This window comes from Garra rufa, chromosome 1 (genome assembly GCF_049309525.1).
Source record: "Garra rufa chromosome 1, GarRuf1.0, whole genome shotgun sequence".
Classification (NCBI taxonomy): domain Eukaryota; kingdom Metazoa; phylum Chordata; class Actinopteri; order Cypriniformes; family Cyprinidae; genus Garra; species Garra rufa.
In genome coordinates this window covers 19282717-19354805 of record NC_133361.1, presented here as the reverse complement: position 1 = coordinate 19354805, position 72089 = coordinate 19282717, and the positions used below count along the sequence as shown (strand labels likewise).

The 72089-nt window shown below is 37.3% G+C and overlaps 2 protein-coding genes across 2 annotated transcripts; both read left to right on the top strand.

Moving 5' to 3' along the window:
- The first annotated feature begins 40633 nt into the window (after positions 1 to 40633).
- Positions 40634 to 53186, top strand: LOC141294210 (alpha-2-macroglobulin-P-like). Its single transcript, XM_073826324.1, has 35 exons — positions 40634 to 40666; positions 40780 to 40814; positions 44029 to 44212; positions 44277 to 44433; positions 44546 to 44598; positions 44672 to 44692; positions 44774 to 44939; positions 45023 to 45107; positions 45192 to 45306; positions 45390 to 45510; positions 45587 to 45696; positions 45770 to 45940; positions 46022 to 46249; positions 46329 to 46541; positions 46621 to 46770; positions 47047 to 47172; positions 47246 to 47318; positions 47426 to 47567; positions 47810 to 48035; positions 48120 to 48243; positions 48312 to 48433; positions 48513 to 48564; positions 48670 to 48753; positions 49132 to 49308; positions 49427 to 49502; positions 49574 to 49730; positions 49803 to 49877; positions 50185 to 50347; positions 50452 to 50636; positions 51291 to 51512; positions 51585 to 51706; positions 52044 to 52125; positions 52206 to 52289; positions 52966 to 53071; positions 53146 to 53186. Exons 1-35 carry the CDS (start codon positions 40634 to 40636, stop codon positions 53184 to 53186), a joined length of 4281 nt encoding a protein of 1426 aa, XP_073682425.1.
- A 10453-nt stretch (positions 53187 to 63639) lies between these two features.
- LOC141335238 (phosphoinositide-interacting protein-like) lies at positions 63640 to 64076 on the top strand. The gene has a single exon (XM_073840641.1). It carries the CDS (start codon positions 63666 to 63668, stop codon positions 64074 to 64076), a length of 411 nt encoding a protein of 136 aa, XP_073696742.1. The 5' UTR covers positions 63640 to 63665.
- The last annotated feature ends 8013 nt before the right edge of the window (positions 64077 to 72089 follow it).

Sequence of the window (72089 nt, the reverse complement as noted above, 5' to 3'; positions counted from 1 at the left end):
GGAGAGTTGGTTGCATCGACTATAGCCTAATGTTATTTTTGCCTTGTGTTTGAACAAAGCTATTGGACGTCAGTTCTGGTGACACATCAAGATCATAAAGGACTCAGTCTGAGCTGTTAAATGATCAGCCTGATGGCCAGATGGCCACTATTATCACCTTTAATGTTGGGAAGACAAAAAACAAAACCTTTTGAAGATCATCTCGGATCGTGCAGGACACGATCAATCTCCTAAATGGTGTTAGCCAAACACGTTCACACATTAGCAGATTATTCATCTGCGTGTCGTTAATGATTCCCGTTTCAGATAGAGAGCGCTTGTGTTGTCATGTATTACAGATGTTTTGTGCGTCTTTGATTGGATGCTTTGTAGTCTCGGCTCCTCTCATGAATACCAGATCAGTACTTGTATTCTCAATGGCCTGAAGCGCTACAATCAAATTGAGTCCATCAAATTATTACAGTCAGTGTTTTGAGAGACCTCTATTCGCAAAGTCGTTAGGTTAAATATTAGCATTGCGAAGATACGGACATCAAAACAGGCTTTGAAACGCCTTGGGAGTTTTGCTGAAGGTGCTTTGTAAACGTGATGACAAAAGTCTTTGTTCAGTAACAGATGGTAAACACTGATTTTCCTTTGATGCGATAGTTTGATCTTTCTTTTTAACACTAGATTTACTAAACCTGCGCAAATTTGCGTAAAATCCCTGGACCTAACACCTACAAGCACCCTGCTGAGATTTCCACAGGCCTTTTGTCCTCCTGCTTTTGTTGTGCAAATACACCCATTACCTGTGAGGCCTGGCACATTTGCATTTTTTTACTCAGAGTAACTCAGATCCAAGGCAGGCCAAACCTCTGTGTGTAACAAACCTTTAGAATTGCCTGACGTATTTATACAAAAGACACACATTCACAATATATGGATACACAAGTCTGTTTTATTTTTATACATATGTACATACTTTTTTTTTATACATACATATTTATTTTATATAAGTGTTTCAAACTTTGCAGAGTTTGCAGACCCAGTGTCCATTGTCCCTGCATTTGGCACAGGTGAATTTTTTACATGTTGCACAGGAATACCTGCTGCGATTCCTGTTGCAGCTCTCTTGCACCTGGCACTGTGTTGTCTGTACAGTCCCTGGCACAGCAGCTTCAGCAGCCTGCCTCTGTGCCAATATTTCCTTCTGTTGCATGAATCGGCAACGAAGTTCCTTTGCTAGAAGACTCAGAAACAATCTTCTTTTGCCTGTCCACCCAGTACATGCCTTGTACAAAATGTAGGCATTCACTGCCGCTAGGTCCAGCATATTGTAAAAAACTGCTACTGGCCACCTGCGTGTTGCTGCTCTTACCGAATACATCCGTGCCATTTGGTCCAACACGTCTACACCACACTGTAAAAGTAGAGAGAGAGAGAGAGAGTCATGAGTATATGTGCTTTTTTCTATAGGTCTGTATAGTACACATCAGAAAACATTGTAGTACTGGTGTAAAATTATACACAAATTCACATACCTTCATGTGGTTATAGTCTGTTATCGTGTTGGGTTTCCTCTTTCTGCCATCACCGATCGTCACGTTTTGGTGCATGGAACTTAGAACACACACAGTCTTCTTTTTTTTAGGGGCATAAATTGTCAAGGAGACACTGCCACTTCTAAGCACTGAAGTGGAGAATACCTCTCGCTGTGCAGTGTCTTTTGCTAGTTGAGGAAGTTCACGTCGGACTTTATTCATCGTGCCCAGTAGCGTTGTTTGACGCTGCAGCAGTCTGTGCGCCAGTGACAGTGAAGTAAAGAAATTGTCCGTTGTGACATTTCTCCCTTTATCCAAAAATGGCTCCATCAGATTCATGACCACATTCTCTGCCAGCCTCTCTCCCTTCTGACGACTGGGGTCCTTTCCCAAGTAAGGAGATGCCTTGCAAACATATTTGGTCTCCAAATCCGTGGCCATCCAGAACTTGATCCCAAATTTGTCTGGCTTGGTTGCAATATACTGTGTGAATGGACAACGTACCTTGGTAGGGAACAGCTGTTCATCTATGGTCATGTGTTCTCCTGGAGTGAAACTCTCAGCACAGTTCTTGTTGAAGCGTGTCCAGATGTCGGAGATCGCAGCAAATTTGTCTGTCTTCACCCGTTCTGCCCGCGTGTCCTTGTCATCAAATCGAAGGTGTTGCATAATTGAAATGAATCTATCTCGGGGCATTGTCTCTTTGATTACAGGCACCAGAAAGCTTTCTGACCAGCAATCCACAATGGCACCAACGGGACACATGATTGCTCTTACAAACAGAATTGAAATGAATGCCATCAGTTCATGAATTGCCAAATTCCAGTCTGGCTCTGTTCTGCGGGCTTGGTGGACCATGCACTCCCTGATGGTCTGCAGCATTCCCACGTCTAACAGACAAAGGAAGCTTTGGAGCACGCTTGTAATTTTACGCTGTCGGAAGATAAACAAATAGAGAATGGTAAATTTACATGAACCTCACTCTAAATGGGTTTATATAAATATCATATGTACTATGGTAATGACAAACCTTAGCAGACTCTGTGGGTCCAGCTTGCGCAGTGAAGCATGAGTGATTTGCTACTGCGCTGGGTATTCCAATGTCCTCCTCTGCCCACACAGTGCCGTCTTTTGCCGTCTGAGTCTTACAGGGCTTCCCAGTACTACGGCGCATCTTCCGTGGAGGCGTGTTGTGGTTTTGTTCCGTCTCCTTTTCTGATTCTTCTGAGTCAGAGGCCTGCTGGACAAATGAAATCTCTCCTCCATCAGAGTCAGCTTCGTCCATTTCCTGAAGCCAGGCCAAAGCCTGTTGTGCGGAGAGGTTCTTCCTGCATGGCAGTGATACGGAGTCCATCCTGATGTGTGTTCTCAAAAATGCGAAGAAGAAATGAATCTCCCACCTGAGTTGGTCAGCTTTTGCCACTCCCTTACATACACAGTCACAATAGATAGAATCACACCTTTTGGCCACCTCTACAGCATTCATATGTTGTGAAAAGCCGGCCTATTTGCAGTACAGTGTCTGCCATACTGCCATCAATGCCATGGCAATGGAATGCTGCCAAAGTGCCAATTGCCCTCCCATTGAAATTGGTTGCCCCTTGATTACAGTATTGGCCTATCATCATTTGCGATGTCATTGGAACACTGCAAAAAGTGCCAATTGCCCTCTGATTGCCCTCTGAGTTGCACTGTCCACATTTCTGCAGTGACAATGCAGATGTTCCACTTGTGGGACTAATATAGACAGATCAGAGGTGAACCAGGAACTGAGGGGCAGCTTTTTTTATGGTTGTTGTTTTTTTTTTTTTTTTTTGCTATTTTTTTACATGAACAGGCAGAGGACAGAGCATATGAAAGCTGGAGCGATCACACAAAAAGAAAATTTGCTTTTGGTGTTATAATTCAGTGATGTGTTATAATTCTGTATGTGTACGAACATGTTTGCACACATTTTTTTATAAATAAAACAGTTGTGTTCCCATATAATGTGAATATGTGTCTTTAATATTTGCAGGTCAGTCAATGTGTTGAATATTTTTTATAGATATGGCAGGCATTTTTGAAGGTTTCCATGTCACACAGAGGTTTGGCCTGCCTTGAGTTACACTGAGTAAAAAAATGCCAATGTGCCAGGCCTCACAGGTAAATGGGTGTGTTTGCACAACAAAAGCAGGAGGACAATCGAGCTGAAGAAGTGTGAAAATCTCAGCAGGGGTGATTCACACCTCAGGACTTTCACCAAAAAATAAAAAAGTCAGTAATTCTAGTGTTAAGGCGGGTTTGTTGTGTTTTCTCAGCTCTGTGTTCAGAGGAAAGGCGGGTCGCGTAGTGAAAATTATTCATAATAACTGAAACATCATCAGCTTTACTTAGGAATCCATCTGTTGGCTGATGAGGACCAGATGTTTGTGCAAGTATTTAGTTTTTTTTAATTATGTTTATAAAATGGATAGTTGCGATTTTAATGAGGTTCCATACTACTGTGCTTTTTTTTGCTAGAATTTTGGATTGCACCAACAGAAATTTGATGTATATAAATGGTGTAATAAAAAGGACAGAAATTGCCATGGTAAAAATTATAGACTGCATTTTTTACTACCTCCACAAAAAAGTAATAAAGTACTGAAAATGAAGAAAAACAGACAAAGATTACCATGGTTAACATGCTATTAGCTACAAACTACCACATTTATTGATACTACACAAAAGGTGCCATAAATGGCATTACAAATGTTTTATAATATCATATAAAAAGTGGAAATAATGCTTTAATAAGGCTCTAGAATATTGAAATACAACAACAATGATGTTGATGACAGGGGCGGACTGGGACAAAATTTCAGGCCGGGAAATCTCACACTCATCCAGGCCATCCCAACAAGTCTGAAACCATGGACAATATATATATATATTGTAAAGCCATTATTATTATCACTTAAAAAGTATAATCCATTGGCTGGTGCCACGCAAAATAATTAAAGATTATCTCTTGAACTTCCATTTACCTTTTTATAAAAATGTAAATGTAAATGTATGATTGTCACATTAGGATCATGTGCTATTGTTTTATCTTGCCCAAATGTCAAAACTGTTGGCCTACAATAATAGCTACATCTTGAATATATCTTTAGTAAAAATCCTAATACTGAATTTTTTTTTTTTTTTGCATTATCATGGGTCATGTTTTGTCCTTAGGAAAAGTAACCATGGTTTAATTAGGCCTATGGTGAAAGTATAGTAGTAACTGTGTTTTTTTTTTTTTTTTGTGTGTGTTTTTGGCATTTTGATTACAATTTGTATAACCAGAGTTTTACTACAAATACCATAAAGTGTAGCAAAACCTTTTTTTAATTTATGGTTACCATAGTTTAACTATAGTAATGGTTTTTGGTTTTTAGTGAAAACATGGTTAATTTTTGTAAGGGTTGTATTGTTTCTAGCCTTAGCTCCCTCTAAACGTGTTATAAAACAATGTGAATATTTGTCTGCTAAATTCCTACTCTTTACAAAATTATGCCATTTTGTTAATTTTGCAGCAAACTGACTGCTATTGATAATATTTGCAAGCAGTTTAATGCTTAAGTAAGAAAAAAAAACTACAATAGTCTATTTACAGATGTATCTGACCTGTAAATGAAGTACTGAACAGGACAGTTTCGACTTTCTGCTCCACCTGGGCGCTCCATTCTGGAGTCTTGCATTCTTTTGGCGGACGCGCGGAACGTGCGCGTGGTGAATTGCGTTGTCAGTCAAGATGAACCGGATTACGATTTATTAGAGTATTATTATTGAATGGCGAATTTGGAAATAATCACTTTAGTACATTCGGCAGGCAACAGAAACAACAACAACAACAATATATATATATATATATGAAAATAAAATATAAATAAAAAAAAATGGCAGCGGGCCAAATTGGCTGCCAGGCCACCGGGAATTGTCCCGGTTCTCCCGATGGCCAGTCCGCCCCTGGTGGTTGATGATAATATATGTGCAATATCAAATGAGTAGACATGGGATATGGCTGTATATTGGCACGGCTACGACTGTGATACTACGGTTATACAAAAGTTTAACGGCACAAGTGTGTAAATACATCAGAAACAACAACGGAGTGTCTTTAAAAGCCCTCTTTTTTGTGAAGAACTACTTCTGCCACAGTTTTAAATCTAAGTTTGACAGTTGAACAGCTGAGCCCAAGCCTCTGTTACTAATTCCAAAACGTCAATTTAGAACAAGTAACGAAGAAACATTGATTTGTTCATTAAAAGCTTATTGTATTACTGTACTGAAAGCAGTGTATTATGTGTAGGCGAGTGTGATTACCTGCATCTGATACAGCATTCATTCTTCAGCTCAATCTCATATTCACAATAAAGCATTAGTTTGAATGTCCGCTGAGAAAAGCGGTATCTTTGTTGTAACATTAATATTCGTTCATCTGTTAAAGGTGGTTTCAGATGACAGCGCTGCGCAGTGCACAGCACAATCTGTTATTGAAAGTAAAAATATTTTTTGTTTACAACAGCGCTTAATTTTTATATATAAAAGTCTTTACTGCTGACTTGTAAAAACAAGTCTCCTGTAACTAAAATCACCATCATGAACACAAGCACCGTAAACACTACTATTAAATACTACTATTGTTTATATAAATATTAATTAATGAACAACAACATCCATCATAAAAGTTGCTTGGCAATTCAGTCAAAAGTACACAGGCAGCGCTCTGATATACAGCATTACATTTATATAAACATGACTAGATTTTGCCAAAACTATCTGGAACAAATAATAGATTAATAAAACCAAAGACTGCCTGTTTAGATTTACCCAGAACAAATTATATCTAATGTTTCCAAAAAATTCCAAAAGATCTGGCTGAAGTGAGGCTGCTCTCGGAGGGTTCATGAGCGCTGAACAGCCGCTGACCCACTGGAGCTCAAATCTCTGAAAAAATTGACACAAATTTTTAAAAATACAGTATCTTCATTAACAAACCGCATATTTGAAGTCTAAACAAGTACATTCTCGTCTGAAAACCTCTTACAAATACATTCCTTGACACAAAAACAAGCAGAGCGATACAATTACAAATGGTGAATCGGCTGTTGGAGTTCTGTTAGACTTAAATATCGCACTCTTATCAGCCAATCAGATTTGACCAGAAAAAACTGTTGTATAAATATATTAACACAACAGTTCTTTCTGGTCCTCAAATCTGATTGTCTAAGAGGAGTGTGATATTCTAGTGATCTCCAACCGTTTCACCGTTTGTATCACCGTTTGTATTTTAGTTACATTGTTCTGCCATTAGACGATAAGAGATTGTTTTACAAGTCAGCAATAAAGACTTTTACATTGAAAAATAAATGCTGTTATAAACGGTTAAAAGTTATTTTACTTTCAACATTAGCTAACAAATGCACTGAGCAGTGCTGCCATTGGAAATCACCCTTAACAGATGAAAGAATATTAACTTTATGATAAAAATAACATAACAAAACTAATATTTTATTGTGAATATGAGATTGAGCTGAAGAATGAAAGCTGTATCAGATGCAGGTTATAACACTCGCTCAGTCCATCTCTCTCTCATAATACTCTACTATACATAATTAACAGATTTTAATAGAGTAATACAATAAGCTTTTAATGAAGCATCTCAACATTCCTTCGTTACTAGTTCTTAAGTGACGCTTTCAAATTAGTAACGGAGGCTTGGGCTCAGCTGTAAACTGTCAAACTGAAATTTGAAGCTGTGGTGGAAGGAGATACTTCTGAACAAAAGAGGGTTATTAAAGACACTCCGATGTTGTTACATATATATTTACACACTCATGACATCGAAATGTTGTATAAAAGCAATACCACACTTTAGTTGTAAGATGTTCACTGAACTCTTATTTCAAAAGATTATAATTTTTTTTCATGGTGTGACCCCTTTAAGAGCCCAAGTCTTAGATGAATGTGAAAGCAGCAGGACGGCTGGTCCCATTCCATCACAGCACAACCGCCTCCGTCCCTTTACACTCAGCGATGGTGGGGTGATACATCTTTCCGGACACGAGAACAATGCCTGCGAGCTCTAATTCTTCACGACAGCACTGTAAATGGGCCACAGACATGATGACTGCTGTTATCGAGTCAAACCATTTGCATTTAGATGGAAAAAAAAGTATGAGGTTAGTTTGAACACAATAGATGTCAAATGGTCAATCATACATATATAAAGAATTCTCTTTTGCTGACTAAGGCTGCGTTTATTTTATCAGCAATACAGTAAAACAGTAATATTGTGAAAAATTATTACAATTTAAAATAACTGTTTTCAATATGAATATATTGTAAAATGTAATGTATTCCTTTGATCAAAACCGAATTCTCAGCATCTTTACTCAAATCTTGTCACGTGAGCATTCAGAAATCATTCTAATATGCTGATTTGCTGCTCAAGAAAAACATTATCATCAATGCTGATCATATTTTTATGGAAACTGAGGTACATTTTATTTTCCAGGATTGTTTGATGAACAGAAGGTTGAAAAGAACAGCATTTATTTGAAATTGAAATATTTTGCAAGCCCAAAATCAAAAGTTCTAAAAGTTTTTTTTTGTCCTCCATAGAAACGTGTTTACATTTAGTTAAACACAAGCACAAAGAAAAACAGATGTTTGTGTTAAGTGAGTTTCTCCAGTGATCTCGATCCAGTGTTGCCAGGTTTGCGGTTTTACCGCACAATTGGGCTATTTTGAAAATGCAGTCGCGGGAAAAATTTCTCAGCCACAGGTTGCGTTTTTCTGGGCTACTTTTATAATGTACCGCGGCTATAGACAAATCAAAATGAAAATAGATCCTACTAAAGTGTATTATTCTTGGAATGAATAGCAGAAACATATTTGTTACACCAGGCCAGCAGAGGGAGCCTTGCCCCTCACTGACTGTTGCTGCTCCCTCTGCTGCTTCACTGGTTACTTCCTGTTTGTCAGCCATTTAAGCAAGCCCATGCCACGCACACGTCGCGAAGTATTGTTTTGCTCTTGCGGACCTTACCAAGCGTTTTCCATGTTTCCTAGCCTTGTCGTTTTCATAGTGTCATAGTTCCATAGTTTATTCCTGGTTTTGTTTTCAGTCTTAGTTTAGTCATATTTTTGCCTCGTTTTCTTTGTTTGTTTTCCTGTGTTACATTGGACTGCTCATCTGGATCTCGACTCTCGCCTGTCTTGTCGGATTACGATTTTGTCTTGCCCTTGATATTCCTGTTTGCTGGTGATTGACCCTGCCTGTTGTGACTACGTCTGTCAATAAAGCTGCATTTGGATCTACCTCTCACCACCTCTGTAACAATATTACTATGACGTACTTCTCAAAGTATTACTGTTATTTGTAAGGAATTAATTCAAGATGGGGTTTTTTCATCCATGTTTTATATTAAACACAAGGTTTTGCCATGCAGCGTCTCATTTCAGGAAAAAAAATGTAATGTTTTGTTGTAAATTGTTAGTTATAATCTTATATTTTAAGATTTTTTAATCCATTAAATTTGACACGTTTTTAAAGTGACGAATTTGTATAAATAATACAAAATAAATAAAATGGAAAACACAGAATTTAGGGAAAATTAAAAGGCTCTAAATTAAAAGGTGGCTTAAAAGATTTAAATTTTTAGGTAAGCTATACATTTAATTTAATTCAGTTCAATTAATAATTCAGTTATACATTCAGGGTCTAACAAACACGTGGAAAACATTTCCTTCCATATTAATGGCAAATTAATGCTGATATAGTATGATATGATATATAAGTCATTATATTTCTGGCCATATCGCCAAGCCCTAATTTTTAAATTTATCATGAAAAGTACTGAAAATGAAAATGAGGAAAAGAAAATAATACAATAAAATACAGATTCAATAATTAAAACCGTATATATATATATAGCCTAAAACAAGTCTTGCTAAAATGAAACAGATTTCTTTTAAACTGTTTCTTTTAAAGTGCATTAATGGAATAAATCAGTTGTAAAAACCTGGGATAGTTTTCATTCTTTTTGGGTGGGTTTTGAGTAAACCTTGGGCTGGATTTTTCTGGGACCTGGCAACCCTGTCTCGATCAGAGTTCAGTGCGGCTCCGATTCAGAGAGAGAGAGAGAGAGAGAGAGAGAGAGAGAGAGAGAGAGAGAGAGAGAGAGAGAGAAATTGAAATTTAACAGACCTTTATTACAATTTAGAGATACAAAACAACTACAATTAAATTACAGTATACACAAAAAAGTTAAATGAACCCAGCTCACAGTATGTGCGTAAAAACCAAATCACCTTCAGATACATGACACAGGGCCTCATAACAACACCAAATATCTTCAAAAGAAGTAAGATTATCCATATATTTATAGTAGTTAAAATCAATCAGTATTCTTGATTGAACCATGTTTGAAAATAGAACAACTTCATTTTGATCCACATTTGCCTCAACTTTCTTTTTCCTACTCAGGTAGATAGCCAGTTTTGCCTGACCTAAAACAAAATTCAATAACTGACATACAAATCTTTTTTTCAACATGTATCTAAACCCCAAAATAAAAACCTCTTTGGAGAAAATTTCATTACAACTCTTAAAAACATTCTCCAATACCAAAAACAATGGCTCCAGTCTAATACAATTCACAAATGCATGGTAAACAGTTTCTCTCACAGAGCAAAAAGGGCAACCAGTACACGTTTCAGGGTTAAGAATTGAAATAAAAGCATTGACAGCCACAATGCCGTGAAGAATTCTCCACTGCAGGTCACCAGTTTTTTTGGTCAACGGTGGTTTGTAAAGTGCTCTCCACTCAGGTTTTTTGTCTTTAGTTATTTTAAAAAAATCACGCCATGGGGTATCAACTTTGTCATTCAACATTTTTTTGTTAAAAGTAATTACACAGTGTCTATACAAAGTCTTCCCAGTGCTTGAAAAAAAATCAAAAACCAGTGACTCAACAGTTTCTAATAAAATTCCAGAAACCCCTTCAAGATTCAATGAATAATATAAACAAGGAAAAGAGTCCTCAGAGTTTAACTCACAGAGACTGATACAATAATCAGATAAAAGAGATCTTTCAGTTGTTCTAAGAGTTGCCTCCCATTTCATTAAAAGTTGCACTATTAGACGAGCTGATCTTATTTTCAAACGTTGTGCCAAAGCTTCCTTCTTCTTGAAATCCACTCCTGTTACATCCAGTAATTGACCCAATGTTATGATTTTACTGTCAATAAGTGTCTTATTGAGTCCTGGAAACAGTCCACCGACAGACAAATCCAAGCGTGCTCCGTGAATAAGAGGCTCTTCCAAAAGCCAATAAAGGGAGTGAGACATTTCTTCTTGCTTTATAGTAAAAACACCCCAAACCTTGAAAAGGTTTCTGTAAAACACAGGTAGGCCAGAAAAATTCAGCTTCACAGGGTCCATTAAAAAAAGCGATTTGTCCAGTCCCAGACTCTCAAGATTCTGAAGGATAACATATGCAATAGCACACCATTTAAAATCAGTTGAACCCATCAAAAGTTTTTGTATAAATTGTAACCGAAAGGTCGCTATTCTACTTTGCAGATGTATTAACCCATGACCACCCTCTTCTTTGGGTAGATATAAAACACTTTGAGGGATCCAATGTAGATTATCCCAAAAGAAATCTACTAAAATAGACTGAATTTTTACCAACAAAGGGGAGGGAGGATCAACACACACAAATCTATGCCATAGTGAAGATGCAATCAAATTATTAATAATTAATACACGGCCTCTGTAGGACATCTTCGGAACCAAACATTTCCATTTATCTAAACGACCTTTGATTTTTTCAATAATGCCTTCCCAATTTTTTTGTACTGTTGACTCATCACCCAAAAACACACCCAAATATTTAAAACCAAATTTTCCCCAGCCCAAACCTTCAGGAAGCTCTGGTTTCCCATCTGCCCATTTACCTACTAATAGCGTTTCACTTTTCCCCCAATTTACACTTGCAGAGGATAAACTGTGAAAAGTTTTAAGCAGTCTCATTAAAACCTGTATGTCACTTTGCCTATTAATCATTACTATAACATCATCAGCATAAGCAGACAATACAAGATTACTCTTACAGTTTGGTAAACTTATACCTTGAAGTTTAGCTCTAATTTGCTGCAAAAGAGGTTCTATTGCCACGGAGTACAGCATACCAGACAGTGAGCACCCCTGCCTAACCCCCCTATGAACATTAAAAGGAGCACATAAACCACCGTTAACCTTAAGAATGCTCTCAACGCCACTATAAAGAACTTTAATGTGATTAATAAAATTTTGACAAAACCCAAAAGCTGCTAAAACTCTCCACAAATAGCAATGCTCAACACGGTCGAAGGCCTTTTCCTGATCTAGAGAAATTAACCCAGTGTCCAAATTCATCATCTTGGAGACTTCCAAAACATCACGAACTAATGAAATATTATCAACTATTGATCTACCAGGAACACAGTAGGTCTGATCAGGATGGATGATGCCATCCATCACCCCTGCTAGCCTATTAGCCAAGGCTTTAGAGAGCATTTTATAGTCACTACAGAGCAAAGATATAGGTCGCCAACTTTTAATGTTTGTAAGGTCACCCTTCTTGGGCAGGAGTGTGAGAACTGCTCTACGGCAGCTCAGAGGTAACTGGCCTTCAGCCAGACTCTCATTCAGTACCTCTAGTAGATCCTCTCCCAATTCCGACCAGAAAGACTTATAAAAGTCAACTGGCAGTCCATCAATGCCCGGTGCCTTTCCAGATTCCATCCCTTGGAGAGCTTTAAAAAGTTCTCCCATGGTCAGAACACCAGAGATATCTGTATTTGCCTCCTCAGATATCTGGGGTAAGTCATTGAAAAACTCATCATCTCTGTGTACCCCTCCAAGTTCACTTTTATACAAGTTCTTGTAAAAAGTGACAGCTCTCCTTCGAATGTCTGCAGGGTCTGTTAATAAAACTCCAGACTCAGAGCGCAGGGCATGAATGGCCCTACTCTGACCATTCTTTTTCTCCAAACTGAAAAAGAACTTGGATGGCGCATCCATCTGATCCACACTCCTGAACCGTGACCTGACCAGCGCCCCCTGTGTTCTGATACCTAGCAAATCAGATAGCTGTGTCTTTTTACATAAAAGTGAATCCACATAACTCTTAACACCAGATAACTCAGCCAATTCCTGTAGTCTTAAAATATCAGCCTCCAAGGTGCTCATATCAAAGTAATTCTTTTTAGTGACGTTTTGAGTGTATTGCAAACAAAATTGTTTTATTTGAGCTTTTCCAAACTCCCACCACTGGCGCAAAGACTTAAAAGATCTCTTTGCGTTTCTGAACTCTTCCCAAAAAAGTTTAAAAACACCTTTAAAATATTGATCACCCAACAAAGTAACATTAAACTGCCAGTATGCACTTCTTGGTTTAATAGAGTTCATCAACACAGAGCAAAGAACCATATTATGATCAGAAAAACTCAAAGGGGTAATTACACATCTTTTTAAAATACTAAAGTGATGTTTAAAAACATAAATCCGATCCAGTCTTGCCAAAGAGATCACACAGTCACGTACATGTGTCCAAGTATATTGTCTTTGTGTATCATAAAATTGTCTCCAAACATCACATAGCTCGTGCGTCTTAATAAGTTGGTTTAGCAAATTACGAGAAGGCAAATGGGGTTCAACATGGTTCCTATCTAAATTAGAAACTGTACAGTTAAAATCACCACCCAAAAATAAATATTCTTCACTAGAGCAATTTTGCAAAGCAGAACATAACGTTTTCAAAAACAACATTCTTTCTACTGCCGAAGTTGGAACATACACACAAATAAAAACAAAAATGAATTTATCAAAAGTGGCCCTAACCTTCAAAAGCCTACCTTTAATTATCTCTTCCACCTGATATGAATGTGGACTAAAACTTTTAGCAAAAAGAATGGCCACCCCCCCACTAAGAGAGGTGTTGTGGCTCAAAACAGAGATCCCATCCCACTCCACCGCCCAATCAGGGGCATTTTTAACATCACTGTGTGTCTCTTGCATCATTACAACATCTATTTTCCTTTGTTTAACCACCTCAAATATACCAGCTCTTTTTCTCATTTCTCGTGCCCCATTAACATTCAGTGTTGCAATATTCACTTCACTCATAAATGAAAGTAAAAGAATAACTAGGACACACAGAAGCATTCCACTCAGATTTGCCACATGAATAGCCAAGCTACTAGGCTTTCTCACAGTCTTCATTAGCATTGTCAGAAGTAAGTTTTCTCACTATCTTTTTCAAACGGTATATTTCCTTATTTGTAAACAGGCCTTCTGACATAAATTGTCTGGTTTTATCAACAAATAATTTTGTGTCAGGAAAGAACTCTTCAACACACACCCCTCTCTTGTTTTTTGTTGCTCTAAGGAAGAGTTTAATATCGTCCACTGCGTAATTACAAGAAGAGAGATCGCTCTGAGACAAACTAACACTGGAGTCAGAAGACTCACTACCACTTTCCATGTCATCTTCGCCAAAAACATCGTCTATGTCTAACTTTTTTGCTCTAACAGATTGGAAACCATCGGATTGCTTTCTTTTTGATGGCACTTTAAAATTGTTCTTCTCTGTCTCTATACCATCGCAAATCAAATTAGGCGACAGACCACTATCTGTTCTATCTCTTTTTTGAGTATCAGTCGCAGATTGGCAAACCTGAACATCCATAGGCTCAGCACTACGCAGTCTTGCTTCTGCAAGGTCGGACACCTGAATCGCTGCGCTCTCGCCTCCAGGCGCGTTTCCAGCAGTTCTCTTTCTCACCGCGCCTGACTCTTCCGCAGGCGGAACCGCGCGTCCCGGCACAGTTTCATTCGGCTTGTCGTTGTCAATGACCTCAGGCAGCGGATCATTATTTTTACTTTTACCAGGACAAGCACGGACCAAGTGTCCAAATTCTCCGCATTTGAAGCACTTCATTCTTTCTGTTGTAGCGTATATGACATAATCAAAGTCATCAACTTTAAGATGCAGTGACAAGTCTAGCTCTTCATCGTCTTTTAAAATCATGTAAAGGAAACGCCTGAAAGAAACGACGTGCTTCAAAAGAGGAGAACCACACCCGATTGGAATCATTTTAATAGGCGACACAATTTTACCATAACGGGACATGATAGTCACTAACGTTTCATCCGTAATAAACGGCGGGACATTAGACAGCAAGACTTTTTTAGATGGCATGGAAAGTGGAAGAACAGGAGTAAAAAGTTCATCAACTACTATTCCCTTTTCAACTAACTCGTTAGCTTTGTCAACGGAACTGAGAAACAAAACAACGGCACTGTTCATCCTAGAGGCCGACATTATATTTTCGTGTCCCACAACCTCTCCTGCTGCTAAGCAACAGTCCTCTATACTCACTGCGGCCGCCACTTTCACACCATGGCGTCGCGTAAGTTTGCTTAAAACTTGCGAACGTGGGACCGTCATGCTGCCCGCAAAGAGGACGGTAGCACGCGGCCCAACTAAACAACTGACCCAACCACTAGCAACAACAGCAAGAGCAAGGAAAGAAAAAAGGAAAAAAGTGAAAGCACTCACAGCAGGATTCCACACACGCCCGCACCTACTCCGTCCACCCACACTCAGTCACACCGGAAGTGAGAGAGAGAGAGAGAGAAATCATGAATAATGCAGCCAGCGTGTCACTCGCTGTAAATGTTACTTTATAATAAAGCGTGATATGTGAAATGTTGCGGCTTCTAGCGATATGACACTGACAGGACTGAGGGTAATTATTTTAACCCGGCTCAGACTGCTTGCGCTGCTCAAATCCTCTATAAGCGCCGTACGTGTTACAGACGCACCTACAACAACGCATCTAAATGAGACTTGTGAAAATGAATCAGAGCAGCTGTCTGGAATTTGCATGTAATGACTTCTTTGCTTGCTGTTATCGTAAGTACGAGAATAATACCTGTAATTTATGAAAATTAATAAATCCCTAGAGACATTGCATTCAAATGCCGGTGTGTTATTATTCAGCTCAGGCAGCTGCTGTAAATATGTCAACAGTTTAACTAACTTGAACGAACTGCTCAGCAAGATTTCAAACTGTTGAGATGAAAAACTTTAGATAGGCCTATACTAAAAGTCTGTGCACTTATATTATGAATAGGAGAAGCGCAAAATGGCTTCCCGCCTTTCAGTTTAAAAGAGCCAATCGCCAGTTGGTAAAGTCATTGCGTCACTGAAAAAGCCGTTAGAAGCTCTGTTACAGGCAGCGCATGCGCATGCTGGTGTAGCCAGAAAGGTACGCTTTTAAGGGTAAGGAGGGTAAGAAACAACGTTTATGGGACTGTTCGTGTCAGATTTTGTTGCTAGTTTGTTTAACGTGCATTTGGCAAAAGTTTTAAGTGCAAAAATTATGCAGAAATTAGATTTAAGAGCGTCAGCAGATGGATATTTACATAGTAGTGACTCAAATTTGTCTCTCACAGGTCATGTGCGTCGATCTTATGGATTACTTAATTTTATTATGGTTTTATGGTATTTTTTAATGACTTTTTGTAGTTTTTTTATACAAATGTAGATACAAACGTTTACGTTCAAGAATGTAAAATTATGTTTTGAGGGTCACTTTACGCACAAATGAGATTTTAGAGCGACAGGTGCGTAGGTGCTTAAAGTGGCCTACTTGAATTTGACTTTTTGAAATTTAAGGCATGGAAAACCCTTGAAAATATTCTTGAAGAGGTACTTGGAAAGTGCTTGAATTATTGAAAGACAATGTATCTATGAAATAAGTGTTTCATTTTGTCAATAAGCGCATATCTTTTTACACACACAAAAAAAAAAAATCATGCTTTTTTACTCATTTTAGTTAATGTCAGAAAACAATCTAGCTAACAAGTAGTAGTACTGACAATGTCGTGCAAACGTGCAAAAAGAGGAACCGCTGGAACTGCTCCGATTGCTTCACACTTGTGACTTCGATCGTTTATTTCAAGCGATCCACTTGCAAAAAAACAGATCAAATTAAAAGAGCCATTCATTTTCAAATTTTTGAAAATGAAGTTGTGGGTGAAACAGAACTTTTCGAAACTCTGAATTAGTTAAAGTCCCCCTGTACCGAAAATCAAGTTTTATGTTGTTTATTTGCTTATGTGGTGTTTTTAATATGCTGTTAGACAAACCATGTGCCAATCCATTAATCAACACCATTGCTGAGTATCCTTAAAACTGTAGTCTCCCAAAGGCTCTCCTAGAAATGCTCCACAAAAATCAACAACAAATCACGTCAAGGGATCCCATTATTTGCATATCATTAACTGTGCTGCAAGCAGGGGGTTTAGTGAGAAGGCGGGGCTAATCTGCATATTCATAGATCCATATATAGTAAATGAGGCAAGGGGAGTAGAGTTACATTCAAGCTATTTTAAGGCATAAGATTTTTTTTTTTTCACAAGAAAAAAAAAACATTTAAATATGTCATTTTGATGATCAAACATGTTTTAAAGGGGCCATCGGATGCTAAATTAACTTTTACATGTTGTTTGAACATGAATGTGTGTTGGCAGTTTGTGTACACAACTACCCTACAATGATAAAAATCCACCCAGTGTTTTTTTTTTTTTTTTATCTTTAAAAGTAATATCCCTTTTTTAAAATCAGGTCATTTTCAGCTTCTTGTCGGTGTGACGGCACACAACAGAGGCCGCTCTCACGATAGTTGATTGACATGAGCGCCTTACCTTAGACCCGCCCTCACTGATCTGAAACAGTCCAACTCCGATCGCCATTGTGTGACTCAGGTGCAGGGGAAGACAAGAATGTCTCAGACTGAGTGATTGAGGTGTTCTGTTGTTGGATGTAATAATGAACATAGCAGTCGTCATGTACTTCCGACATCTGAGCCGCTGAAGACGCAGAGGATAACGTTACTTTCGTTTTTTAAAGGAAACCGTCGATCCTGATCTACATGTGCGTCTATGTTCGTGCGAATCGTTCCTGATGCAGCTTCACCCACAGCAGAAGTGAGTATAAGGGTTTTTTTATGCATCTTTGCAAATAGCCTTTCTTAATCATGTGCTTGTTGGCAAGTTTCGGCGTTAAACGCAGCTAAAGTAAACATTATGGCTCACCATCCCAGGCAGAGAGGGGCGGGGCAAACAGAGCTCATTTGCATTTAAAGGACCATGCAATAAAATAAGTTGTTTTTGCAGAGCTGATTTTAAAGTAAAAGGGTGTTTTTTATACTACTATTGAGAATTTGCAATCAAAGTATATTATAGACTTTTCTTTAAGACCCTAAAGAATCATATAGACTTGTGGAAAATGGGCACCCCATGACCCCTTTATACTGCAGTGTTTGCAATTTTCCCTGTTAAAGATTAAAGTTCTTTGTAAACCAAATAATCGTCTGTGTGGACGAGATGGTCTGGGGTGACCACATCTCCGCAGTTCCCAGGGCATCTCGGGTCCTGTGGGTGTAGAAATAGAGATGAGAAACGAAATGTGAAGCTGGGAACTTCTGAGGGGCTTACGGAGGAATCGATTCTTCACCTCAGAAAGGAGAAAATGCAATCGACAATCCTGTGAGAGTCAGAGGAATTCACCTTTACCCTTCACTGCTGGAAAAGTCTTTACGCACTGATCTCAGGTCAGACTCCAAGACAGAGTATTGAAACGCTGATCTTTGCTTAACCTGTGCATGTAATTAAAGTGCATGAGCTAGTCAAACTGAGCATCCTAATGAGGAATATGAACAGACTTGTGATTTCATAATGTGGGAACAAAGATATGGCTGATTTCAGTTTGCTGTTAGTCTAAGATTATTTGGCAACTAAATACCACATTTATTGTTACTATAGAAAAATCAAAGAAAAATTGCGATGCTAATTATGAAAAAATAAAGGGAAGTAATAAATAATCAAAGAATGACAGAATAATTATCATGGTGAAAATGTAATTTGGTACAAAATACCACATTTATTGTAGAAAACTGCACAAAAATAAGAAATAATTGTATTTAGTACAAAATACCACATTTATTGTCAAAAACTTCTGATTTGGTTAATGCCTCAAACAAAAGCAACTAATGTCATTTTAAAAAACAAGAGAAAAATTGCAATGGTAAAATACTATGGTACATACTATGGTAAAATATCGCATTTATTGCTACTATAAAAGTACAGTTGATTTGATGAATGTCCAAAAAATAATAAGAAAGAAAGTAATGTAATAAATAGTCAAAAAATGACAGAATAATTGCCATGGTAAAAGTGTGATTTAGTACAAAATAAAACATTTTTTGTTACTATAGTAAAACTGATCATTTAGTAAATGCCACAAAAGGTAAAAAACATAGTCACCTTTAGGTTTTTTGAATAATAGTCAAAAAAATGACAGAATATTTACCACAGTAAAAATGTTATTTAGTACAAAATACCACATTTTTTGTCAAAAACTGCTTATTTGGTTAATGCCATAAAAATATGAAACTAATGTAATTTAAAAACAAAAAAACAAAATGAGAGAAAATTACTGTGGTAAAAGTGTTATTTAGTACAAAATACAACATTTATTGTTACTATAGTAAAACTGATCATTTAGAAAATGCCACAAAAGGAAAAAATATATAGTCCACTATCCATTTATTATGGTAAAAATGTTATTTGTTTCCACATTTAGAATAACAAAAAATATAATGTAATAAAAAATTACAGAAAAAATACTATGGTAAAATACCACGTTTATTGCCACTATAAAAATTAAGTTGATTTGATGAATGTCTAAAAAATAATAAAAAGAAAGTAATGTAATAAATAGTCAAAAAATGACAGAGTATTTACCACAGTAAAAATGTTATTTAGTACAAAATACCACATTTTTTGTCGAAAACTGCTGATTTGGTTAATGCCACAAAAATTACTGTGGTAAAAGTGTTATTTGGTACAAAATACAAAATTTATTGTTACTATAGTAAAACTGATCATTTAGTAAATGCCATAAAAGGTAAAAAAAAAAAAAAAAAAAAAAACATAGTCCTTAATCCATTTATTATGGTAAAAATATTATTTGTTACCACATTTGTTGTTACTATTAGAAAAGCAAGAATATAATGTAATAAAAAAATGACAGAAAAAAATACCACATGTTGTTAGTATAGACATACAGTTGATTTGATAGATGGCCAAAAAAATGAAAAAAATAAAAATAAAAAAGTAATGTAATAATCAAAAAAGACAGAATAATTATCATAGTGAAAATTTTATTTTGTACAAAATACCACATTAAAAACAGCTGATTTGGTTAATGCCACAAAAATAAGACAATAATGTCATATAAACTAGAAACAAATGACAGAAAAAAAGTGTATGAAGATCAGTATAATAATGATTTTTCTTGGTAATGTATTATTCTGTAGCAGCAAAATTGCTGTATTTTTACAGAAACCATTGTTACCGTGGTACATTTTTATTAGGTTATTTCAACCTGGTCTTCTCCAGTATTTTATATTTCTTCACAGGTGTGTTAATATCTAAAAGCCTTACAAAAAATGTTTGAAGACAATTACATTTGAAGAATGTGAAACTATAAGTCAAGCCGTGGAGTAAAACTCAAGAGCTCTTAAGAATAAAGAAAGCGATGGCAGAAACACAATCTTCTAGATCTTCGGGGCTTTTAACATCACATTTTATGAGAATGTTGTGACATTCGGGCTGCACATGAAACGTTTTTGTTGTTGTTATTGAATTCTTCTTTTATAAAAGCCATGCAGCATCGACATGCGATGAAGCCCTGCTGGACTGTCAACACTGAGTTGAGACTGAAGCTGTTCACATTTATTATGCTGAAGAAACAGAGTAAGTGCTTTGGGTGAACACTTGGGTGAACCTCTGAACACTGTTTATATGCTTGCCTAAAAGAAAAGTTTTGAATATAAGTGCATATTTGATGCATTCACAAAATAACTTCAACCTACTTTACCTTTTTTCAATATTAATCCAGTATTTATAAAAAATGAATCTTAAAAAAAAAAGTTTCTTTCTGTTCTCATTAGCTGTGCATTTATAGCCAAATTGTTAATTCACTAAATGCAAATATTTCCTTCAGTCAATAAATTGTCAGCAAATACATTCTTTCTTGCAAATCAGATCTTTGTCTTTTGGATAAAAGCATCTGCTAAATGAATGTAAGTGCAAACATAATTTGTCATAATTTCATATTGTTTAATATGTAATATGAACTCCATGCCTTTGAAGAAAACAGCTTGCAAAACAAAAATATTAACATTATAAAGTCAATAATCTTATAAAAGTAACCCCATCATTTATTCACGCCGCAGTGATGGGAGTTTACAAAGTTTTATCCAATAAGCAACATTAAATCAAAATGAAATGGTTTATTTGGACTCTGTTAGGCGACTTGAGATAATATTTGAGGGAACACAGTTGGTCTAATGTGTTTTTATGCAGATTCATAATCATTTACATTTGCTGTTATGTGGATTTAAAAAGCCCTGGATGTTTAATTGGATATAATTGCTTTTTTTACAGTGTTGCACATTAGTGGTTTCCTTACACTTATGTTGCCACCACTTTAGGAAACCAATAAGCTATTCAAGATTTGTTTTTACCACAGTTAAGGAAAACTCCTCTTGTGTCAGGTCGAAAATCAATGTAAAGCAGTGTAAAGTTGTTCGTTTTCTTGTCGTCCTGATGCTCTGAATGTCAATGGTGCTGTGAATCTCTCTCCATCTCTCTCCCACACAGAAAGTGAGTCTTGTTCAGAATCTTTGGCCTCATAACTCTTCCTTATTGCTTTGGCTGAATTTACCGCGGTAAGCGCTGACAGAGGCCTTTGTGCTCTTAGAGGAACAACTTGTATTACAGGAGTCAACGGGTTCAGATCCAGCTTGAGATTCAGGACAATGCGTTCAGGATCCGGAGGACAGACGCAGTGAGGAAACTTAAAAGCTTCACAGGATGAACAGTGTGTTTTCAGGTATTTAAAGGTAAAGTGTGTCATTTATGGGATGTTAGTTTGTTTCGTATCTGTTTAATGTTTACAGTCATTATAAACGGTGCAATTTGCCGGGGAGGTCCCGTGAAACCCGCTCCTAGTTCCGTTCTGAATCAAATGATTCGCCATACACGCTTTGACTTCCGGATTTGAATCAAATGATTCACCATACACGCTTTGAATTCCGGATTTGAATCAAATGATTCACCATACACGCTTTGACTTCCGGATTTGAATCAAATGATTCGTCATACGCGCTTTGAATTACGGATTTGAATCAAATGATTCGCCATACGCGCTTTGAATTCCGGATTTGATTCAAATGATTCGCCATACGCGCTTTGAATTCCGGATTTGAATCAAATGATTCTCCTTACGCGCTTTGAATTCCGGATTTGAATCAAATGATTCGCCATACGCGCTTTGAATTCCGTATTTGAATCAAATGATTCGCCATACGCGCTTTGAATTCCGTATTTGAATCAAATGATTCTCCTTACGCGCTTTGAATTCCGGATTTGAATCAAATGATTCGCCATACGCGCTTTGAATTCCGGATTTGAATCAAATGATTCGCCATACGCGCTTTGAATTCCGGATTTGAATCAAATGATTCGCCATACGCGCTTTGAATTCCGGATTTGAATCAAATGATTCGCCATACGCGCTTTGAATTCCGGATTTGAATCAAATGATTCTCCATACGCGCTTTGAATTCCGTATTTTAATCAAATGATTCTCCATACGCGCTTTGAATTCCGGATTTGAATCAAATGATTCTCCATACGCGCTTTGAATTCCGTATTTGAATCAAATGATTCTCCATACGCGCTTTGAATTCCGGATTTGAATCAAATGATTCTCCATACGCGCTTTGAATTCCGGATTTGAATCAAATGATTCACCATACGCGCTTTGAATTCCGGATGATTCACCATACGCGCTTTGAATTCCGTATTTGAATCAAATGATTCTCCATACGCGCTTTGAATTCCGTATTTGAATCAAATGATTCGCCATACGCGCTTTGAATTCCGTATTTGAATCAAATGATTTGCCATACGCGCTTTGAATTCCCGTTCTCAATCAAATGATTCACGATACATGCTTTAAAGTCCTGTTCTGAATCAAATGATTCACCATGCGCACTTCGAAAGCCCATTTTGAATAAAATGATTTGTGATACGTGCTTTAAAATCCCGTTCTGAATCAAATGATTCACCATACGCGCTTTGAAGTATAATTTATTTGTTGTTTGAAATGAAATTTTTACAGTTAAAAGGCCTGACTTACAGTGTTTTTATTAAATTGTGATCATGTTAGACAAAGTTTCCATCCATCTGTTTTTTTTTCAGAAATCACAAAAAAAGTTGCTTCGATTTGAACGCTTTGAAAAAATAGTTCAACCAAATTTGTTCACCCTCAGGCCATCCAAGATGGAGATGAGTTTGTTTCTTCATCAGATTTGGAGAAATGTAGCATTAGTATTACATCACTTGCTCACCAATGGATCCTCTGCAGTGAATGGGTGCCGTCAGAATGAGAGTCCAAACAGCTGATAAAAACATCACAATAATCCACACCACTCCTGTCCTTTAGTTAATATCTTGTGAAGAGAAAAACTGAGAAAATCTTCGTTAAGATAGACCACACATTAAAGGCCATTGCACACTGGGTCTGAAATTTTCGGACATTAATGATAAATACGACTTCACGTTTTGTCAATCGAGTATATACACTACCTCCAAAAATTGTCTGTCATAAAAAAAAATCGGATCAGGTTCGTTTTTCGCGTTTTCGCATCCGTAACAAGCATTTTGATAGGAAAGGATGATGGATATGAAAAAAAGAAAAAAACGCTCAGTGTGGATTCAGTGTTCAATGACCTTAAGACTTCAAAATATATATATTTTTTCCCCTAGCTCAAATATGTCCATGATCACACTTATTTCAATGAAAATGTCCATTTCCTGCTGCCTACTTGAATCTAAATGTTTGCATCAAGCTGTTTTTGATGATCAAGCAGCTGTAAATGGTGCTTGATCTGTGCAGATTTCTTACTTGATTCAGAATATTATGGATTTTGGACTCCATTTGGAGTTTAAAACATCTTAATGATGGATTTGTTTCTTACAAATATGCAACATTTGGCTTCACAAGATATTTATTGATGGACTGGAGTGGGGTTTTTATCAGCTGTCTGGACTCTCATTCTGACGGCACCCATTCACTGCAGAGGATGCATTAATGAGCAAGTGGTATAATGCTACATTTCTCCAATAGGAGATGGACAGTAATGTCAAACATCTGTTTTATTTTATAAATACAATGCAGATCCTGCAACAAACCTTAAAACCTGCATGTGAATGTGAGTTGTGTGATGAGAAACATTATCAAGGTAGAAGAAAGAGACAGTGCAAAGAGGAAAGACTCTTCGCTTTAACCTCACAAGTGCAAAACACACAGAGACACATTATAAAACATGTTCAAATGATCAAACAACCAACATGCATTCACACAGATTACAGAAACAGCAGTGAACTTTGATGGTTACAGTGTTTACATGAAAGGCATGTATATATAATTTTACCTCAGAAAATGCATAAATAATTTGGCTCCTATAATTTCCATTAACTATTTGTGACCCTGGACCACAAAACCAATCATAAAGCTGAATAAATAAGCGTTCCATTGATGTATGGTTTGTTAGGATAGGACAATATTTGGCTGAGATACAACTATTTGAAAATCTAGAATCTGAGGATGCAAAAAAATCTAAATATTGAGAAAATAGCCTTTAAAGTTGTCCAAATGAAGTTCTTAGCAATGCATATTACTAATCAAAAATTAAGTTTTGATATATTTATGGTAGTAAAGTCACAAAATATCTTCATGGAACATGATCTTTATATAATACCATAATGATTTTTGGCATAAAAGAAAAATTGATCATTTTAACCCATACAATAGTGTTTGCTATTGCTACAAATACACCCGCGCTACTTAAGATTGGTTTTGTGGTCCATTTTACAACATGTTAGCATCAGACAGAGAAAGGGTGCTTTGATTCACAAATTATGTTTCTAATTAAGTTTTATTCATCATTCTCATCTCTCAACTTATTTACATGGGAAATATTATTCAGAAAAAAAATGTTGGTTTTGAAATGCCTTTCCTCAGCGGATTCTGTTGGAGCTGACTGTGTTGAACATGCAGTGTTTGCTGTCTGTAGGCTCATCACAGCTGCTCTCTGCAAAGTCTAATGGAGGCTGACTCACTGTGTTTCTCTAGTGCAGGTTTTCAGATATGAGTGTTAACTAATTGCCCAAACAGACTCAAAAGTTTGCTGTTTGATCAGAGAAGATGAGCTGTTTACTCACGACATCCACACAGCACACAATAATTATGAAATAAACAAACTAATATTCTGCAAGGTGTGCCATCGACCCTTGTTGGGTTTTTGATGTCTGTTGTTTCCGTTTCTGAAACACGAAAATCTGTCAGAGCAAATACCTAAAACATAATTCAAATCTGCAGTATATAGATTGCATTTTATATTGCATATATAAGTTTCTTGTGGGTGTCAGAATTAAATTTAAGTCAATGTTTGTGTAATGTAAAAAATACTAATTTTACATGAAAAACAAATAAATAAATACGAAAAGTTACAGTACATTCTAAAGCAAATGTTCACTTTTTAAAACTCTAAAAAACTTTATAACATCCTGGATGTACAATGCAAGCAATTTAGTAATTTCACCTAAAAAATAAATATCAGTTTTACTGTAAATGATTAAGTTAATTCTGACTCTGATTCTGATTCTAAAGAAGTTACAGTAAATTCTAAAGTAAAGCAATTTAGTAATTTTACCTAAAAATAAATATACATTTTACAGTAAATTATTAATTAAGTTACAGTAAATTGTAACGTAAATGCGAATTAACTTTTTAAAAACTTTGAAAACATATTGCAAGTACAATGCAAGCAATTTAGTGATTTTACATAAAAAATTCTATAAATTTTAAAATATATTGAGTTAAAAAAAAAGTAAATGTGAGTTAACCTTTGAAAAACTTTATAACATGCTGGATGTATAAAGCAAGCAATTTAGTTATTTCACCTAAAATGAATAAAAGTTTTACAGTAAATTATTAAGTTTAATTCTAAAGTAAATTTGAGTTAACTTTTTATAGCCTTGAAAACTTTATAACACTGGATGTACAAAGCAAGCAATTTTGTAATTTTACATAAAAAATAAATATATAATTTTACAGTAAATTAAGTTAAAAAAGTTACAGTAAACGTGAGTTCACTTTTTTTAAAAACTTTGAAAATTTTATAAAAATTTTATTAAACTTTTTAAATTTTAACATACTGGGTGTATAAAGTAAGCATTTTAGTAATTGTACCTAAAATAAATACAAATTTTACAGAAAATTCTTAAGTTAAAAAGATTACTGTAAATTACATTACAGTTACAGTAAAGTCTGATATAAATGTGAGTTAACTTTTTAAAAACCTTAAACTGGATGTACAAAGCAAGCAATTTAGTCGCTTTACATAAACATAAATATATAATTTTACAGTAAATTATGGACTTGAAGAAGTTTAAAGTAAATGTAAGTTAACTTTTTTTTTACTTTGACAACTTTATAACATACTGGATATACGATGCAAGCAATTTAGTGATTTTACCTAAAAATGAATATACATTTTACAGTAAATTTTTAAGTTAAAAAAAGTTACAGTAAATTATATCAAAGTTATAGTAAATTGCAAAGTAAATGTGAGTTAACTTTTTAAAAACTTTTACAGTTTTATAACATACTTACGGTGCCCGCCAGGGGACACCTTCGGTTCACTTATGTTTGTCGTGGCCACAACATAATATCATGTTCCCACGAGTTTATATGTCGTGGCCACGACAAACATAAGTGAACCGAAGGTGTCCCCTGGCGGGCACCGTACATACTAGATGTACAAAGCAAGCAATTTAGTAATTTTAACTAAAAATAAACATAAATTTTACAGTAAATTCTGAAGTTAAAAAAGTTACAGTAAATTCTAACATAAACGTGTGTCATTTTTTAACACTTTGAAAACTATAACACACTGGATGTACGATGCAAGCAATTTAGTAATTTTATCTAAAAATAAATATAAATTTAACAGTAAATTCTAAAGTAAATGTGATTTAAATTAAAAAAAAAAAAACTTTGAAATCTTTATAACATACTGGATGTATAAAGCAAGCAATTTCGTAATTTTACTTCAAAGTGAAGATAAATTCTACAGTTATTTACATTAAAAATTCTAAAGTAAATGTGAGGTTTTTTTTTTTACTTTAAAAAGTTTATAGCATACTGGATGTACAATGCAAGCAATTTAGTAATTTCACCTAAAAATGTATATACATTTTACAGTAAATTAAGTTTAAAAAAAGGTTACTGTAAATTACAAGTTATAGTAAATTGCAAAGTAAATGCAGGTTAACTCTTTAAAAACGTTGACAGTTTTATAACCTGTACAAAGCAAGCAATTTAGTAATTTTAAATAAAAATTAAAAAAATTTACAGTAAATTATTATAAGTTAAAAAAAGTTACAGTAAATTCTAACATAAATGTGAGTTTTTCATTTTTAACACTTTGAAAACTTTGACATACTGGATGTATAAAGCAATCAATTTAGTAATTTTACCTAAAATAAATATAAATTTTACAGTAAATTCTTAAGTTAACGTGGTTACAGTAAATAACATTAAAGTTACAGTAAATTCTAACGTAAATGTGAGTTAACTTTTTTTTTAAACTATGAAAACTTTATAACATACTAGATGTACAAAGCAAGCAATTTAGTAATTTTACCTAAAAATAAATACACATTTTACAGTAAATTTAAAAAGTTACAGTAAATTATAAAGTAAAAGTGAGTTGACTTTCTAAATACTTTGAAAGCTGTATGACATTATACCGGATATACAATGCAAGCAATGTAGTAATTTTACCTAAAAAATAAATAAATAAATAAATAAATAAATAAATAAACAAATACAAAAGTTGTAGTAAATTATAAAGTAACTGTAAATTAACTTTCTAAATACTTTTTAAAAGATTATAAAACGCAAGCAGTTTTAATAACTAAAACTAACTAAAATAAATAAACATGCATTATATTTTAGAAGTGAAAATATGGATTTTCTTATAATTTATGGACACATGGTTTAGCAAAGTGGTGCCTTTAACAAGACAAACCATGTTTACAGACAAATATTGCAGTTTTTTTATGTGTGAATCACCTTTTTTTATGTATGAATCACTTCGATTTTAGAATGGTTGTAAACAACAACAACAAAAGGGCATTCAGGTCCCTGTGTGATCTATTAAGTTCCTTATATTTTGGTGAAAATAATTAGGTTATTCATTTAATGCATTGGATTGTTCATCCTATTCTTATTGTGTTAATGCTTATTTTGATATTTTTACTATCCCATGTGTTCACTTGCTTTTTTCAAACAAAAGATTTAAGGTATGAGTCAATATAGAAATTGATCAAGCCTCAAGAGGAAAAATCTACAACTATCTGCTTATTAGTCAGTTTAACAGCAATGCTCTGTCATAAATGTTAATGTGTGTTTGAGAGAGTGAAAGAGAGCCGTTCAGTGAAACAAATCTATAAGAGTGAGAATGATCTTTTGGGACCAGCAAAGGCTTGGTAACAATCTATACAACACACACTATCCTACCCACACTGTGATAAATAAATAAGGAGCTCCTGTCAAAGGCAGAGAACATGATAAATCCACAGTAGTAAACAAAGAGAGAAAGGTGGCCTGGTCTGTTGGTGTGTATTTGCATATGTTACTAATGTGATCACCCATGACATTCAGTCTCTGGACAAGCAGTGTTTGTTTGCTGCTGGACGTGTGTTTCACTGGCTGCAGTAATGATAAATAACTAGACGTGTGGTTTCCGACTGTTTTTACTGCCTACTGTGACATCTACATAGGCAGCTCACTTTAAAGGTAGCATCCAAACTGACTGATTCAGAACAACATAGGCTTGTAGTCTAGTGAATATGTTACACAAATACTAGCTAAAAAATGAGAATTTCGAATGTTTTTTTTACTTTTTGTATTAAGTGAATTTAGGTATATTCATGTACAGTCAAGCCCGAAATTATTCATACCCCTGGGAAATTCTGACTTAAAGTTATTTTTATTCATTCATTTATTATTTTTGACCGGAAATGGCACAGGCTTCTCCCAAAAGATAATCAGACGATGTACAAGAGGCATCATTGTGGAAAAAAAAATATATATATTTCTCAGCTTTTATTTACATTTGAACAAAAAGTGGCATGTCCAAAATTATTCATACCCTTTGCAAACTGCCACAGTCTATGGGAAAATCCAAAGTTCTATACCATTCCAAAGAGTCCAAGCTGTTCTAAATCATCCTAATTACCCTGATTCATTGGGAACAGCTGTTTTAATCAACTCAACAGGTGAAAAACAGAAGCTCTATGCTGTTGGTTTGTGGACAGTCATGGCTAAGACAAAAAAGCTCACTGAGGACCTGCTGCTGCGCTTTGTGGCTGCTCACAAGTCAGGAAAGGGCTATAAGACCATATCTAAATGTTTTGAAGTTCCAGTGGCTACAGTTCAAAGTATTATTAAAAAATACAAGACGTTCCACACTGTGAAAAATCTCAGAGGACGTGGTCGGAAGCCAAAAGTGACACCTGTGCTGGAGAGGAGGATAATGAGAGAGGTAAAAAAGAATCCAAGGATCACCACCAAGGCCATCCTGATGAATCTGGGCTCTGCTGGTGGCAACATCTCAAGGCAGACAGTCCAACGGACACTGCACACCGCTGGGTTCCACGGACGTAAACCAAGGAGGACACCACTTCTCCAGATAAGGCACACAAAAGCCCGCTTGGCCTTTGCAAATGCTCATCTGGACAAAGTAGACAACTTCTGGTCTTTAGTTTTATGGTCAGATGAAACAAAAATTGAATTGTTTGGCCACAATGATGTAGCCTTCATTTAATGTAAAAAAGGAGAAGCCTTCAACCCTAAGAACACCATCCCCACTGTCAAACATGGTGGTGGGAACCTAATGTTTTGGGTTTTTTTTTTTTTTAGCCGGTGGACCAGAGAACCTAATCACAGTAAACGGCACCATGAAAAAGGAGCAATACATCAAAATTCTCAACAACAACATCAGGCAGTCTGAAGAAATCGTTAGCAGACTAAAGCCAGAGTCCTGACTTAAATCCAATTGAGAATCTGTGGAGGGAGCTAAAGATCAGGGTGATGGCAAGGAAACCCTCCAACCTGAAAGAGTTGGAGCTCATCACTAAAGATGAATAAGCAAAAATACTAGTGAAGACATGCAGAAAGCTGGTCAGCAATTATAGGAAGCGTTCGATTGCTGTAATAGCCAATAAAGGCTTTTCTATTGATTATTGAGAAGGGTATGAATAATTTTGGACATGCCACTTTTTGTTCAAATGTAAATAAAAGATTAGTAATATTTTTTCCAACAATGATGTCTCTTCTACATCATCTTATTATCTTTTGGGAGAAGCCTGTGTCATTTCCGGTCAAAAAAAACAAAAACTTGCTGGTTGAATAAAAGTAACTTTAAGTCAGAATTTCCCAGGGGTATGAATAATAGGGGCAGCCGTGGCCTAATGGTTAGAGAGTCGGACTTGTAACCCAAAGGTTGCGGGTTCGAGTCTCAGGTCCGGCAGGGATTGTAGGTGGGGGGAGTGAATGTACAGCACTCTCTCCACCCTCAATACCACGACTGAGGTGAGTCCCTTGAGCAAGGCACCGATCCCCCAACTGCTCCCTGGGCGCCGCAGCAATGGCTGCCCACTGCTCCGGGTGTGTGTTCACGGTAGAGCCCTGCATTTGAGCCCGAGCCCGTCGGGGCCCGACTTTTTTTTGCCCCTAGGGCCGGGCTTCGGGCCAATTTTCACGTCATAACTTGCACGCATATCGGGCTTCGGGCCTGCTTTAGAAAAAAAATAAAAAGTTTAATGAGATTTAATGCGTGCGTCCCCGGAAGCGCCAGTGATGCCTAACTCGCGCATAGTAGAGTATGAGCGGAGCGCGGAGTGGAGCGGTGTGATTTTGAATGGAGGAAAGAGCGGATTTTTTTAAAAGTCGGAGCGTCATGATTTTCACTCTCTTCAAGAGCGCTCCACCACCGCTCCATCATGAGTACAATTCATGCCAATGGTCCATAATATAACTGCACATTAAGCAGGAAATCATATGTTAAACATGTTCAGCTTGATAGAGATGGATCACTCAAATCAGAAATAGTGTGATCTGTAGGTAAAATAACTGACGAAAACGTATTATTTTCATTACAAACTTTGCACTGGATAAAGCAGCAATACTCTTTTAATGCTGACAATTATCAGCTGTGGTCGCTGGTCGGAACAAATATTGCACACTATGTTTGAAAATCTCCTGTTATTTTATTATATTTTATGAACAGGACTGTTACATTTCACACATACTTATTTATTTATTTATTTTTTGACGCGGAGCGGTGTTTCTGATATCAGTGAGCGAGGAGTGGAGCTGGAGCAGAGCGATTATTAAATGCAAGGAGCGCGGGGGGAAATTGTTGCCGCTCCACTCCGCTTACGGTGTGTTCACACGGGGCGCAAGCGTCAACGCTTAACGGAAGGCGTGGCTGACGTTTATGGTCATAGCAGCGTCAGCCAATGACTGGCCTGGCCACTGTATTTGCATAGAGCGATCTGATTGGCTGACGCGGCGCTTCACTGGCGTTGCTCGCGGCAGAAGTTGAAAATTTCTCAACTTCTGCCGCGAGCAACGCGAGTGAAGCGCCGCCGACGGATCCACAATTCCTTTCGGCAAAGCTTGACGTCACCCATTCAAAGTCAATGGGAAGCGTTGACGCTTGCGCCCCGTGTGAACACACCGTTACATACTCTGCGCAGCACAGAGATTTTCAGCCACGTGGTAAAGTTGTGTTTTTGAAGTTTTCTATATTATTATTAATTCTTTATATATTTGTTCATTATTCGTTTACTTTACCACTGCGGCTTTGTATGTTCCGGTTTTGCGCAGCAGAGCTGCCTGCCCTGTTTGAAATGCCTTTGTTCTGAGATGGTGATAATAAACTTTAAATCTAACATTGTGATATATTGATGTTTGTTTTATATCTGTGGATTGCATTGTAGACTAGTCAAGTGTTGATTTGATATATAGGTTAAATTGAGTAAACTCACTGTGGACCACATACCGCTTGGATATCGATGTCACTTAAAAAACTAAAACTTACATTTAAAAAACAAACAAACAAACAAACAAACAAAAAACTCCAAACATTTCTCTAAATTGTTCTGATAAAAAAAACAAAACGAAAAAACATAAACTTTCTATTAAATACGAATCTGGTCTATTTTAATGGCTGTAACAGTATAAGCTGTTTGGCGGAAAAAAAGACGGGCTTCGGGTCGGACTCGGGCCAAAATTTTTGATAAGCTGTCGGACACGGGCCGGGCTACAGCCTGTGCGTTTCGGGCCAGGGCCGGGCTAGGGCTTAGATTTAAGGCCCGTGCAGGGCTCTAGTTCACGGTGTGTGTGTGTTCACTACTGTGTGTGTGTGCACTTGGATGGGTTAAATGCAGAGCACAAATTCCTTGTATGGGTCACCATACTTGGCCTCACTTCACCTCCTTTAATTTCAGGCTTGACTGTATATTCAAGTATTTATTCATTCATTTACTTATTTTTTAAAATCTTGGATTTTCATGATTGCATACATTCTGGGATGGTCTTCTCCACGATGTTGAAATGAAAGAAAGCAACATAATTTAGATTATGAGCTATTCTTTTAAGGCGCGCTATTGTCCACACACCAACAGACTATACCTTCAGTTTAAATAATGCTCATCGGTCGCTGCCGTTTTGCCGCTTCTGCAGCTTAAAATACTCGCGCTCTTTAAAGTTGAGTGGATTCTGATTGGTTGTAAGTGTTTTGACCGTTGATGAGCTGGGAAAAAAAATAATTAAATGCAGGCTATCCTTTCTCTATTTCTATTTCTTTATCGTATGGTGTGGACTTCCTTATTCTCATAGAATAAGAAACTAGTCTATAGTTATGGTCCTTGGTGTGAACGAGCCTTTAAGGGCACAGGCGGCTATTAAAAACCATGTTAAATTCGTCTGTTTCAGATTTTCCAACTTCAGATCTAATTTTCCATGTTTTTTTTTTTTTGACCGATGAGTATTGTGTGGGGTTTTTGTTCAAAGCCTTGCGTGAACTGCTAGTTCTGGCATACAGGGTGATTTGTCTGATTTGAAGCAGATTTATCTAGTTATCTGTCAGGCTGCGGGGCTTTTCGTGTTATGGTGAAGAGGAACATGAAAGGGCTCCCATCTTTCTCTCATTTTTGGAGGCTTTATCTGCGTTTGTATTAGTGTCGCTGCTCGTTTGAAGTGGACCGTCGTGTTGGACTGTTTTTCAAATGTGTTTTCCTTTAACTAAGGTAACTATGTGCACCGGTCTGAATGCAAAAAACAGCACTCTTCAGGAAGCCAAACTACCAATAGCCAAACAAATGACAGCCAGCAGCTTTAAATCAAACCATTAATCATCATAAGCGATGACCATGTCAGATGTGATCAGTGTGACCGCAGCTTATTTTATAGAGCTCATAAAAACGAGCTGGCTCGTAAAAAATGACGGTAAAATTCGGCCCTGAAAGAACCGCTGTGTTAGTGCTGGAGGTTTCATAAGCTTGCAGGGTTTCATAACACTTTTATCATCACAGACCTGCGCTGACTCCCAAGACTAACTACAATCTAAACCCAATTTATGCTGTTAATCTCTGCGGGACACGGCTTCACATTTAGAGACGTCCTCTCTGCCGGTTTATTATATTATTACACCATTATTTTATTGCCCATCTGCTTTAAAATCTATTTTAATTTAATTAGTCAGAAAACCATCTTGGACCAAGAACCAAGCTTGTAGGAACATTGTTTAAACATGTTTATAAAATACTGAAAAACGTCATTATTAGAGTCTTATTTTAAGGTTACATAAATGTTTTTTACAACTTTTTACCCAAAAATATTATTTGAACAATTATTTTCAAAATTCTAAGAATGTTAAATTTCTTGTTCTGATTATAAAGTTACTTTAATTAGGGAGACCATACGTCTTAAAATACGTCTTTTGGACTTAAAAAAATGCGACTGGCCAGAATTCCTAAATCGCCCAAAATGTCCGGGATTCGGCATTTGTTTTCTTTGTTTTTGAGTTATATCTGTGAAATGATCTCCAACCTGGAGAACCTGATAAAATATGAAGTGTTCTTGATTGCTTTTTGGTGATTAAAACATATTCCAGCACATTTTGCACAAGTGAGTTTCTCACTGCCAGTTTGTGTTGTTCTTGAGGCCAATACATATGTTGTTTATATTGACTGCTTCGTTTTGCTTGCAGATATAATACAACAGTGTGAGATCAAATTGCAGATTTGGGATTCAAAGTCTCAATTAAACCAGCAATCTTTTATTCAGCTTAGCAATGTTATTTGCATTTAATATTGGCAATAATATGTAATGATACAAATGACTCGCTTAAAATAAGTTTTAAATTTACTTTGCTTTCTGATTTTCAGGTAAATTTACTTTAAGAAAACGACTCTTGAAACATAAGTTATCACACCCTTTAACACAGTAAAATGTGTGGCTTTGGCTCAATTTATACTCATACCAAGATGTAAAAATCACTCTCGTTTTTACATTCTCTGCTGTATTATGGATATTTTCCATAAAATGGTATATTCAAGTCCATTCTCCATTATTTTACAGCACTTTACAGATTGGTTGAAAGCAGCATTACAGTGATACACAGGAAAATGATTCGGCAATGCAAACAATTTAATTCTGCTGTAAAACAGCTCTAAAAGACAAATAGAAAAGAATTTTGCAATCAATTTTTAAGACAATGGGATGTAGCTGTTATGACAACAGCACTGACAGCAATGGTTGTCCCATCCACCATGTTTAAAGTTTATGACCAGCCCAACTTGGAACCTCTGGAATCAAAATTATTTCAGAATTCCCCAGTAATATGACTTGAGAGGCTGTCCATGTCCAATTTCCGATAAGGAAACTCATATTTAAGATAAGGCAGCATTAAAGTTTGCCCTTCTTGAACCAGAAACATTAAAAGAGCTTAAAAAGAATAACCTGCCCAGATATACAGAGAAGCTGAGTCTTAGCTCAAGCAAAAACTAATCAAGCTTCATTTGAAGTTGCTGAATGAGGAGAGGGAGCTAGTAAAATCTTTGGGTGCTTCTCAGTATCCCTCCTCGTTTCCTCGCTCCTCCGTCCTCCATCCTATGACCCAGAAACCAATTGAGCTCAGCCATCTTGTAGGACATCTCAATTCTCTAATTGCACCGTGAGGATCGAGGAGTTAGGAGGCTTCCTGATGAGTCTTAAGCGAGGACACACAGGTCTACTACTTCTACTTCTTCTTTTAGTTTTATGGCGGGTTGCAAACCAATTTCAAAGGTGCATACCGCCACCTACTGTGATGGAGTGTGAAGAGAATGATCTAACTTATATATCCTACAATATAACCCACAATTCTTAATACATTTTATGATTGCATTAATTTGTTTCCTTGAGTTTGGACCATCGTTTAAGAAATTTGTTATATTGAATTCCTGGCACCCTAGTGCTCGTAACTCTTCCTTAAGAATCCTCCTTTCTTTTTCAAATGCTTTACATTCCTTCAAAACATGTTCTACAGTCTCCTCTATCAAACAAGCATCACATAAACCTGTGTTGTGTTTCCCTATAATGTGTGAAGTATGATTAAAATTTGAATGTCGTATTCATAAATGTGTAAAAATAACTTGTTCTCTCCTTCTTAAGTTGAGACTTATTTTGCTTTTCTTTACTGTTTTTTGAACCCTGTAAAAATACCAACCCCTATTACATGAGTCCCAAACTGTCTGCCATTTCGAATAGCATGCTTCTTAAACTAAATGTTTTCCTTCTGATCTACTGAGTGAAATGTTTATATTTGGTTCTTTCATTTTTAATGATTCTTTGGCTTCCTCATTACCTTGGATTCCCAGATGTGCTGGTACCCACATAAATCAAATTATATTTCCCAATTGTCGTAAACTGTATAATCTGATCATGATTTCTTTTAAATTGTCAGTTCTGTTTGTTTCCAAGGATTGTACAGTCGTGGCCAAACGTTTTGAGATTTACATAAATATTGGAAATTGGAAAAGTTGCTGTTTAAGTTTTTATAATAGCAATTTGCATATACTCCAGAACGTTATGAAGAGTGATCAGATGAATTGCATAGTCCTTCTTTGCCATGAAAATTAACTTTATCCCGAAAAAAAAACTTTCCACTGCATTTCATTGCTGTCATTAAAGGACCTGCTGAGATCATTTCAGTAATCGTTTTGTTAACTCAGGTGAGAATGTTGACGAGCACAAGGCTGGAGATCATTATGTCTGATTGGCTGATTGGGTTAGAATGGCAGACTTGACATGTTAAAAGGAGGGTGATGCTTGAAATCATTGTTCTTCCATTGTTAACCATGGTGACCTGCAAAGAAACGCGTGCAGCCATCATTGCGTTGCATAAAAATGGCTTCACAGGCAAGGATATTGTGGCTACTAAGATTGCACCTCAATCAACAATTTATAGGATCATCAAGAACTTCAAGGAAAGAGGTTCAATTCTTGGCATCCAAGAAAGTCCAGCAAGCGCCAGGATCGTCTCCAAAAGAGGATTCAGCTGCGGGATCGGAGTGCCACCAGTGCAGAGCTTGCTCAGGAATGGCAGCAGGCAGGTGTGAGCACATCTGCACGCACAGTGAGGCCAAGACTTTTGGAAGATGGCCTGGTGTCAAGAAGGGCAGCAAAGAAGCCACTTCTCTCCAAAAAAAAAAAAAAAACATCAGGGACAGATAGATCTTCTGCAAAAAGTATGGCGAATGGACTGCTGAGGACTGGGATAAAGTCATATTCTCCAATGAAGCCTGGAAAAAGGGGCATCTGGAAAAAGGCTTGTCCGGAGAAGAAAAGGTGAGCGCTACTATCAGTCCTGTGTCATGCCAACAGTAAAGCATCCTGAGACCATTCATGTGTGGGGTCGCTTCTCATCCAAGGGAGTGGGCTCACTCACAATTTTGCCCAAAAACACAGCCATGAATAAAGAATGGTACCAAAACACCCTCCAACAGCAACTTCTTCCAACGATCCAACAACAGTTTGGTGAAGAACAATGCATTTTCCAGCACGATGGAGCACCGTGCCATAAGGCAAAAGTGATAACTAAGTGTCTCGGGGACCAAAACGTTGAAATTTTGGGTCCATGGCCTGGAAACTCCCCAGATCTTAATCCCATTGAGAACTTGTGGTCAATCCTCAAGAGGCGGGTGGAAAAACAAAAACCCACTAATTCTGACAAACTCCAAGAAGTGATTATGAAAGAATGGGTTGCTATCAGTCAGGATTTGGCCCAGAAGTTGATTGAGAGCATGCCCAGTCGAATTGCAGAGGTCCTGAAAAAGAAGGGCCAACACTGCAAATACTGACTCTTTGCATAAATGTCATGTAATTGTCGATAAAAGCCTTTGAAACGTATGAAGTGCTTGTAATTATATTTCAGTACATCACAGAAACAACTGAAACAAAGATCTAAAAGCAGTTTAGCAGCAAACTTTGTGAAAACTAATATTTGTGTCATTCTCAAAACTTTTGGCCAAGTGTCGATCTCCGAATGCGATGATGGATACATCCTAAAGCATATTTCCATATAAATGCACGGCTAATTCGTTGTTTTGTCGCAAGTGAAAAACAATATTACCTTCTAGTTGTAAAAAGGGCCTCATATAAGCCTAATATTTCGTCCTATGGAGTCCATTCATTCGCATTCGGAGATCGCGAGACCCAGGCGATACTTCGAGCAAAGTTTCATGGTGTGTCGAGCCTTCTTAGTGTTGTAAAAATATCGATTTTGATGCGCTCAAAGTTATGCCCCTAGAACTCCCATTCACCGGCCAATGACCACAAAACGAAATCACGGTCAATCTCAAAAATGGCTCGTTTGTCGTAATTATGCTTTTAGATATAAGTTTGTCTCATTTACAGTAAAAAAAAAAAAAAAAAAAAAAAAAAACAGCCCAGGTTGCATTTTGGCAATAGTTATCCTTTAATGACTGTTTGTCAGTCCCCCAATCTTGTCCTGCTACTGCTCTCATTAAATGTAAAACTTTACCACATTTCTTTCAAATATAATCTATATCCGGGGTCGTCAACTGGCGGACCATGAAAGCTTTTGACATAATTAAATAAAAAAAAAAATGCCAAACGCTATTTCTAATAAATAAATTTATATCAAGCACACTAGGGTCAGCGTTTGGGTGCAATCTTCCCTGCAGTGAGGAGAGCAGAGATCGGCAGACAGATAGCTTTCAGTGAGTGAAAAACATTGATCTGACAGCGCCTCCTGCTGGAAGAGAATGATCTGACATTTTGAATCAGTTTGTACGTCTGCTGTTGTCAAAAAGACCAATGTAAAAAAATTAGTCCATGGTTTTAAGCACCAAACACGTAAAGTTGTAAATGTTAACTGATGGATTGACAAGATCATGTGTTATACAAATTTAAACAATTAAGGCAATAAAATATATGTTAATTAATATAATACTTGATTGACAATAATTGTTTAAATTAATATAAGAATTGATACTTTTGACTCTTGAAGGCTGGAATGTGAATTTTATAATTTAAGAAATCTTTTTTGTTTTGGGAAACCTGCATCTCAATTGTAAATCATGCTTTTTACAGTCATTTTAATAATTTATTTATTTATTTATTTATTTTTTGTTCAGGTCTTTAAAAAGGTATTTAAATGTCTAGAATTTAAGATAAAATATGCTGCAGATACCCTGGTCTTGCAAAAAAACATAAATAGTTTTTTATATATAATTGTCCGGACCTCGGCTGGTGCGCAGGGTTCATTACTGGACCTCGAGCCGTTTTAGTTGAAGACCCCTGATCTATATGATCCTTCCAGGTTAATTTATCATCTAACCACAATCCTAGATACTTTTTTTTTTGCAATCAATTTTTAAGACAATGGGATGTAGCTGTTATGACAACAGCACTGACAGCAATGGTTGTCCCATCCACCATGTTTAAAGTTTATGACCAGCCCAACTTGGAACCTCTGGAATCAAAATTATTTCAGAATTCCCCAGTAATATGACTTGAGAGGCTGTCCATGTCCAATTTCCGATAAGGAAACTCATATTTAAGATAAGGCAGCATTAACAGCTTCTCTAAAGAAGCCCTATTTAATATTAGCATGTTTTTCCTCTTTAATTTTCTTAATAATAATAATAATACACTTTATTTCATAAAGTGCCTTTAAAAGAGGCATCTCAAAGCGCTGTACAAGACAATAATAATACTAAATAAAAGATAAAAAAGGTACACACACAAAAAAAAAAAAAAAAAAATACAGGCAGTCAAAACAAACAATAATGCAAAAATAAAATAATAGAAGAAAAGAATGGTTACCTAAATCACATCAAAAGCTACCCTAAAGAATTGAGTTTTAAGGGATACTTTAAAAATCTCAAGGAATTCTGCATTCCTAATCTCAAGGGGCAGGGAATTCCACAATTTAGGAGCCAATGAGAAAGCCCGATCACCCATAGTTGTTAGCCGAGTTGTTTGAGAATTTAAAAGTCCAGCTGCAGAAGAACGTAAAACACTGACAGGAAGCCAGTGCAATTTTTCCAAAATAGGTTTAATGTGCTCTCTTACACTGGTCCTTGTCAGAATTCTTGCAGCTGAATTTTGTACCAACTGAAGTTTACTAAGGGTAGATTTTGAGACTCCACCCAGCAAAGCATTACAGTAATCAATACTTGAAAATACAAACGTGTTGATTAACTTTTCCGCAACAGAAAAATTTAACATAGGACGCAATTTAGCAATGTTTCTGAGATGAAAAAAAAGATGTCTTGACTGTATTACGAACATGAAGATCAAATGTTAAATTGGAATCGAATATCACACCAAGATTTTTTAGTTTATTTTGAAATTGTAGAGCAGAGCCATCCACACTTAAGGTTACGGACTCAGCTTTACGCAACTGGTGAGGAGAACCGACAAGCATCACTTCAGTTTTGTCACTATTTAAATTTTTTTTTTAAATCACAGTAAGACATTGAGAAAGAGAAGACACAGCCACTTTGACAACATCAGGTTTTGAATGAATATAGATCTGAGTATCATCTGCATAAAAGTGAAAGTTAAGGCCAAGTGTTCTTAAAAATTGACCAAGTGGAAACATATAAATACTTAAAAGTAAGGGGCCCAAAACTGATCCCTGGGGAACACCGGATTGGACCACACCAACCTCAGATCTGTAACCACCCATCACAACAAAATGCTTACGATCAATTACGATTCTTCCTTGTAAATATCTGGTAACATGTTTTAGATATTGAAAATTTGAATCCCCATTCAAATGACCATTTTTCGACTACTTCTATAGCTTCTTGAATTTTATCCATATTAAAAGATATATTCCTTCCTCTTTTCCACATGATTCCATCATCTGTGTATAATCCAGTGCTAATTCCCGGAGCCACTTTTCCAAAAATATCATTTATCATAATATTAAATAATATAGGGCTAATTAAACTTCCCTGAGGAGTTCCATTTTCCACACTTTGGATCTGAGATATTTCACCACCGACTTGAACTTGAATTGTTCTGTCAAATAAAAAAAAAACTTAAAACCCAATTAAAAATTCTTATCCTTCTATTCCAATTCTCTTAATTTTAATAAGTAATCCCTCTTTCCATAACATGTCATATGCTTTTTCCATGTCAAAGCCACTAATCCCTCTTTAACTGTTATAGCTTTCTTTACATCCGTTTCCAGCTTTGCCAATCCATCTAATGTTGATTGTTCTTTCCTAAAACCATATTGATTAGGTACCAATGTGTCACACACAGACGGATGTAGAGGCAGAGGTAAGTGGTATATAAAAGGTAAGTTTATTGACAGGTTTTCAGAAAGCAGAATGCAGTAATGAGAATCGGTAAGGATGCTTAGCTGAATAGTCCTTTGGTGGGTTGTGTTGCAGAGTCCAGAGAGATGGGCAGAGAGATGGCAGTCCAGGTAACAGAGCATTAGTCTGAGAGATCACAGAGATGTGAACGGTTGATCAGACAAGGTGTGAATGGTGAGTCCAGGGCTGTATCCGAAATTGCCCCCATACCTTATTCACTATTCCCTACATTAGTCCACTTATACAGTTCACTTGAAGGAGTGAATGAAAACGAGTGAGTGAATTCGGACACTGAGAGCACTGGAAGGACTGCCTCTTTTGCTTGCTGTGTAATAATAATTTGAAACGGGCAGTTCCAGTAGTAATATTAAAGGATTTATCTTGAACTCTGTCATGGAAATTATGTATACACCCTAGTTAAACAATTTAATAATCAATTTACAACGAACTTGTGCCTGTGTTGTACGCTGTAGATGAGCGCGTTGTAAAATGAACGGATGGATGATTCAGCTGCGGGCGCATTCTTCTGGTGAGACGCAGGAATTTAATCGCCGTACGACTCTCACAGTGCATTATGGGTTATCTCTAGACGTTGAGTGTACGTCGGTTGTACACTCGTTTTTGCGGTGCATTGTGGGATTGAATGAGTGCACTCAAGAACGTCCACTATGGTTTCGAACAACACTTAAAATGGCTGTCCCCTCAAGTGCCCTATTTGAGGGTATAGGGGGCAATTTCAGATACAGCCCAGGTATATATAGAGGGTAGGTGATTGGAATCAGGTGAGTGTGATCAGAACTCCGGTGAGGCTGAACAAGTGGGTGGAGTCTCAGGGGGAGTGGTTTGAATAGGTGGCTGAGGTGAATGCCTGACACAAATGCTCCCTTACTCTCAAGAACATAATTTAACCGATTTACATTAGCTTGCATAAATTTGACGTAAGTGCAATTGGCCTGTAATTCCCTGATGCTGATTCAAAATTTCAAAAATGAAAGGTTTTGACAAATAATTCTGCCTTGTCCTTTTCTGTAATGCCTGTCCTTCTTTCTCCTAAAATATCTGGCATAGTTCTTGTCTTATATATTCCAATCATTTTCTTTAACATATTCCATACTTCTCCTAATTCAGTTTCCTTCCCTATGGAACCACAATAATCTCTCCGGTATTTCTTTTTTACCCGTTTAATTGTTCTTCTAGCCGTTGCTCTCTCCCTTTGATATTCTATTACTGTTTCTGGCTTCAATGTTCTTCTCAGCACTTTAAATGCTTTATTTCTGTTTTTAATTGATTTACTGCATCTATTGTTCCACCATGGAACAGCTTTTTTCCTCCCATTTCCTTCAACCTTTGGTATACTTTCTTCTGCCGCTTTGACAAAAATCTGACTTAGTTTCTCTGTACATTTATCAATTATCTTCCTCTGTATTATAGATAAATAATTCTGACTCACATATTTTATAATACCTTTTCCAATCAGCTTTCTCAGATTTCCATTTATGTTGTTTTAGCATCATACTCCATTGCATTTCTAAACCTACCGTGCAAATTATTGGAAAATGGTCACTCCTGACTGTTGACTTCTCTAGCACCCCCCATTGACATTTTACTGCTATTGATGCTGAAACCATTCTTAGATCCACGCATGATTTTATTTGTTTCCTGATGTCAAACATTGTCCTTCTACCATCATTTAAGCATACCAATATGTTGTCTTCCATATATTTTTCCACCACTGTGCCATTTTTATCTGAGATTAAACTTCCCCCTACACACTATGTGCATTAAAATCCCTGCACCATATCACTATTCCTTCTTCTTTACTCCAAATGTTATTTAATTCTAAAGATCACTAAAGATATTTGTTCACATGGATTATAATAGTTTATTTTTGTTATCTTTCCTAATAATGTCCACAATTCCACCTTAATACATTCAAATGGTGTTTCTACCTTTACTTCCCTATAAGCCACCCCATTTTTAATAAACGTAGCACACCCTCCACCTTTTGCTCTTGATCTGTCTTTCCTAATGGATAAATACCCTGGAATAATGAAGTCTAAGTGCAATTTAAGCTATATCTCCTGAATGCATATTAAATCAGGAAGGTCTGTCATTTCATGCACAACCTTCTTAAATTCTTGTCCATTCACAGTCAGACTTCTGGCATTGCATTGTATTATCCTGAATGTCATAATATTTGTTTAGTCTTTGTCTTTCTGGGGTTTCCTGGGAGCTTGCATTATTCTCAAATTGCCCTAACAGGGACTGAATTTCCTCAACTGATACTTCTGTTATTCCCAGCTGATGAGCTGCTGTAGATATAATGATTTTCAGTTTCTCTGTTTGTTTGTTTGTTTGTTTGTGTTTGTTTGTTTGTTTGTTTGTTTGTTTGTTTGTTTGTTTGTTTGTTTGTTTGTTTGTTTGTTTGTTTGTGCTGTACAGTTGATGACTTCAGCAATAAATGCAATGCAACTTACTTAGCTAATCATAAGCATACTCACATTAACATTTGTTTTATACCTCTCTGTTCCCTTGTTTGGAGCTTCAGTTGCATTAGATCTCTCATAACTCATCCTATTTCCTTGTTCATTTTGAACCTTCTTTACTGCTTGTGCAATTCCATTGCAGTCAATGTAGTGTTGATTAGTTCATTTAAGCTTTAAAAGGCTGTATGTGTATGTATTAGAGCATAGAAACCATAACAGGAATTCTAATGGTTTCTACTACCAATATAATTCAAGTGGACCTTCAAGTAAACTGTATGATTGGACTAATGTAGGCAATAGTGAATGAGGGTATAGGGGGCGATTTCGGATACAGTCCAGGTGTTGCTCTCTCCAGTAATGAGCTGATTAATTGAATCAGGTGTGTTAGATGAAGGAGACATGGAACATGTGCAGTGCTGGAGGTGTCCCGAGATAGGTTTAAAAACTCATGAAGTTGTAGATGGTTGAAAGAAGCTGAAGAGCAGTAAACACTTGTAGATTGTACCAAAAGTTTTGTAGGATTTCTGAAAGGGATACTTAATTTTCTTCTTGGATGATTGCTCTTCATGGTTGTGATGGAGATTTGGCTTTGGAAACAATTTATTTTGGTTCTTTTCTTATTTGTTGTTGATGAACCAAGACCAGGGCTGTTTGCTGTTAATGGACCAAGATTAGATCTGTTCCCTGTTAATTGGCCGAGATTTGAGCCACCTGCAGTTGATGGACCAGAATCAGGGCCGTAAGTGTTACCATTGACCATGGCTTTGTGTGACTGTACACCTACACAAGTACATGTTTGGAGCAGATTCTAATAGTTAAACTTTTAATGTTTCCTCAGGTTCTTTTTGGTGACATTTCCAGCAGTTATTGAGTCTGGCTCTGATGCCAAATTGTGTGCAAGTCTTCTGAAACCCAACGAGAGTCTTACTATGACAATTTTTCTGCTTGATGACAAAAACATGGTAACTCAACTTGTGCAGCAGAGGTCTCGGATGGAGTTTCACCAGTGTTTCAGTTTCCAGGTCTGTTATCACACTGCATATGGAATGTTTGTCTGGTCGCATTTAAAAACCCATTCCTCTACAGGCTCCTCAAGTAGATGTAGAGTCCGTGCAGAAACTGCAGGTGGTGGTTAAAGGGCGGTCCTTCAAAATGACAGAGGAGCGGAAAGTGATGTTCAGACCTTACCTGCCTTTGACGTTTATCCAAACAGACAAACCCATCTATAATCCAGGACAAACAGGTGAGCTGTGAATGACCCGCTCAGAACTTTATGCACTTGAGCATGCGGAAAGTCCATTATGTAACTAGTCCCATCTTATTTTAATTATGTAAATTTGTTTTTAATTTTGCAGTGAATTTCAGACTTGTGACCATGGATGCCAAATTTGTTCCTCTTGATCAAATGGTAAGACCTGATCTGCCTGTCTTGATTTTAATGACTCTCTACATGCTTAATTCCTCTGTTTATGTCTTTACAGTACAGTCTGGTGGTGGTGGAGGTGAGTGTTCCCATGCAAGTCTTTGGAGATGCATGTTCTGCAAGTTTTTGTGCACTAACATTCACTTTACCCCCATAATAGGACAATCGTAAAAACCGCATTGGTCAGTGGACAAATGTTTCATCAAATAGGTGGATATTGGAGCTTTCTCATCCGTTAAATCCAGAAGCTCAGGTTGGAATGTACACGCTGCAAGCTATGGTTGGCGACCAAATAATCTCACAGGTTTTTGAGGTGAAAAAATATGGTAAGTCACCACATATGATCTGTAACTTGTAGCCCTGACCACAGATCTGAGGTCCTAATTTGAAGAACTTGTTTATGATTTAGTTTTACCCAAGTTTGATGTCACTGTTGCTGCGCCACAGATGTATAGTGTTGGAGATGTAGGACTGAAAGTTGAGGCTTGTGCCAAGTAAGGAGTGTTTTTTTTTTTTTTTTTTTTTGTGTGTGTCTTTTGGATTGTAAGTTCTTGATCTTGTACCTAATGTTTTCCTAGGTACACATATGGACAACCTGTACCTGGTCAAACGTTGGTGGAAGTGTGCCGTGAGCCACTTCCATTCGCTGTGGTTCCGGGCTTGACTCGTGTGTGCTTTAATAAAACGGCTAAGGTTTGCAACTGCTGTACAGAAAATGATTTGCCATGTCTGATATGCTGACTTTGTAATCTGACAACCTTTTGTTCTGTTACCAGATGAATGACACTGGCTGTGCCTCCTTTACCTTTAGTACATCAACATTTTTCAACACCAGATTTGAGAATAATCTGCAAGATACATTTCTTGTTAATATAAATGTCACTGAGGAGGGAACAGGTGAGCTATTGACTATTTTGAAACCACTGTATTGATTTGGTGTCTTCATGTTAATGACATTTATCTTTCTTTTCAGATGTGGTCATGATAAAATCCACAACCGTGTCCATTACGTTTGAAGTCGGCAAGGTCATGTTTGTAGACCTCCCACAGTTTTTTGACTATGGGTCAACGATTAAGACAAAGGCACGTAAAGGTTCATATTTTGTTACTGAATCCTTCTCCTTGGTTCCATTTCTTCACTTTTCTTTTTCAACAGATCTTGGCAACTTATTTTAATGGGACGCCAATCGCAAGCAAGGCAGTCTATCTTCTGGATGGTAGCCAGTGGCCAAACAAACTGCTGTTGAATCTGGCTACAGACCAGAATGGACTGGCCGTGTTCTCCCTCAACACTGCAAATTTTCCTAAAGTTGATCTGAATCTGGTGGTATGATTTGTCTATCCTTTTTTTATTTTGAGTGAAATCTTTTCTCTTGCAAGAAGCCAATTTCATTCATTTGTTTCCCAGGCAAGTGCAACTCCACAGATTGTTTATGGTTATAAATCACCATACTTCAGTACAGATATGAGGGTAATTCCACTTCTTCAAGCTGCTACTCCCAACAACCCAACATTTAGTGAACTGACTGTAGAGAAGCTTGAGCAGCCACTAAAATGTGGCACTGCATATCCAGTGACTGTCAAGTATTCCTTTGTTGGAGAGACTGGTGACTACAGTGCTGACATCATCTATATGGTGTGTGTGTCTATAGTGGTTTTGATGGTCTGTTTGCCTGGCAACTTTTGTGCACCAGTCTGGTTTTGTCTTCTGACAGGTCTTGTCCAGAGGAGTGATTGTTCTGCATGGATTTGAGAAGGTTCAAGCAAGTGATTCTGATACCGTCACGAGTGGCACAGTGTCGTTTCAGCTGTCTGTTGGAGTCAATATGGCTCCAGTAGTGCAGATATTGGCTTTCTGTGTTCTTCCCAGTAAAAATGTAGTGGCTGCTAGTGTGGCTTTTGACACCAAAATGTGTTTCAATAACCAGGTATGGTGTGCATATGCATCTTCCTTCATGTGGGCAGCTGTGACGTTTCCTTCACCTTGTGAGCTGGTTCTTGTTCCAGGTGTCTTTGCAGTTCTCTCCGGTTACGGCCGTTCCTGGTGAAGGAAATATTTTGACTGTCTCTGCTCAAGCAGGATCCCTGTGTGGCCTCAGTGCTGTTGATCAGAGTGTCCTGATCATGGAGTCTGGAAGACGTCTGAGTGCTGAAGCGGTACCTATGTGCCATTTAATCAGTTTTTGTTTGAACCTATCAGGATGAGTATGTTGCTGACATGCCAGTCAAAGGGCAATGTTTTAATTTTATATCTGACTAAAGTGCCGCCAAAATGCTATCACACTTTCTACACTGCTTTTTACAGTGGTGTTTGTGGGCTTTTAAGTTTAGTCCTCTTATATTAACATTTTGATGTTGGTGACTTTTATTTGTTTGAAGCCATGTTTGTGTAATGCTACTTTACCAGGTTCAGATCTTCCCTTGTGTTTATAGGTGTTCAACCTTCTCCCGGTGCGATCACTATCAGATTATCCTTTTGGTGTTAAAGATGAACAGGAGTGCCTAAATGTTCGACCCCGTCGAGCTGCTTCTACAAACCAAGCTTATGAAACCTTCAAGGTAGAAATTGGTTTATAATTGTAGTCACTAAATGCTCCCTGGGTTCAAAGTTCTTTTTGACCTGTTCTGACAGAGCATGGGGATGAAGATTGCAACCAATTTGCCCGTCCGAGAACCGCCATGCTTGATGTACAACTTGCATGAGGGTGTGTCCCTTAGGTTCTTATTCTAGAATTTGCCATGTGACTTGTTGGTTTAAGTTTATAACTGAATGTTAACATGACTTGACATTAACAACAACTTTTGGTTTCAGTTATGTTTTTTCGTCCTCTTGCGATGGCTGAATTGGCTCCTGCTGCAGTCGAAGAAATACCTGGAGGCGAGAGTAGTTCTTTTGATGTGACCGTCAGGACTTACTTTACAGAAACCTGGATCTGGCAACTTGCTCAAGTGGGGTAAGTAAGGCTATTCTGCCCTTTTCAGCACTTGACACCAAGTCACCATCAGCCTCTTAACCTATTGAGCGGTATGCTCTCACATGTGGGATTTGGAGTGTTTGGAGAAAGCACACAACTGCCACATTCAAACTGTGCGTTGGCTGGCGCTGACCCAGAGACGGACAAGCTTTGCACTGGTCAAATCACTAGTTTGTCAACTTAAATTGTTCCCCTCACTTCTACTTGTGTCCTTTCTTCAGAGATTCTGGATCCACACAAATTCCTCTCAAGGTTCCTGACACAATCACAACGTGGGAGACCGAGGTCTTCTGTCTGTCTTCCAAAGGTCTCGGTCTGGCTCCTCCTGCTCTGCTGACCGTCTTCCAGCCCTTCTTCCTGGAGCTTTCCCTGCCATACTCCATTGTCCGTGGGGAGAGTTTTGAGCTGAAGGCCACAGTCTTTAACTATCTGTCTAAATGCATCATGGTCTGGGTTCACTTTTATTGAGATTTTGGATCCATAGAGGAACTAGATCCAGTTTTTTGCTCAGTGTGCTTTATTCATTGGCAGGTTAAAGTGACACCAACACAGTCCTCAAGCTTCAATCTTAGATCACTTACTGACCCGTATTCATCCTGTCTCTGTGCCAATGCGAGGAAGACCTTTAAATGGGTTTTAATGGCTTCTGTTCTCGGTCTGTTTTGGACTCTATTTCTAAGTTGAGGTGTATGTGAAGTGCTGCTGACTTTGTCTGTACTGTAGGAACTGTGAACGTGACTATCAGCGCTCAGGCCGAACAATCCCAGTCTCTGTGCGGTAATGAGGTTGTGACCGTGCCGACGAGAGGACGCGTTGACGTAGTCACTCGAAGTCTACTTGTTCTGGTAAGTGTTGTGCAGCCTTCTGGGGTTTGACAGTGGAGCTCTTTGTGCTTTTAATTGATGTGGTTTGTTGCTTCTGTAGGCTGAAGGAGTTGAAAGGACGATCACTGAGAGTTGGTTACTGTGTCCAAAAGGTTTGTTTGCACTGTGTCTTTGAAATATGTTCTCCCTGTACCACCAAATGGAAGCCTAGTTATCCATGCTGATCCATTTATTTACTTTTTAAATTTGATCCACAGGAAGCATCCTGTCAGAAGATGTGACTCTCAGCTTTCCAAAAAACCTGATTCAGGGATCAGCCAAATGCTCAGTTTCAGTCATTGGTAAAGTGGTTAATGGAGAGAAACAGTAGGGCTGCAAGATAAAGTGTCCTTCTCGATTAAGCATAATCATCTGTGATTGGTTTTATCCCAAGAATGTTGGTGTGGATATATTTTTTCATTTTGATATTTAGCTTTCATTGGTAGCAACATCCCAGATGCTTTTCATGTTTGTGGTTGCCAGATGTCAGTTTATATATTTACCCCACCCTTTTTGTTTCCGTTATTTGTTAAATGACAAATTCCAAATTCTGATGTTCTGACTCCAATGACTAGTGCCATAAATTGAGCAAAGCTGTTATCAGACAATGACGTTCAGCAGAGTAACTAGTGTTTCTGATGTATGTGTTATTTCTTTTTTGGCTTCTCTTCCTCTCATAGGGGACATAATGGGGCGTGCGCTAAAGAATCTTGATAGCTTATTGCAGGTGCCTTCTGGCTGCGGAGAACAGAATATGATCATTCTTGCTCCCATTATTTACATCCTGAGGTATCTGGAAGTCACAACACAGCTCACCGCAACCATCCGAGCAACTGCCATTGGTTATCTTCAGAGCGGTACAGACAACCAAATCCATTTAGTATTTAGACTAAATCTCAAGTCCTGTTTATTGGGGTGCTTCAGGCTGTCTAAACCATTCTGACCAAATTCCCATGTGGCTTTTGACCTGAACAGGATACCAAGGACAGCTGAACTACAGGCACAGTGATGGTTCATACAGCACATTTGGTTATGATGAATCCAATACATGGTGAGTTTCATGCAGTGCTTGTCTTGGATATCACTGAAGCAGTTTGATTTTAATAAAACTTCCTTGACCAGGTTGACTGCCTTTGTCCTGAGGTCTTTTGGCCTTGCGAGAAACTTCATTTACATCGATCCGAATGTCCTTCAGAGTGCAAAGGACTGGTTAATAAGCACGCAGGGTTCAGATGGCTGTTTTATGCAGCAGGGAACTCTGTACCACAATGAAATGAAGGTGTGTTTTCTCGTTTTTCAAATGCACAGTAAAATCGACCTCCGACCTGTTATGGATTATGCTGTGTTTTAGGGTGGAGTGGGTGATGGTGTCACCATGACTGGCTACATCATCGCAGCGCTGCTTGAACTAGGCGTCCCTGTCATGGTAAGAACATTACATATCTGTACTTTTCAAGCTTGTAGTCTTTGATTGCTTTTAAATTTGACATGTATTTCTATGGTTAAATCTAGGACTTGAAAGTATAATACTGGCGAAACAACTACTTTTATATTGCTTTCTATAAGGCTGAACTGTTGTGATTTCCTTAACATGAGCATCTTTTGCAGTTTGTAAATGGTACTTAATGTTGGCCCCTTTTTTTTTTTTTTTTTTTTTTTTTTTTTTTTCTGCTAGTTGTCCTTGGTAGTTTTTAAAGGTGCTGCATGGTTGACACTGTTTGCTCTGCTCTCAGGATCCTGCCATTACTAAAGCTCTGTCATGCTTGAGATCTTCCGTTGGGAACTTGGGAAACATTTACACCACTGCTCTGCTTGCCTACACCTTTAGTCTGGCTGAAGAAACCAGTACACGATCACAGCTTTTAACGGCCTTGGACACCACTGCCATTTCTGAAGGTGAGATTTAATATCAGGTTCATTGAATAAGTTTGTGCTTTTTATAAAACATCTTTGAAAGTGGCTTCACTAATGTGTTTTCTCCCCTCCATCTTGTCTTTTAGGTCCTGAGCTCCATTGGTCTCAGACTTCATCTGGTGATACTCTGGCAGTGGAAATCAGCTCATATGTACTGCTAGCCTATCTCACGGTGCAGACTGTAACTACAGCTAATCTGGTGAATGCTAACCGCATTGTCAACTGGCTCGTGGCCCAGCAGAATGCCTATGGAGGCTTTTCATCCACCCAGGTGACTTTAACTATTAAACATGCATAACTTATGCCCACTTTGTTGCATTTTATCAAATTACTTGAGAGGAAATGGCTGCAGATCTAATTGCGGAGCATGGCATTAGCATTACAAGAATTGCAAAACACAGCGAGTTTAACAGATCATTACTTGCGCAAATGTACAACAGCACTTGAGAAATGCATTGAGACTTAAAACCTTTATTTCTATAAGTGAAATGGTTGTGTGATGTAAACGACAGTAGTGAGCATTTGAAGTGGATTGAAACCTTTCAAAGTTGTCCTAAAACAAAGACCATCACTTTGGGCTCTTTTGATCCACTTCAAATGTGACTACTGTAGTTCAATTAAGAGATTCCCATAATTGGTTTTGACGCTGATATGGATTCAAAGGAATATTTCACTCAAAATTTGAACGTTTTGGCACTTGGTCTTTTGTTCCAAACCTGTAAGACTTTCATCTCTGTGTTCAGCAGAAGATTGTTAGTCAGTTGACTGTAGCCATTCACTGCCATCGTGTGGGTGAAAAATACTTTGGCAGTCAATGGCTACCAGCAACTCTTTGGTAATCAGCATTGTTTAAAATGCGTTTGGGGCATTGTAATTTTGAATAAGGTGACAAATCTACCTTTTAAAAGCAGTTTGCTTGTTTTAGGACACTGTGGTGGCTCTTCATGCCCTGTCGGTGTATGCTGCTCAAGTGTTCAGCTTGGAGGGATCCAGCACGGTTACCGTTCAGTCGTCAGTGGTAGGAGGAGACTTTTATACCTTCAAAGTGAATCGGGACAACCGGCTCCTTTATCAGGAGAAGCCGCTGAAGAGCTTTCCAGGCAAATATAGTGTAAAAGCGAAGGGCTCCTCCTGTGTGTCTGTGCAGGTTTGTATATGCACCTCATTTATTTCGGTTTCATTTGTGCTCATGCTAATTCTCCTTATTTTGCAATCATAGATTGCGTGTTTCTACAACATCCCGACACCCATTATAGCTGCCACAACACTGAGCGTTGAAGCAAGGGTGACGGGAGATTGCCGGCCACCTGGACCCAGTCTCATGCTGAACTTCACAGTGAAGTAAGAACCTCTTTGACTCTGCATCCATTCTGAGCCTGTGTGGAGACCTCATAAAAGCAAAACTAAAGTTTCATTTCACAAGGATTCACTACAAATTCAAGTTTTACATGAGGAGAAATCTTTGTCTTATGCCACCTCGGGCAGTGTGTGTGTTGTGTGTGTGTGTGTGTGTGTGTGTGTGTGTGTGTGTGTGTGTGTTTTTTTTTTTTTTTTTTTTTAAAACTAGGTTTAATTTGTCCAAAGCACTTCAGTGTTAAATTTTTGCAATGCAAGTTTGGCTTAATGCTCTTAAAAGCAACAGGGAAGCAGCTGCTCTTCATGTTGTCTCTTGATTCAGATACAACGGTGAAAAACCAACTACTAACATGGTTCTAGTGGACATAAAGCTCTTGTCGGGATTCACCGCAGACACATCACTGGTTTGTATATTAATATTTTTTTTTAAATGGTGACTTGATCCTTGAAGCAGCTTGAATGTAAGTGATGGGGTTTGTTTCAGCTTGGATCTTCGCCGGAGTGGTTTGCTCCATTAGTGCAGCGGGTCGATGCTGAAGATGATCGCGTGTTTGTTTATCTTAAAGAGGTGAGACCTGTGTATATTCTTTACCAACGACTTTGTCACGGTGGTAACACTTTACAATACGTGTGCACAAATGCATTAATTCATGCTTAATGCACAGATGATCGAGTTAATGTATAATTAATGAAGAACTAAACTGTTTATTAATAATTACTACATCAGCAACTAATGAACATTCTGTATGATTCATAGATTACGTAATCAATAAATTGTTATTAGTTAAATGTGTCAATGTATTCCATAATAACTTCTTTTATTAACTAATAGTGTAAATTCATGTGTTAGTTACTACACTGGTCAAAGCTATGTACTTCAACTTCCAGTTGTCTGCTTTAATCATTAGCTAATGATTTGTAAAGATATCTGTTATTGATATGGAATTAATACATTATGACACATTTAACTAATAACAATTTATTGATTACTTAATCTATGAATCATACAGAATGTTCATTAGTTGCTGATGTAGTAATCATTAATAAATTGATTAGTTCTTCAATTATACATGAACTCAATTTAATGCACAGATAATCACATGAATTAATGCACATGTGTGCACGTATTGTAAAGTGTTACCGTCACGGTCTTTGGATTTGTCCCATATTTAAAGATGTTGGCATTCTGTTTTCCTTTTTATTCCTGTGAAGCTGCTTTGAAACGGTCTGTATAATTTTCACAGGTTCCCAAAGGTGTCCCAATGAGCTATAGACTGCAGTTGAAACAGGTTCTTGCAGTTCAGAATCTCAAGCCAGCGGTCATCAATGTCTATGACTACTATCAGACAAGTACTACATCTCTTACTCGTGCTTTTGATGAATTTCATGTGGAAGACAAAGCTAATTTCCTTTTCTTCTTTCAGGTGACTCATTCGAGACTACATACACGTCCCCTTGTCAATGATTGTGCTACAAAATGCATGAATCAAATAAAACTCCTTTTAAAAATGAGTGTTAATTTAGTTTGTTTTACTTCTCTCCCTCTCCTCCAATTGACCATATGCACGGATTACTTCCTTAGACAAGCCAAGTCTTTTCCGGTCAACTGTACTGTGCCGTAATATGAGCGTACTTTGTTCGTTTTCTCTACATGATCCATTCACAACTGAAGAAAAGTGTTTTATCTAAGAGGACCAAACGTCCATGTATACAGTTTCAAAAATGGCAAACGCAAGTTGAGGGAAAAAAAGCGAGTAAATCGGCTAAATGCGCTATGAGCATTGCTATGATTGACAGTAATAACTGGACGAAACATCTGATAAGCTGATGTCAAAAGAGCTTAAATGATGCAGACTAAATTTGAAGTAACAACTACAGCAGGAACAAGTTTGTGTTGGTTAAATATAGGCTATTTAAAAGATTTTACAGTTCAAGATAAAACTTAGATGTAGTTAAATTTCATAAAATTTCAAATTCATATTGAGTGAATTTAATTATACAATAAATATTTAACGTATTTGTAGTGAACTATATATTGATATTTAAATTCAATAAATGATTCAATTAAAGTTAAAAGGCTTTAAAATATTGCAAGTTTTAAATGTTCATGAAGGCAAGTTACTGATTATCAAGAATAAGATTATGTCCTTGAGAAGTATCGCTAGCTAACGTTAGGATAAACATTATGATAGTGTTTAGTAAAAAAACCTTGTGAGAAACTAGGCTCGGTCGGGGGACCAGTTCTCCTCTGGCCAGACAAAACCAGCAGTTTGTACCAATGTCCGATTGTAGAGAACTCATCAGGTTCCTGTGGAGTAGTGCCGATGGCCGTCTAGGTTGGCGAGGTCTTCATTGATGATCCGTCTCTGGAGCTCATCTGGTTGACATTCAGGGCTATAGAAGTCATCTCCAGGTGGTGATCCATGATCTAAGCTGGGTACGGACTGGATCCGGGGGACTGCAGTGACCATCTGATCCGGATACAGGCTGGGTCTGGTGGCTACGGTGACCTCGGAATAAGAATGAAACAGACTAATATTAGCGTAGATGCCATTCTTTTAACGATGCAACGGGTACATCAGGTATTATGGGAAGTGTTTTTGGTTCCGGTTGACCTAATTAATGCAGCCTAACAATCCTTTAACGGATTTGAATTGTAAAAAATGTGATAATGTTTTTATGTGTAAGCCAGGTTAAAGAGATGTGTCTTTAATCTAGATTTAAACTGACAGTGTGTGTCTGCCTCCCGAACAGTGTAAGGTAGATTGTTCCAGAGTTTAGGCGCTAGATAAGAAAATGATCTGCTGTAATTAGCAAGATTTTAAAATCTATACGATGTTTAATAGGAAGGCAGTGCAGTGTTGACAGAACCGGGCTAATATGGTCATACTTTCTGGTTATACTAAGAACTCTAGCTGCTGCATTTTGGACCAGCTGGAGTTTGTTTACTAAGCGTGCAGAACAACTGCCCAATAAAACATTACAATAATCTACCCTTGAGGTCATGAATGCCTGGATTAACATTTCTACATTTGACATTGAGAGCATAGGTCGTAATTATGATATATTTTTTAGATGAAAAAATGTGGTTTTGCAAATGCTAGAAATGTGACTTTCGAAGGAAAGATTGCTGTCGAATAGGACACCTAGGTTCCTGACAGATGACAAAGAATTGACAGAGCAGTCATTGAGTATTAGACAGTTTTTTAGGTTATTACATGCGGAGGTTTTATGTCCAATAATTAACACCTGTTTTTTTTTTTTCAGAATTTAGCAGTAAGAAATTACTCGCCATCCAATTTTTTATATCAACTATGCATTCTGTTAGTTTTTCAAATTGGGATGTTTCACCGGGTCGTGAAGAAATATAGAGCTGCGTATCATCAGCATAACAGTGAAAGCTAACACCATGTTTCCTGATGATATCTCCCAAGAGTAACATATAAAGTGTAAAAAATAATGGCCCTAATACTGAGCCTTGAGGAACTCCATACTGCACTTGTGATTGATATGATACCTCGTCATTCACTGCTACGAATTGATGCCAGTCAGATAAGTGATATTTGAACCAAGCGAGTGCACTACCACTAATGCCAACATAATTTTCAAGTCTATTTTAAAGAATGTTGTGGTCAATAGTATCAAACGCAGCACTAAGATCCAGTGGCACTAACAGAGAGATGCATCCACGATCAGAAGACAGGAGAAGGTCATTAGTAACTCTAATAAGAGCAGTCTCAGTGCTATGATACGGTCTAAACCCTGACTGGAAATCCTCACAGATACCATTTTTCTCTAAGAAGGAACACAGTTGTGAGGACACTACCTTTTCTAGTATCTTTGACAGAAAAGGGTGATTTGAAATTGGTCTGTAATTGTTTAATTCATTGGGATAAAGTTGTTTTTTTTAATGAGAGGCTTAATAACAGCCAGTTTGAAGGTTTTGGGGACATATCCTAACGATAGTGACAAATTAATAATAGTCAGAAGAGGATCTATGACTTCTGGAAGCACCTCTTTTAGTAGCTTAGATGGAATCGGGTCTAACATACATGTTTAGATGGTCGGTTTAGATGATTTAAAAAGTTTATACAACTCTTCCTCTCCTATAGTAGAAAACGCAAAGAATTGTTCCTCAGAAGATCTATAGCATATCTGATGCGATACTGTAGCGGATGGCTGCATAGTTACAATTTTATCTCTAATAGTATCTATCTTGGTAGTAAAGAAGTTCATAAAGTCATTACTGCTGTGCTGTTGGGAAAAGTCAACGCCTGTTGGCGATTTATTCTTCGTTAATTTAGCCACTGTATTGAATAAATACCTAGGGTTATGTTTGTTTTCTTTTAAGAAAGATGAAAAATAATCTGATCTGGCAGTTTTTAATGCCTTTCTATAGGATATGTTACATTCACGCCAGGCTGTACGGAAAACCTCTAGTTTTGTTTTCTTCCAGCTGTGTTCCATTTTCTGTCCTGGGGCCTCATTTATAAAGACTTGCGTAGAAACCATCCTTGATTTTATCTAAGAACTTTTCTGATTTGATCGTAAGAGCGATTCAGAGAAACGAACGTACCACGAAATCCATGCGTACGCCAGTCATTCGGTTATAAATCACAAATGATCGTGGAATTGTGTGCAGCTGAATGTTCCGCCGTCGAAACGCCCCTGCTTAATTAATTAACATATAAAATGAGCTCATTCCTAAAGCAAAAACTCTGTGACAATGGCAAGTAAAAAGAAGCGCAAGAAATCAAATTATAGTGAGGCTGAACTATCTGCAATACCAGGCATTACCACAAGGAAACGGTCGTACGCCAAGCTGGAATCTGACGTGGAGATAAGTACTTTTCCACGTCAAAGACGGTTTTTATAAATCTGTACTTTGACGTGGATTTGATCGTACGAACACTCTAAGATCAAATCAGTGCGTAAGAAAGTTTTATAAATGAGGCCCCTGCTCTCTTCAGTGCACGAGTGAGTTCATTATACCACAGTATACCGTTGGACTGTTTTTCTTAATCTTTCTTAACCGCAGAGGAGCAACTGTATCTAAAGTGCTAGAAAAAGAGAGTCTATAGTTTCTGTTGCATCATCAAGTTTTTCTGAGCTATTGGATATGCTGAGGAATTCAGATAAATCGGGAAGATTACTTACAAAGCAATCTCTTTCCACATCAATTCCATGCGACAATATTAAATCTTGAGTATGATTTCGGCAATGAGTAGGTCCTGACACGTGTTGTCTAACCTCAATAGAGTTCAGAATGTCTTTAAATGCTGATCCCAATGCATCTTTTTCATTATCAACATGGATGTTAAAATCACCCACTATTAAGACTTTATCGAGAAGAGATGATGCCAACCCCTCAGAGGACCATTGATGATGCGAGCCTTGAAACAACATACAGCACTACCCAATTTTGCTACAAGTTTGATTGCAACACATAATCATTACTATTAGTGTTCATCATCTGTTTGATTACACCATTAATGATTTTAACATACATCTATACCATATGAACATCGACTTGACATACAGTAGTCACCACTAGTAAACTACTAAATATATTGTAGTAACCTACATTTTTGTACAGCTGCAAAAATGCAACCATTTGTATTGTGTAAAGTGCTATACAAATAAACTTGAATTGAATTGAATTATCTACAGCCAACACTAACTCGGATAGAAAATCAGCAAATTCCTAAATACAGTCTGTATGGTGCCCAGGTGGCCTGTATACAGCTAGTACAAACGTCACGGCGGATTTATCATTAATACTTGTTCCTCTGGATAATGTTATATGAAGCACCATTTCTTCAAACGAGTTATACTTAAAGCACGTTCTCTGAGAAACACTGAAAATATTGCTATAAATTGTAGAAACACCTCCCCCCTTACCTTTTAGTCACGGCTCATGTTTGTAACAGTAATTTTTGGTGGTAGCCTCGTTTAAAATAATGTAATCATCTGGTTTTAGCCAGGTTTCTGTCAAACAGAGCACATCTAGGTTATGATCAGGGATCATATAATTTACAAAAACTGCTTTCGTAGAAAGTGACCTGATTTAATAAGCCAAGCTTTATCTTTTCTTTTCTCTGTATTATATACATTTTTTATTTGTTGAACATCAGTTAAATTGTTACTCTTAAGTTGCTTTGGACATTTATTGTATTTTCTAGCTCGGGGAACAGACACAGTCTCTATGGTGTGATATCTGTGACGTGAGGCAGCTAGCAGACGGTCGGTTTAGCCAGTCTGTCTGCTTCCTGACCTGGGCCCCAGTTAGTCAAGTGCAAACTCTAAGACTATGCGCCATATTTCTAGATAGGAGAGAAGCTCCACATCCGAAGGGATGAAGAGCATCTCTTTTCAACAGGTCAGGTCTGCCCCAGAAACTCCTCCAATTGTTTATGAAACCTATGTTATTCTGCGGGCACCACTTTGACATCCAGCCGTTTAATGATGACGATCTACTATGAATCTCGTCACCACGGTAAGCAGGGAGGGGACCAGAGCATATTACAGTGTCTGACATCGTACTTGCAAGTTCACACACCTCTTTAACATTATATTTAGCGATCTCCGACTGGCGAAGTCGAACATCATTAGTGCCGACGTAAATAATCTTACTGAATTTACATTTAGCATTAGCCAGCACTTTTAAAATTGCCAAGATGTCAGGTGCTCTGGTTCCCGGTAAACTTTGGACTATGGTGGCTGGAGTCTCTATTTTCACGTTCCGTACAATAGAATCGCCAATAACAAGAGCACTTTCATCAGGTTTCTCAGTGGGTGCTTCACTGAGTGGGGAGAACCTGTTTGATGTTCTGATCGGAATGGAAGAGCGGTGTTTTGACCCGTATGCCGCCTCACAGTCACCCAGTTGCCCTCCTGCACAGGTGCTGTAACTACCGGAACCGAACAATTTGCATGACTCCCTGGGCTAATCACATCCAAAGCCATATCTAAGGCCCTCACATTCTTACTATCCTTTATTAAAGTTTGGATGTGTGTCTTTAGTTCTGAAATCTTCACTGTCAGCCTAGCTGTTTCCTTGCATTTATCACATGTATAACGCTCACTGCCGACAGAGATAGATAGACTATACATGTGGCAAGTGGTGCAAACAACAATAGCAGGAGAAGAAGCCATTACTCACCGTTATTGTAGAATGGTTCCAACTTACCACTGTTGTTTTGATGAACTCTTGAAGAGAGGAGCGGGAGGAACAACGGAGTTGCAGATCGCGGTTGTGGAATAAAAGCGAACAGTCGGCGAGAGAAAAAGGAAAGCGGTAGTAGGCGCAAATAGCGAATGCCAATGTAAATGTACGACACCAGTGGCAAGCTAAATGGCTAAGGGAATGCTAACGTGCTGCACTCACGGTTAATGAGTAAAGTGAGCGATCAGAGCAGTCAGATTAGTGGTTTTTTAAAGGCAGTCAAAGCTCCTGTTACTGTTCACAAAACAGAAATTGACAATGACATGCAAAAGGATTAATCTAACAAGGCAAATGACAACCTCAACAGACAATTTCCAATCCATAAAAAAGCCACATCCCATTAGGAAGTGTAGAGGTTTTTGCAGTCTTTGCAGGAAAGAAAAGCTTACCTCAGAGAGAACTCCCAATGCTCCAGATGCTGCTCATCAACTACTCACCAGGCAAAGAACTGTAAGGCAGTAATCCAGTGCTCTGAATGAAATAGTGACAAGCATATAGCTGCCCTACACAATGGCCCAGCCCCCTGGTTAAAAAAGCAGGATACCGAAACCCTCAACAAACTATGGCGGGGAGCAGAAAGAGACTCCTTCCCTAGTTGCCACATCCACCTGCACAGAAGTGTGGGGGGATCACAATAGCAGAAAGTCCAGTTCAAAGATCTGCCTGGTGAACGTATACCCAAAAGTTGAGCCTCAGAACAAACAAAGGGTTTATGCAGTCATAGATGATCAGACCCATATGTCGAAGGTTGAATGCTCAGAACATGTACATGCTCAGAACATGTGCAGGTGTCGCACAGACTGAAGGATAGCTGACAGCTTTGTAGTAGAATCCATTGATGGGAAAACATGCCTTGCTCTTCCATCACTTATTGAATGCAATCCCATTCCAAACAACAGAACAGAGATTCCTACTCCAAAGGGAGCACAATTTTATAGTCACTTAAAATCAGTAATCAGCCTCTAAAATTCCGAGTCTAGATCCAAAGGCCAAAATTATGCTTCTGGTCAGAAGAGCTCTCATCCAGGCACACAAGGTGGTAGAGCAAATGTAACGGACCACTACATGCTCCTTTTGCACAGACTAGCCCTTGGGTGGGTGATAGTTGACAGCAAGTTTCCTTCAAGTTCATATGGTTTACTGTTGCTGAGGATTAAGCATTAAAGTCCTGTGGTTCAGTTTATAGGCCACTTGTTTTCGGAAAGATAGATTTTTTTTTTTTTTGCTTTGGTTCTGCTCTACAGGAGGGCAGATGATAAGGTTGTTGATAAACGCCTCCCAACCTTCATTGTCTGAAAGTGTGTGTGCGAGGCTGTTCATGTCCACATGTAAGCAAGTTTGTTCTGAATATTGTCTTTCAGACAGAACAGGGGCAGTATAGATTTTAGTTCTAGGCTATCACTTTTCTGCTGTTAGGATTCAGACTGGGAGGTTAATAATAAAGCTCTACTGCCCTCTAGTATTGAAAGCTGGTAAGTCTGATAAAGTCATAAGTGTTAGAAGTCATTTAACATCCTTGCCATCTCATAGGTTTGTTTGAGTTATATAGCCTCCATAACTTTTTTTCAGTCAAACTGATACTAGATCATTTGTTTTTGCTTTGTACTTTTTTCCATTAAAAAAAAAAAAAAAAAAAAAAAACCTTGGCATTATTACAAAAACAGGCATTTAAGTGGTTAAAATACTGGACATTATTATATTTTTGATTCCATCAGGACAAAAAAAATGTCAGATTGACATTTGTATGACTGTTTTTCTAACTTTTAAAAATTGACCTCTAACTTTTTAAAATTGACATACAAGGGTTAAACATGAATTATTTCAGTTACAGATCCAAAGGCAACATTTGTAACTTTTTTTTAAGTTTTTTTTTTATTGTCTAATATTTATATTTTATTTATTTTATCACCACTTTTTTCCCCTTTAGCATATTCTGATTCCCTCGTGTTGTGAATGTAATGACGCTCTCCTGCTTTTCTCTCCAGAGCAGGTGGACTCAATAACAACACTCACACAGAACATTCTGGCTGTTTGCTGTACTCAAACACAGCAGAAGCGACCCGCTGCGACCCACACCGCTCAGCTGGAACAGTTCTGACAGACTCAGTGTTTGGTTCAGGATTGTGTCAGAATACAGGATCACGTCTTTTTGAGAACTCATCCAGAAACCAAATGAGCAAATGCTTTCTTTCAGGTTTTCTTTAGAGACCTTTGTAAATTCAGAATTAGTGCTGTTACATCAGGTTTAGTTAAATAATCTTGCATTTGTCTATTTAGTTCTATCTGTCTGTCTGTCTGTCTGTCTGTCTGTCTGTCTGTCTGTCTGTCTGTCTATCTATCTATCTATCTATCTGTCGTTCTGTTTATATTATTTCAAGACATACTTTATCAGAATAAATCATATTTTTCTAGCAACACTAGAGTGTGTGACATCTGGGAATTATGACTAAATGTGTTTGAATAATTAATTTATTGTATCTGAACACAGCTCATGGAGTGCATCATTCTTCCTGATATGAACAGCAGAATCTGATGGAAAGCAACTACTGTGCTGAAGCTCTATATGACTCTATGGGGAATATCCCACCCTATAATCACCTATTGATTAATGCTTTCCTGACAGATATAAGGTAAGATCATGATACTGTCAAGTCCTCTTGGACCAGAATCTGTTGATCTTTTCCACAGACACTTGAGCATCATGGGAAAACCACAACAACATTACTGATTAGTTGAGCGCAGCTCCACCACTAATGCATTATGGGAGAACACATGCTTTAGTAGATGTGTATCTATCTATACAGCCAGAGGGGGGGGGGATGTAGAATAACAACAACAACAACAACAACAACAAACAAATCCAGGAAAATGCAGGTAACAGAGTTAAAGGGAGTGCTTCTTCTAATTTCAGTTTATATAAAAGATGTCTGTCCACAGAAGCAATCAATCAATCAGATTGCAAACTCTCCACCATGTCCAAGACCAAAGAGCTGCCCAAAGATGTCAGGGACAAGATTGTAGACCTATATGGGTTATAAGACCATCGCCAAGCAGCTTGGTGAGAAGGTGACAACAGTTGGGTGAAACATGGAGGAGGAAACATTATGCTTTGGGTTTTTTCCTGCTAAGGGGACAGGACAACTGCACTGCATCAAAGAGATGATGGACGGGGCCATGTACCATTAAATCTTGGGTGAGAACGTCCTTCCCCCAGCCAGGAGATTGAAAATGGATCGTGGATGGGTATTCTAGCATGACAATGACCCAAAACACACGACCAAGACAACAAAGCAGTTGCTCAAGAAGAAGCACATTAATGTCCTGGAGTGGCCTACACTCTTAAAAATAAAGGTGCTTTAAAAGGTTTTTCACAGCAATGCCATAGAAGAACCATTTTTGGTTCCACAAAGAACCATTTGGTCAAAGGTTCTTTAAAGAACCATCTCTTTCTTACATTTTTATCATCTGAAGAACCTTTTGCCACAAATAACTTTTTGTGAAACAGAAAGTTTCTTCAGATGTTAAAAATTCTATATAGAACCATTTAGACAAAAATCTGTTTGTCTGTCTATAACCAATTGTTCTGGCATTCCATCTATTGTTCTATCTATTGTTCTATCTTCCTGTATCTCTGTCTATTGTCTGTCTTTCTTCTCTTTTTATTGTGCTGTCAGGAGAGAGTGTATGGACAGGAAGGAGGAGAAAGAAAAGGATGAGTGTAGAAATGAGAGAAGAAGAGGGGGTGAGAATTCCACTTAGTGTCCATCTAATGCACCATCTAATGCACACACACACACACACGCTTACTCACTCACTCACATGCCTCTGAGGTCTTGGATCATCTCACAACAGAGGAGTTGACAGGACGAATGCTCATCTGACAGATCAGAGAGATAACAGGCAGAAGAGGATCCTCAAGATCACATACAGACACATACATCTGACAGGTAAGACCTTTCACTCTGTGGCCTTTTAACCTTATTTATTAATAATGAAAGAGAAGCAGTATAGTAAAGTAGAGAAATGATCAGCATTTCTTTAATTTCTTTACAGTTCTTTGCATTATGCAAGAATTATTATTTGAACTGCCGTCTCATAATTTACATTCAATGTGATATTCACATGTGGGCTGTTTGTGATGTTTCTGTAAAGTAGCTGATCAGGGTGTGGTCCTCTTTGCCCTTTAAACTAAACAGTTATATCACTACAGTATTACCGAGAACAGTGCTACAACAGTGCATGCAATGTCGGGTGACTGGTATATTGTATATTACATTAGATTATTACAAGTGTTCTGTTTGGATTTAATTAGTGATGTTTGCCATGAAAAGCATAACTGTTATTATTATCTGTATTAAGTATTAAACAACATTTGTGGTCTTGACATGAATGGCATGTCTTGTTGAGGAGAGCTGTGCTGTTACTTTAGTAACTGATCAGATGCACTATTTCCACATGCTGGACCATAAAACAGTAAAAAAAAATTAAAAATAAATAAATAATCCCACAGATGCACAATTAAGGAGGAGCGATATCTAGAAACTAGATGATGACAGAGTGAGAGACTGTTGTGCACACAAACCAACTAGAATAACTGTCTTAGCAAATAAAATAAGTTTTTTCTTTTATTTTTGGTTGGTAAAACTCATTATTTTCTGCAGACTGATCCGGCGTCGCATTGCTATCCATCAGAGGCTGTGTGAGGCGCAGGGGTGCGGGATGTCTAAAGACATGCCGTCTGTCCCAGAGCATCTACCCCTAAAGGATAGTCCACGCTCACTTTCCAGCGAGCCGCTCACACCTCGCTCTGAGAACACGGTCTTAAGCCTGTCCCACAATGACACCCTCTGGACCCTTCAGCCTGCTCCAGGAAACTGCGAGTACTACTGGCAGGCCATCCTCCTTATGACCTCTGGGGGTAGCGTGCTACTCTGCGGGATGGTGTTAAGTGGACTTTACTTCGCTGGCTTCTCCATGATGGCCACCATTATCCTAGGTCCCGCCCTGCTGTCCGTGGGGCTGATGGTGCTGGTGGTGGGCATTGTTTTGATGCCCATAACAAGACAAATGAGGCATCAGAGTGCAACGAAACGCCTCTGCAGTTACTACAAGCCTCAAATAAACCTTTGAGGAGAACTTACTGTAAAGGGATAGTTCGCTAAAAATAAAACTTCTGTCATGACTTACTTACTCTCCACTTGTTCCTAACCTCATTCATACAGGAGGGTGAGTAAATGATCACAGAAGTTTAATTGCTTGGGTGAACTATAGATTGAATTCAAGACACTACAGGCAAAACCATTGTTTCTTTTTTTTTTCATGCACAGAAATCTCATAGACTCCATGTCTGCAGTTGGAAAGAGAAACTTCAGGATGGATTCTTTTCCCCTTGGGTCTGAAACCATGCATTCTTCAAATGTAAGAATGTAGTTTACAAAGTTTTTCTGCTCTCCTTCATGAGTCTGTTTACCAGCATAGCGACTAACCTGCCTGTTCTGTGTGTAGCTTCAAAGCAGATTTAAACTGAGCCCAAAACTCAGTATGCATAATGTGAACATTAAAATTGGGTTTGAATATTGACTCAAATTCTTATTTACTGTGAGAGTCGTTTGTAGGTCTATTTATTAATATTTTAAATTTGCTTTTTTTCTCATCATGCCATTCAATCAGAAAGTGTCAGAGGTCACCAAATATGACTGGACCAGAAAGATGCGTGCAGCTTTAGTACACATTCTCAGAGCTCTCGTTTGAATGACTTAAGCCCACATTTGACAAGCAAATTTCTAGGACATACAACCTGACACAGAACCCAACCTCCTGAGTTATTATTGGCGTGTAAACAAACAATGTGAGATAACTGATATAGTGCACAGAAATCAGTATTAAAACAAATCATTAAAATACCCTCATGTCATTTCAAGCTTGTAAGACTTTTCATCTGCTGAACACACACACACAAAAACATTCTTAGTTTGAGAAATGTATCTTTTTTCCTACAGTGGAAGTCAGCAGTGGTTATACCAATATTTTTCAAAATATCTTCTTTATGTTCCTTTTATAATGACGGAATTTTCATTTCTGGGTAAACTATCCCTTTAAGCTGCGAGCATTGACCGTTGCTCAGAGAGATTTCGTGGGCGAATTTATTCAAATAATAATCCACGTGTGAGGGTGGGAAAGTTTCCCAAGCAGATTTCACTTGTGTTCAAATTAGCCATGCTAATTCAACGTCTTGACCAACAGAAGGCCGCTTGAAAGTTAATTATTTAAACTGTGTTTTATACATCTCTAGCTAATGACAATCGACAATGTGCCTATTTTTACCCGTGAAATTTCACAATAGCATATAGCCCCCAAGGCATATTCGGCTGCAGTGTGAAGTTTGTAAATGCACATCTTCATCGCAGAAATAAAATGTTTGTTTTTCATTTTTAATTTCGTTTAAGAATATCATTGGCAGTAGGCTGTAGACTGTATATAATACGCTTTTTTTCAGTCAATAAAGAGCCAAAATGCAGATAACATGCTATATACTGCACAAATAGTGGTACAAACGCTGAATTGAACATGCAATGGAGGAAGGCCATTTGTGACCCTGGACTACAAAATAAGGATACATTTTTGGAAACTGAGATTCATACATCATCTGAAAGCTGAATAAACAGGCTAAGCTTTCCATTGATGTATGGTTTGTTAGGATAGGACAATATTTGGAATATGAGATACAATCTGAAAATCTGAAATCTGAGGGTGCAAAAAATATATATATATATATATACACACACAACCGTTCAAAAGTTTGGGGTCAGTAATACTTGTAATAGTCTTTAAAGAAGTCTCTTATGCTCATCAAGGCTGCATTTATTTGATTAAAAATACAGAAAAAAAACAGTAATATTGCAAAATGTTTTTACAATATAAAATAATGTTTTTTATTTTAACATACTTTAAAATAGAATTTATTCCTGTGATGAAAAGCTGATTTTTATCAGCTGTTACTCCAGTCTTAAGTGTCACATGATCCTTCAGAAATCATTCTAATTTGCTGATTTATTATTAGAATGATCAATGTTGGATAAGACCAACAGTTGTGCTGCCAAATATTTTTTGGAACCTGTGATTGACAAGTTTAAAAAGTACAGTGTTTATTCAAAATATAAAGTTGTCCAAATTAAATTTTTAGCAATGCATATTACTAATAAAAAAAATACGTTTTGATATATTTACGGTATGAAATTTACCAAATATCCTAATTATTTTTTGGCATAAAAGAAAAAATCGATCATTTTGACCCATACAATGTATTTTTGGCTACTGCAACAAATAACACCCAGGGTCACATTTGATTTTAATAGCAGTCCCAGCATCAGCGCTCTTGTAGCCACCGTGACGTCACGAGGGCGTTCCCTCCCTGAGCGGCAGGTGAGTCTCACCTGAGCTCGGCAGTTCTTCCGCTATCGCCTGGGAGCAGCAGCATCTTCATCCAGCTCCTGAAGATGATGGCGCTAAGGTGCATCGGCAGTTGCCTGCCGTTATTCGTTATGGCGATCGTCTTCGACATCATCGGCGTGGTCCTGCTGTTCGTCGGGATATTCGGTAACGTACGGATGCACAACGTGTTTTACGGGGATTTCCTCATCCACAGCGGCGCGCTGGTCTTGTTCGCCAGCCTGGGCTTGTGGCTCATGTGGTACGTGGGGAACATCAGGGTGCAGGAAGAAGGTTTGAATCGCAGATCGAGCGCAGCACACAGCGTCAAACAGCTCGCGAGAAAACTCACGGAGAGACTGTCCAAATCACCCCTGAAGGACAACACCGGTGAGAAGCGTTTTATTGTTTTAGCGATGCTGGTGGGAGCTCAGAAACCGAAACACAGATCTGAATATCGTCTGTGACCCTGAATCACAAAACTCTTTGGGACACGAAGCTAAATAAATAAACTTTCGAATGATGTATGGTTTGTTAGGATATAAAATTTATTATATTTGGCCGAGATACCACTATTCGTAAATCTGGTGTCAAAAATCAAAATATTGAGCAAATCGCCTTTAAAGTTGTCCAAATGAAGTTCTTAGCAATGTATATTACAAATAAAAAATTAAGTTGTGATATATTTACAGTAGGAAATGTAGAAATTATCTTAATGGAACATGCTCTGTCCTTAATATCCTAATAATGTTTGGCTTAAATAAAAATCGACCATTTTAACCCATACAATAGTATTTGTGACTATTGCTACAAATGTACCCATGCTACTGTTGACTGATTTTGTGATCCAGGGTCACATATAGGCTGTTTTAATATCCAAAGAACCATAAATAACAACTCAAGAATCATATTCAGCAAAAAAAAAAAAAAAAAAAAAAAAGCTTTAAAACGCTGTTTGGTTCTTTTGCAAAACTTTTGCGTTCGATCGAGAATCTTTGAGTTGGTTTGCAAAACGGTTGCAGAAATAATGTGTGTTGGGAGGGAAAAACATGTTTTCAACATTTCCGAGCAAAACGCAATAGTTTTGCTGAATGACTCAATGTTTTTCGGGCGAAGGCAAAGTTCCTCAGGTTTTGCAAGAGACCTCAAAGTGTTAAAATATGATTTTTCCCCTTACCATCTCATTTTTTCACCATCCCCTGGTGAAAAAAAAAAAAACAGCTAAAACCAGCCTAGGCTGGTTGGCTGGTTTTAGCTGGTCAGCAGGCTGGTTTTAGAGGAGTTTTGGCCACTTTTCCAGCCTTGTCAGGCTGGGAAGTTTCGAGTTTCGATATTTGTCCTATTTAAAACTTGACTCTTCTGTAGTTATATCGTGTACTAAGACCGGTGGAAATGCAAAGCTGCGAGTTTCTAGGCTGATAAGTTTAGGAACTACACTTCCATTCCGGCGTAATAGTCAAGGAAGTTTGCTGCCGTAATAAGGCCGAAGCAGGAGCAGTAATACCACGCAGCACATGTGCAAATGCTAAACTAGCTGGGAACTCATTTCTGTTAATACTCCGCCTGCTTCGGCCATATTACGGCAGCAAACTTCCTTGACTATTACGCCGGAATGGAAGTGTAGTTCCTAATATTATCAGCCTAGAAACTCGCAGCTTTGCATTTCCACCGGTCTTACTACACGATATAACTACAGAAGAGTCAAGTTTTAAATACAACAAATATGGAAACTCGTTGGTCATTTTTGAAACCGATGCTATTGGTCCAAAAAAAAGTGGAGTGTTCCTTTAATGTATGTATTTATTTAGATCTCTCTACCTGAATACTCTTGCATTTATGTGTATGTTAAATATACTGTATATTGAAGCTTATAGTTTTGCGAGGGAACTTTACCTTTATCTGTGGAACACAATGTTTTGCAAGAGAATGCAAAACGTTGGTATACAATCAAACCAAAATGTATTCAGAAACCTTCAACATTTCTCACATTATCACAGTTTATTCGCTATAGTTTAGAAAATGGTCGGCTAATAAAATATAACAAGATCTCGGAGTTAAACTGTGTCAGAACAAATCCATATTGATAATGTCAGTTTACTTTGATAGAAAGGTATGTAATGGATTACAATCAACCAAAAATTCAGACAACTGTTAATATGACAATATTTATAGTACTATCAATACTTGTTGACCAATTACCAAGCAATGTTTAATTTTGTTTAGTCTGTGCTGTAAAAAAAAAAAAAAAAAGATCGCATTAGCAATTAAAGAAAAAACACTTCAGCAAAATATGGTCAAGGTAATGTGTCTGAATAATTGTTGGTCCAAATTTGTATCAGTTTTACTGGTAGTCCACTGTATGAAGAATTTGTGGGTGTAATATGTCACAGTTAACTTTATTTTGCTATTAAATCTGGGGTCTGAATATTTTTTGGTTTGAATGCATTTATGTATTTCTCCCATCTCTTTTTTTCCATCACCAACACCATTTAAAAATCACTGAAGAACATTTAAAAAAATTTAAATGTACCACCTTGAAGTGCATGATTTTTTTTCCTGCTTTCTTTTTTTTTTAATTCATTTAGGATTAAATATTAGCTTAAATATTAAATGCTTATTAAATAACCATCTCCACCCTGTATATACTCTTGTTTTTATGTGTATATTGATCTATATATTGAAGCATTTTTGTTTTTGCTCAGGTGAGAAAACAGGAAGCAAAGCTTCCACCGTTCGAAACGTAACATGGGGAAAATCCAGTTATTTTCCAGGAAACAAGGATCTTGAATCGGACATGATCAAATGCGATGAACTGTCCAAAGAAAAGCCAGATGACGATCAGTTCATTTGCTACCAGAATCAAGGATACGAGGACGACGAGTCTTGCAAACCAATTCAGGAGGAGACAGGTGACCAGACCCGGTCAGAAGACACTTCTGAATCAGATGTGAGCAAATCCAATGAACCGTCTGAGGAAAAAAAGCCGGGAGATGATCAGTTCACCTGTTACCAGAACGATGGGTACGAGCAATCAGAATCAGACGTGGCTAAAGATGGTGAAAAACCTCAGGAGGAGACGCCAGATGATCAGCCACAGAGCATCGATATTCTGCTGTGAAAGAGGTGAGTTAAATAAACCCAAATCGACAGAATAAACTCTAGTATATGACACAGTTTCATGCTGTTCACATGACATTTTCATAAATAAACATCCTTGTGTTTCTATTTTAACTGGTGTGTAATTGTTTACCAAGATAAGCTGCAAATGTAAACCTACAACTGAAATTGTTTACTTAAGATCTTCTACGGCTCATTTCTGTGCATGATCTTGGATGAATTCATTTTGTGGTATTTTTATCATTCATCATCCTTGACCTTTAATATGCATTGTCGATGCGCATATAACTGATGCGAACTCACTAATTCATTTATGAGCTAGAAATTTGCCTTGTGAAGATTTAAGAAACCTGTTTTCTTTTTTTCTAGGTCTTAAAACAATGGCCTTCAATAGTCTTCAAACATCTGCCATCAGAAGTAGGTTTAGAGACACTGAGTACAATTCAAATTGAACTGCTTTAATATAATAAAACACAACTGTCTGTCGTGTTTCTGTTTTTGGGTCGAAGTTTCTCAATGGCCTGATATCTTTAAAGCAGGGTGGCTGATAAATTATGTTAAAAAACATTTAATAGACACCAAATTGGTGAAATTACGTGAACTCTTACTTTGCACAAAATTAATTAGAAGAATCTATAATGCTTTGCCAAAACTCTTGTTGCACCAGCTGTTGATGATCTCAAAATGGCCAGAAGTTGTCTGATATATAGCCATTTACTGTTTGTCGTTGTGTCCACTTGTGCTGTGTTTTTGTTGATATTCTGTGTTGTTGTGAAGTGCTACTCAGGTACTGCCCTTGCTTTTTGCACATCCTCATTTGTGAATTCATGCCCTAGCTCATGCATTGAAGAACTCCATTTCCCTTTCAAAGTGGCAGCTGAGCTCATGCAAACTCCTCCAGAGTCAAGCCATTTCATTTGTTAGCTACACTCAATGCTGACATTAGTGACCAAACCAGTCTGACAGCAAATACAATGGACTGGTAGTTCATTCATGTGACCTGTTGGTTCATCTTGGTACACAAGTGAACATTTAATAGTGTACCCATATGGCAAAACACATGTATATTTTCAAATATAGTTAAATATATTTTCTAAAATCTTTCAAATAAATATATGTTCTGCCATTAGACACTATCAGTCAAAAGTTTTTGAACAGTAAGATTTTTAATGTTTTTTTTTGTCTTCTGCTTACTGAGCCTGCATTTAATTGATTCAAAGTACAGCAAAAACAGTAAAAATCTGAAATATTTTTACTATTTAAAATAACTGCTTTCTATTTAAATATATTTTAAAATATAACTTATTCCTGTGATCAAAGCTACATTTTTAGCATCATTACTCCAATCTTCAGTGTCGCATGATGCTGTTCAAGAAACCTTTTTTATTATTATTATCAATATTTAAAACAGTTCTTTGATGAGAAAGATCCAAAGATCAGCATTTATCTGAAATAAAAAGCTTTTGTAACATTATACACTATACTAAAGCAGTCAGAGTCAGTATATGATTATTTTTTTGGAAATAAATGATAGAAATTAATACTTTTATTTAGCGAGGATGCTTTAAATTGATCAAAAGTGATGAGAAAGACATTTATAATGTTACAGAAGATTTCTATTTCAGATAAATGTTGTTCTTTGTTCTTTCTATTCATCAAAGAAACATGAAAAAATTACTCAGCTGTTGTCAACATAATAATAATAATAATAATAATAATAATATAATATAATAATAATAATGTTTTTTTGAGCAGCAAATCAGAATATTAGAATGATTTTTGAAGGATCATGTGACTGGAATAATAATGCTAAAAATTCAGCTTTGAAATCACAGGAATAAATTACATTTGAAAATGTATTCAAATAGAAAACAGTTATTTTAAATAGTAAAAATATTTTAAAATGTTACTAATGTTAAATGTAACTAATGATTAAAAATCTTACTGTTCAAAAACTTGACTGACAGTGTATTTTATGGCCATTTTTTGTTTATGTTGTTTTATTTTAAAATATAAATATGTAATTTTTAAAAATATGTTTTCCCTCCATTATATTTCAATCCAAGAAAATACATTGTAACAATGTTTACAGTATTTTCTTGCCTCTGAAGTACTTTTTGAAATATTTGTGAAGGTTAAAACGAAATATATTTTAAAATATATATTTTATTGAACTTGATTGTTTACAACATGTTTACAGATCTTTTCCTTTCTTTTTTGGCCATATGGGTCCCACTTTAGTGGAAATAAATCAATCAAATAAATTATTTTACTGCTAATTATTGTGACTACACAAAGAATCAAATGTTGCCTGACCATAAAATATCAACTATATTTTTACATAGATTCTATTTTCAGTAGTGAGCAAGGTACGCATATGTGAACATAACTTTATGTAAAATAATAATTGTGTATGGCATATGTAAATATAAATCGCAAAATCTTGACATGCCAAACAAATCCTGACTGTAAACACTGACCTCTTTAACTCTAATACTGTTGTTGTTGTTGTTGTTGTTGTTGTTTCAACAGATGCAATATGAAATGCATGTAAAGTCAAAGTTTGTATAAAACGACTTTCCACGCTTTCAAATTAAA

What these genes read in the sequence shown, in the direction of transcription:
- LOC141294210 (XM_073826324.1), top strand. Translation starts at nt 40,634, where the DNA reads ATGTGTCACACACAGACGGATGTAGAGGCAGAG. An exon ending in CTATAATCCAGGACAAACAG is followed by an intron (nt 44,434 to 44,545) that starts GTGAGCTGTGAA and finishes TTAATTTTGCAG; the next exon opens with TGAATTTCAGACTTGTGACC. An exon ending in CTCGAAGTCTACTTGTTCTG is followed by an intron (nt 48,434 to 48,512) that starts GTAAGTGTTGTG and finishes TTGCTTCTGTAG; the next exon opens with GCTGAAGGAGTTGAAAGGAC.
- LOC141335238 (XM_073840641.1), top strand. Translation starts at nt 63,666, where the DNA reads ATGTCTAAAGACATGCCGTCTGTCCCAGAGCATCTACCCCTAAAGGAT.